This window comes from Falco punctatus (assembly GCF_963210335.1).
Source record: "Falco punctatus genome assembly, chromosome: 3".
Lineage (NCBI taxonomy): Eukaryota > Metazoa > Chordata > Aves > Falconiformes > Falconidae > Falco > Falco punctatus.
Window position 1 is genome coordinate 47,242,608 of NC_137582.1, and position 72,089 is coordinate 47,314,696.

General features: G+C 41.8%; 2 protein-coding genes across 5 annotated transcripts; both read left to right on the top strand.

Annotated features, from left to right (window-relative positions):
* The first annotated feature begins 4,932 nt into the window (after nt 1–4,932).
* Nucleotides 4,933–21,356, top strand: PENK (proenkephalin). 3 transcript variants are annotated; one of them, XM_080379291.1, is made up of 3 exons: nt 4,933–5,150; nt 5,674–5,815; nt 8,644–21,356. In XM_080379291.1, the coding sequence occupies exons 2-3, from the start codon at nt 5,678–5,680 to the stop codon at nt 9,307–9,309; spliced, it is 804 nt and encodes a 267-aa protein (XP_080235417.1). In that variant the 5' UTR covers nt 4,933–5,150; nt 5,674–5,677; the 3' UTR covers nt 9,310–21,356. The 3 variants fall into 3 exon arrangements, with proteins under 3 accessions (XP_080235417.1, XP_080235416.1, XP_080235418.1); XM_080379290.1 differs by having other exon boundaries at nt 4,933–5,146; XM_080379292.1 differs by lacking the exon at nt 4,933–5,150 and adding an exon at nt 5,157–5,522.
* A 60-nt stretch (nt 21,357–21,416) lies between these two features.
* Nucleotides 21,417–35,858, top strand: LOC308060485 (epidermal retinol dehydrogenase 2-like). Of its 2 annotated transcripts, XM_080379288.1 has the most exons (7): nt 21,417–21,849; nt 22,617–22,973; nt 26,910–27,041; nt 28,525–28,624; nt 30,295–30,439; nt 31,397–31,519; nt 32,019–35,858. In XM_080379288.1, exons 2-7 carry the CDS (start codon nt 22,644–22,646, stop codon nt 32,110–32,112), a joined length of 924 nt encoding a protein of 307 aa, XP_080235414.1. In that variant the 5' UTR covers nt 21,417–21,849; nt 22,617–22,643; the 3' UTR covers nt 32,113–35,858. The 2 variants fall into 2 exon arrangements, with proteins under 2 accessions (XP_080235414.1, XP_080235415.1); XM_080379289.1 differs by having other exon boundaries at nt 21,417–22,973; nt 32,031–35,858.
* The last annotated feature ends 36,231 nt before the right edge of the window (nt 35,859–72,089 follow it).

Consider the following 72,089-nt stretch of genomic DNA (forward strand, 5'->3'; position numbering starts at 1 on the left):
TCTCCTTACAGCTCCAGTCTGCAAAAACAATGCGTTTTGAATGCTGTGCTGAAGTGTGAACACAGCACTCCCCAACTGGGCAATAAAATACTAGCAATGAAAATGTGAGGCTGGAACTGGGGAAAAAGCTCCAAAATTTTGCTGTATGGATGTGAATAATGGGAAAATAGTTGCAGCTTGCGTTCCAGATACATTATTTAGACTCCGCCTGTTTGTTTTTCTTAATATGACTGAAGTGATCAAAATCTCTCATTTACAATTTTCAGCTAATCCTTCTACATATGCATTAGACACTGCAATCCTTTCCATAGATGGAATCTAAGACTTCCTTTGTAATTCATGGATGAGTTTTCTTAATTAAAAAAATGAGGATAAATCACTCCACTCATGTGGAGTAGTTATTGTCTTAAATAATAATCACTGTGTCTGGATTCCATCACAATGTATTTTGCTACTGAGCACCCTGTTTTCTTCTCGTATTATTGGAAATACCCCTCCCATGGCCTCTGTGGAAATGAGCAACATAATGCTTTTATAACTAATACGGATTTTTTACAGTTTGTTCTACTTACACTGCAGCACATTCTACTTAGTTCAGGCCTGATCTCAGAGGTCTCTGCACATATTCGTGTGCCTGTGAGAAAGAGAAGCATGTAATAAAGTCAGTCTCCATGTAGCTCCACAGAACAGTATAAACTTCTCTGCCTCGTTCTTATCTTGTCTGGTACAACTGCAGGTAAACAAATACACAAAAAAAAATTATTTGTTGCATGCTCCCACTGAATGCACGTCATGCTCTTTATTTCACTCAGGGTAAGTAGTGTGAAGCCTCCTCCCCCCTTAGAAAGCTGCGTGGCATCAGCCATGAGACAGGGACAGCTGCTGTCAGTGCTCTTTCAGTGAAAACGTCTCCCTATTGCCACTGGATCAGCACGTGGGTTTGCCTGCTAAAAAAGTTGTAATTTGTTCAAGGGAAAAAATATTATTAGGATCCAGCTTTGTCTGAGACGAAAAGTTTAGCATCCCAGTTCTTCACGTAAGATTGTCTTCAGCAGCTGTGAGGAAAAATGCCTGCATCACTGCTATTTTTCTTATTTCTTCACATCTTAAATGATACACCTAGATGTATATTAAGGCATATACAGAGATATGGGAAGCACTGGAACATCTCTATCCTGTAAAGGTAAATTTCAGGCAATGTCATACCAACTGTACCTTGAGTATCTCTCTGTATTACAGTCCGTCTTTACTTACATTAGACATAATTTCATAAAGATATTTCAAAAGTAGCAATGCATATCTTGTATCTATATGTTAATAACTCATGTCTCTAAATTACTTTGATGATAAGTCTGGTATAGGAAAGTTGATTTTCAATGCCTTTCTTGGCTCTGATATCAATTATATCTGTTCCTATTAAAAATTAAGCCCATTTAGACTGAGCTAAATGGAACCTGACTGGACTGTTTGGTCTTAAGAAAAGCTGTGACCTTTCGCACTGAGCTGAAGGAAATAATCAACGTGCTGGCTTATGTTCCGTATTCCTCATTTCAGTTCTATCACAAAAGATTTTTGTTGTGAGAAGGGTTGCTCGGGGTGTTAACAACATGCTTATCTCATATTTCCATAAATCCATCTTCATTTAATGATTTTGTAGCAGCTCCATAAGCACGATGAGCATAGTTTGGAAAGAAAAGCTGATCCTACAGTAAAGATACTGATGTGAAATCCAAGAGAGATTTAGTTTCTAACTCAGCTGCTCACTGCTTGCAAGACTTTGTAAAGTCATTCAAATTGTGTTCTCCATCAGTAGAATGAAGTATTTCATCTTGGCTTCACCTTGTTCTTGCTCAAGTCTGAGAGTCTGGACAAGCTGTAGGACAAGAGGGCCCCTGGGGCTGCAAGCACTACTGCAACACAAACAGGTTTCCTTCAGCTGGTATATTTTGATGACAGATAAAAGGTAGCTGGTGTCTGTGGTAATTCTGAATTATATAAATGGCAAAGTTTTTATCAACACCAGGACATTCTTATTATGAAGTTAGTAGGGAGCAACAAGTTATCAACTTTACTGCTGTCAAAAGTGTTCTCTTTATGACTCCCTATTTCTTTGTTTCACAGTCATCTGTGGCTAAGGAAATATTATCCTCCACTCCTGCAGTGAGTAATTTTCCTTATGTAGTTTTTGCTTTTTGGTATTTTGTCAGAATTTTCCAAATTCTCTCCTGTTTTCATCCTCTATCTGCAAAGAATACTTTCCCTGTACGAAGCTGAACTCAGAGTGGGAATTAAAGAGTTTTTATCTGCTGACACTGGGAAAAGTGAGGTCTTCAAGAAATATTTCCTTAATTACTCCTTTCTTGTATTACTCCCCATTCTCTGTGAATGTTAGCATCCTTCAGGAGGAAGTAGAGGATCCTGTGTAGTAGGCACGGCTACAGCTAGTGGGAAAAGGATAAAACGAGAGCCTGGCTGGCACATTCTTCCCGCTCCCCACCCTCCCAGACCCTGGGGACCCTCACACAATCTCCACAAGGATGCAGGATGAGGACCAGTGATAGAAAGGAACCAGCCAAAGACTCAAATGACAGAGGATATGGAGAAGCAGATGAACCAAAGAGTTGGGGAAATCTGTAGCAGTTCCAGCAGCCACAGCTGGATTTATTTCTGCCCAGTGCTGGCTGTGCACAGATCTCTCCTCTCTCTCTCTCTTGCGGTGTCCTTGCACCTGATCTCTTTCCATCTTTTCCTCTTCCCTGGTCCCCACCAGCAGCCATAAGACTTATCCAGTGTGAAATAAACCCCCCCATGACTCCTCTTCTACACAGGATGTACATGCCTTTTATTTGGTCCTTTAATATGCTTTATTCTTACGTCATCCTTCATCTTTTGCTGTTATAGTCTGTATCTCAGCTACAGGGATTGTCTGCACCTCTGTACACAGTGAGATTCTGATGCTGGCTGGGTTTTCATTATGACCAGATTAAACACAGAAAGTGACATTTAACAAGAGTACTGAAGGACACAGCAGACTGAGTAGCTGAGTGGTCAGGCTGAGCATGGACGTTTGTGTGCAGAACAATGAAAGCTGGAGCCAGTCAGCCCAGGGACATGGGATGTATGCTGCAGGAGGAAAAATCAGGATGCTGCTGGGCTCTCTGTCCCACGCTAACTATTAGAGTGCAAGCCAAGAAATGATGGCAGAGCTGAGAGTCAGTAATTGACCCAGAGGACTAATCTGATGATGTCCATCACAAAAAGCTCTGCTTGTAGAGTGCATCTTTACAGCAAAAGAGGCACCAAATGTGTCACCTCTGGAGTTAGTCAGTGCTTCCCTAACCATCCTAGAACAAACTTTATAGCTTTCCTACTGATGCAGTGGCACAGCAACTTACTCATTGCTCCAAATGCAGATCCCCCACATGCTAACATAAATACACCCACTGGGATGATTTTAAAAATGTCTACCTCTTCTCTTGAGGGTTCACTCACAAAGTTGGCTGATATTACTGCACAAACAGAGAGCCTGACTCTCTTCTCACATACACTGACTGTACACAAGAGCTATGCCTTTGGCTTGAATGGATATATTCCTGAAAATCCAGACATTCCTTTGAGCATCCTTAATCTGAGTCAGAGAGCTGGTGTAAAGGGTAACAGGTTGCAGAAAGCACAATTTCCATACAATAATAATACTGAATTCTGTGTTCATTCTGAAAGATAAAGACATGGCTGTATCTCAGTTACCAGACAAGTGTATGACATCGATGTACTGCAACATTAGGAAAGGCAAATGAGATCTGAGGAGCTATAAATTGAGGTGTCTTCCTCCTCCAGGGAGATAATTACGCATTAATGCCCTAATGAAATTTCAACCAACATACTGTGTATTATTCCCATCACTCCTGCCCAGTAATGATGAACTCCAAGTATAGCAAATGCAGAGCAGAATATTTACATGGAAAGGGCCTGCCTCGAGACAGAAAGCTGAAGAGCACAGCTAGTTTACCTCAGCAGGATGAGGACTCAGGAGAATAATCCCACCCCAGAAACACACCAGGAAGAAATGCTCTTTAAACTGAAGGACAGGGGTGAAGGAAGATCAAATAAACGTAAACCAGCTAGAAATATTTGGGCTGGAAATAGAAGGTGGTTTCTGACAGTCAGAAGAAACACAACTTAGCACAGCAGGGGCAGAGTCCTCGACAAGCAAAGTGGTGTGAGGGGTCAGTGTCACCGCTCTGCGGCAGTGCCCTGGGGTGTCCCACCGGACAGAGAAACGACCTGCCCCTGCGATGGGGCCGAAAGCCTGGCGAGAGCGCCTGGGGCTTTGTCTTTACGGGGTTCCTTCCCAATCTTGTTTTTCTGGTCACAAAATTGTGAAAACAAGGCAAATCTATTCATACTTGTGAAACTCCAAGAGCTTCAAATCAAAAACAGGCCCGGGGGGGAGGCAGCGGGCGTGCAGCGAGGCCCCTCCGCACCAGTGGCCCGAGAGAGAAGGCCACCAAGAGAAAAAAGCTGGGAAAAAAAACCCAAAACAAGCCCCCAAACCCAGCGCCGCCCCCCGGCGCCGTGCAACGCTCCGCAGGGGCACTGCGCCCATCGCCGCGGGAGCGGGGCGCCTGTCCCCCACACCGCCACTCACGCTGGCGTCTCACGCCGCCCGCCCGCCCACGGTGAAAACTTCCCCCGGTAACTTGCCCGGTGCCGGAGCCCCGCTGCCCCCGACGGCACGGGCGCCCCCTCCTCACCCCGAGCCCCGCCGGAGCCGGCGGCTGGCAGCGGCGCCGGGGGGATGTCGTAAGTGCTGCGTCAGCGGGAGCCCGGCGGCGATTGGGGGAGGCCGCCCGCTCCCCGCGTTCACTAATTATAAAGTGCCGCCGCTGCCGCCGCCAGCACCCGCTCCGCTCCGCTCGGCAGCGGCGCGTCCGGCCCCGGCAGCGGGCGCTCGGCTCGGCGCCCCCGGAGCCGCCCTCGCCGAAGCTGTCAGCAGCCGCGGGCTGTGGGTGCCTCCCCCGCGCCCCCGCCGGCGTGTCTCCAGGGGCTGCTCGGCCTCGCTATATATAATAGCGGCGCCGACGCCGAGGCTGCAGCGAGGTGCGGCTCACTCCCGAGCGACTCCCGGGAGCCCCGAGGGGAGCCTGTGTGTGAGTGAACTGCGCTGCCTGCGGGGGGGACCGCGGGAGGGCCGGGGGCGGCTCTGCCGGGCTGGGGCCCGCCGTCGGGGCGGCTACTCGGGGCGCTGCGGTGGGAGCCCCTTCCCGGGAGGTGCTGCCGTCCCCTCCCGTCCCGTCCGCGCCCCTGCGCGGTGTGTCTCTCCCCCAGAGGCGCGGGCTTCGCGGGAAGGGCGGGATAAAGTGCTCGGGGACGAACGTTTCACCGGACGGGCGCTTCGGGCCGCTTCATCCTTCGGGTCCGCTCCGGCCCCGGACGCAGGTCCTTTGCCTTGCAGCCGCCAAGCGTCTGCTTAGCATCAGCGCCCGCTTACCTCGCGCAACCACCCCGGCTCCGCAAAGCGTGTGAGTTACCGGAGTTGCCTGCGACCCCGCACTTGGTTTTCAACCTCGGCGGCCGAACAGTTTCGTGCCGCCTTGTCCTGCCTTGCGGCGGGGGAGGCAGTGCCGGGCGTGAGGGGGGAGGCGGCTGCTGTCTGACCTGTCCTTCTTGCAGCCCCATGGCGTTGCTCCTGAGACTCGGCTGCTCGCTGCTGGCCCTCAGTACCTGCCTGCTCCCGAGGGCGCGGGCGGACTGCGGCCGCGACTGCGCCGCCTGCGCCTACCGCCTGGGACCCCGCGCCGGCATCCACCCCCTGGTAAGCGGGCGGGGGGCGGCCCGGCCCCAGCGCCGCGGAGACTGCTCGGGCGGGTCCCCCGCCCCCCGCCTTAACTTTGGAAAGGGGGAGAAGGGGGCAAAGGAGAGAAATAACAAAAATGAATAGTGGGCGAAGCGGCCGGGGTCGCTTGGAAGACAACTTTTTGAAAGGGGGAGGGAGGAGCGGGCCCCGGGGCGCTGGGGAGGGGGCGGGGGTCCGCGGCTCCGACACAAACCCAGCGCGTCCCGAGGAGACCCCCCGGCGCGGCCGCCCCTCCCGCTGCCCGTCAGCCAGCGGCGGCCGTCGGGGCGGGGGGGGGGGCAGCCCCGGGGGGAGCGAGGAGAAAACCGAGGGAAAACGTGGGAGGGAAGGCGGGGTCGGCCGGAGGGGGCAGTTCTGCAGGGAGAGGAGGGGTCGCTGCCGGGCACTTTAGTCCCGGCAGGGGGGGGGGAAGCTGGGCGAGACGGGAAGGGGGTCCCGACCCCGGCAGGACGAGGGCTCCCCAGGCAGGGTGGCTGTGGAGCTGAAAAGCGGCGGATCTCCCTGGTATCTCACAAAAAGTGGGGTTCGAGCCTGGTTCCAGTAGTAATACCACCCGCTGCTCCTTTTCTCTGCACTGTGCTGCGCAGGAGTGTGCTGGTGAAAGATCCCTTTGGTACTTTCTCCTATGAGAAATCATGCTAAGAATACTGCAGAAGCCAGGGGGTGGGGGCGTATCTGTAATGTTAATGATATTGAAATTATATAAAAGTATAGTCACAGAGGCAACTCAACCTGAAATGTAAGTATTAGGGTTAGTGAAAGTCTGGGGTCTCTCAGCCCTCCCTGAAGAAGGTGAGAACTCAGGCTGCCAAGTCCTTTGCCACTGGCACCTGGGGTTCCCAACCTCAAAGCGATGCGTATTGAGGCATCATGCTCTTGGCACATTTAAGTGATTTGAAAAGTTTTATTCCTATGATGTCATCGATTATTTGGGAGCATACAAAAGGAAAGACTGGACCTCATTCTTATGCAGAATTAGGAATCACAGAGTACTGCTCACTCCAAAAGCACAAGAACTCGTTCTTAACCAGCTTTGTAAGGGCAATATTCTTAGGGAACTTTTTTGCCAGCCGTCCTATATATTTTTGCTTACATTAGCTTTCAATTAAACTTTAGCTGTAATGTCAGCTAGGAAAAAACGTGGTAGTTTGCTCCTTTGGAGGGACGGATATGAGCTTTTTGGAGTACATGTTGTGGATGTCTATGCTGATACTCTCTCTTGTACACTTTCAGTAATTATTCAAAAAAGAACCAAAGTTCCATTCAGCAATAATACTTACTAGCTGAACAGGAAAAGAAGCAACCCTGCCATACCTGTATGTTTACTATACATGTATGTTTACTATACATGTGCAAACAATTATTAGAAACAAATGTTTCTAGATACTAGCATCTAGTAACATAACAGAATTCATCACATCGTATCTGTAAGACAAGAATTATCACATTGTACTTGGTCATCCGCATCTATGAGGTGGAATATGTTCATTTGACAATAAGGGGTTATTAAAACTAATTGAGAAGGGGAAAGACCTATTCTTGCTTTGATTTAGAGCAAGCTCAAAGTCAGACTGAAGCTGAGATTCCATTCTCTCTATAGCATGACTATAATATATAGCAATAAGCATGTAATGCCAGCTAAATTACTGTGTCACAAAATACATAAATACCTTTAATTTTCTTGTGATCAATAAAAAAATCATATATAAATTTCTTAGACTAAAATGGGACTCATTTGGGGTGAGGCCAGAGGTAGAGAGCTGGTCAGTTAGCTATTGGAAAGAACTGTGCTGGGGTTTAATTTCATACTTCTAAAGCATATTGAGATCCTTAGAAAACATCATCCATAGGCAGAATAAGTGTTTCTCTTACTGAAAATATTGATGATCTTTAATTATTGGGGTATGAAAACCATGAACAAGAAGGAAAACCACCAGATTTACCTTTTTTGCAACTGAAGAGTGTGGCTTCACAAGAAGTACATCCCCCTGACCAATATGTATGCTATTATCTTTACATGACAGGTTAATGAGTTGTGTGTATGAAATTTTTCCTTTCAGTCAGAAGCAATACAGCTTAGGACTTTTTCTGATGGTCGGTCCTTTGCACGTCTAACTAGCAAACCCAGAACTTTGATCCTGCCTAGGAGAGCCTGTATTTCTACATTTGCATTGGTACACATTTGAAAGATCTGTTCCATGAAAGGAAACTAATGATAACAGACAGAAGTAGTCTTTAAAGCTATGCGGTGTGTTGAAGATACTGAGCAGTATGGTACAGCTGGCTTCTTTGCAATGAGACTGCCATGTAACTGCTTTCCTAAAATTTCTGAATGTTAGTTTTAATTACAGAGACTGAATACACTTCTACGCTTCATTATGCAGCAAACCACAACTGGTTTTTAGCTTCCCAGTAGTAAATTACAAAAATAAGAAATCATAACAATTCACCCAAACATAAGGGAGGTGTAGGAACTGTACATGTAGCTTCCTTTGAAATAGAAACATAGGGGCAGCTTTGACATACAGGACCCACGATCCATCTTGTCCAGTATTCAGTCTTTTAGAGTGGAGACCATCACACCCTTCAGACAGGGACATGAAGAACTTTGGAACAGATAGTTAGCAAGTCAGCTTGTTCACAAAGAGCAGTCCTTCCAAGCCACTCACAAGGAGAGGCATGCTCATGGTCTTTTAAAGACAAGTAAAGGTAAGACAAGGTGACAGTGCGATTATTTTTTTTTGTTACTGTCAAACGGTTCTCAGTAAACCACATCCATTTTTCAGGCATGTACACTAGAATGTGAAGGAAAGCTGCCTTCTGCCAAAGCCTGGGAGACCTGCAAGGAGCTCCTGCAACTGGCAAAGCTGGATCATTCTGAGGATGGCAACATTGCCCCAGGAGACAAAAAAGAGCTGGATGAGAACCATTTGCTTGCAAAGAAGTACGGAGGCTTCATGAAAAGATACGGGGGGTTCATGAAGAAAATGGATGAGCTCTATCGGGTAGAACCAGAGGATGAAGCTAATGGAGGAGAAATCCTGGCTAAGAGGTATGGAGGGTTTATGAAGAAAGACTCGGATGATGATGCCCTTGCTAATTCCTCTGATCTGCTGAAGGAGCTTCTGGGAACAGGAGATAACCCCGAAGCAGGGCATTACCGAGAGATAAACGAGAATGACGGGGACATCAGCAAAAGATATGGAGGCTTCATGAGAAGCATAAGGCGCAGCCCTGAATTGGAAGATGAAGCCAAAGAGCTGCAAAAGAGATACGGTGGTTTCATGAGAAGAGTGGGCAGGCCAGAATGGTGGCTGGATTACCAGAAACGGTACGGTGGGTTTCTTAAGCGCTTCGCCGACTCCATTCTCCCTTCAGAAGAAGATGGGGAAACTTATTCCAAAGAGGTCCCAGAGATGGAAAAGAGATATGGTGGATTTATGAGATTTTAATACCTTTCCCTTTATCCCTTTTGTCCTAAATGAGAAAGACTGCCTTATTGGTCATAACTTATTGTAACGTGTTGCTTGTACTGTACAGTTTTTTACTGTCCTTGGTTAATGATGCAACCTGCGATTTCTTGTTTCAGGTTCTGTGTTCTTTCGAGTCAAATAACTGATTTCTGGTTTAGTCAAGTTTCAGACTGTATTGTAGTTTCCATGCTAGAACTATTTTGATTACTGTATTCATTTTCTTTAAAAGGAAGTACATCTACAGTAGAGTTGCTTAACTGTATATACAATAAATTCTTCATCCTAACTGCATAAATTCTGAAATGTTATTTATTTTCTCTCAGTCATTTAGTCGAGCATCACCTCAAGTTTTCTTTAAGCAATCAGAGCAATGTCAACCTCTTTTCTGTAACGGAAGAATTTGTACGGCACACACAACAGCTGAAACACATTTTTGTCTTTAGCTTTCTCAGTTTCTTAGAATACTAGAATAGTAAATGTGCTCTAAAGTGAATATAACTGTATTTGCTCTAATTGCTGTCATTTTACCCAGTTAACAGAATAAATATTTAAAGCCTAAACTTATAATTCATAGTGTTCAGCCGTAGTGTTCACATGAAAAAAAAAAGTCATTAGTGTATTTGACTTAAAGCACTAAAAACATTTCTCCAGTGGACAACACAATACCATGTTTGATTGGTTACACCTTTTATACCCATCCAATGTAGGATTGTACAGTTGGCCTTAAAGCTATAAACATTAACTCAGAACCTGGTAAGTTAGTTTCTGCAAAATAAACATGACCCAAACCTGCATGAAGAAACAAAATCCTAATTTTACAGAGCACCTGGCAGTTTTGCATGGAACAGTTTTGTGTTTGATTCCTCAGCTGGTATAAAGCACTTTGGAACTACTGAAATATGGCAAACTGCTGGTCAGTCTTTGGTTTCAAGCAAAGGCAGTATAAGTAAATCTGAGAACAAACAGCACAACACTAACACTGGTAGATCCTTTGGCATTTACCTAAGTTGCACTTGGATCCAAGGCCAGCTCCTATCCCAGTGTGTGCTTCCTTCCACAATTCGGACCGTCCCCCTAGATTCCTAGTCTGTGAGCACTTCTTCCCCCACCTACTGCTACTAGTTACTGGTTACTTCCCACTTAAATTAATATAACAATCGCTTTGACCACCGGCACTGACAATAATTTAAAGTTTCTACAGTCAAAATCCTCAAAGCTGTTTAGATACCTGATTAATGCTGAAATAGATAATGGGAGCTAGATGTCTGAAACCATCTGTGGCTCTGCATTCAGTATCTGTATTTCAGGTGTGCACAGTACTACAAGTTGACACAAAGGGCAAATTAAGGGTCTGACTTTTCTTTACTGTCAAATCAATGGGATCTTCTAGGTAGTCAGGACTTTTGAAAATTAAGCTGTGTTTACATATGCACTTAAAAGCCTCATCACATACAATTAGTAGTGATGATTTTTGGCTTGGCACTTACAGGATGATGGAGGTGGTCTGAAGTGGCCAAAATCCTGCTGAAGAGTTGATAAACTGCAGAGCAGTCCTTTTCCTTCAGTAAAAAGCAGGGCACTTGTTTTCCTCTTCCTGCTGTACAGAATTGCTAATACCAAATAAAAGGCAGAAAATACAGATGCTTGTAGAAGTTCCTTTTCAGAATTCAGTTGTGTTCTCTATCACTTTCCCAGAGAGTTCTTCAAGATGCCATTAGCCATAAGAGAAGTCTTCCTCCCGTTCTTTTTCCCCCATAGCACCTGCCCACTAGTACCTGGAGGTCATAGTGGCTGGAGGACATCGGTCGGGCTCCTGGAACACATCACTGGAGTGGTTTCTGCCACAAGGACCCCAGGCTGCGCACACTAAGCCTGCTCTGCAGCACAAACCCATGCATGGGATGCAGCATACTTCAAGCATGCACGCCAGAAAGAACTAAAATGATAATGCAGTTGCATCCTTAATTCTTCACTTCAACTTCTATTCTTTTCCCTAAAACTTACTTTCCTCCAATTTAGTCAGAGAGGGTCTCGCCAGCCTTCTAACTAAAAACAAGCATTGTTGTACTTGATGATGGTTTACCAGTTGTTGTTACCCATCCTTCCCAGTAAACAAAAAACTGGTGATTCAATGACAAAGAAAACTCCCCAAACTCTAGCAACCTAGTATGTATCTTGCAGAATGAAGTGCTTTGATCTACTAAACCTCCCTATTTATATAAATTTACACAGTAAAAAGAGTTCTTGATACAAGCAACTAACTGGGATATATGCATGCACACCAAAACAGACGTGAGGGCAAGCAAAGTGGAGGAGTTAAGTTTCTTCCAACGTTGAACAGGCAGGTGGAAATGTGCATGTAAGGGGATGTGACTTTCACTCTCTGAATGAAATAGCAAAGCTGAATAGTCCTCATTCCTTCCATTCTAACTGAAAACCTCTCCAGTCAGATGCTTTCTTGCTTTAATAATTATAATTTAAAAGATGTGAAATTAATAAGATATAATTTCTTCTGTTGTGGAATTTCTTATGACTTTCAGTTATGCCATCACTCAGGGGCTCTCTAACACTAAAATGTTCTAACATTCTCAGTAATTAACATTTCAGATGAAATCAGCTCAAACTGTGCCAATGAATCAAGCAAAGCTTCCTGGAGTCCACTTTACTAAATCACAAATCAAAACTCAGGTTGAAGATAGGGTCTGTTGGGCTGGGAGATGAAAAAGGGCCTCTCACTGTTGGCCTATGTGCTGACTTGGTTTTTAGGGTCCCCTAATCTTCCTCCTAGAACTGTCACTTCATCAGAAGGTTATTGAAACAGCTGTATTGCTTTATATGAACAGAAGCAGAAAGGAGGAAAGTCTGATGTCTAGAAAGAAAATTAATTGCAATAGTATTATGAAGGAAGAAATGTCATCCTGAGACCAAAAATGAAATTCTGCATTTCCTTTCCCTGGCTTTTATCACTGGCTTGACATTTTTACACAGCAATCCATATTCCAGAGTACAATCAAATATAATATCATTACTGTGAACACTGAGCAAGTATAACAAAAATTGAACATGAACAATGAATGCTGGAAAGGTCCAGACCAGCCAAAGAGATTAATGCCTCTGCATTAGGAACAAAATGAAGAAAAAGACAGTCTCGTTGAAGTTAGGCAAGGATGAGTTAGGCTTTTTAATAGGAACTAATTAGAGGAAGGAAGGAAAAAAAGAAAAAAAAGAAAAAAAAGATTTCCTGAACCAAATGGAGTTCACCTACAGGAGCAGATCATGGAGAGAAGCTGATGAATACAATGATTTCTGAATACCAAACCACATGCAGCTGGAGCTTTGTCTGAAAACCTAATCTTAAATCTTGGGATAATGAGGAAAGGTCATAGAACCATTCCCACATCTCAGCTGAACTTGGCATATGCTATGAGCTGAAATATGCAGAGCATAACTTTGAATTTCCTGGGGATTTTTCCTGGTAAATTAATATGTAGTATGATATAATAAGTATAAATAACTACTATGTAGTATGGTATACAATAAATATAAATAACTACAACATTATTATTACAATAATTATTTTGTAATTATTTTTAAATAATTATAATGATTTACTTTATAATCATTTATAACCATATTATTAATACAAGTAATTATAACATCAATGTTGTTAGCTGTTTCAGATAATGTTTCCCAAGATAGAATCTTTACAAGAACAGAAACATGTTCTAATTTAATATACTGACATAAGTATTATTAAACTGTGTTCAACATAGACTCTAAATATGCACTGGTTCATTTTAATTCTGAAGGGAACTTAATTAACAAGAAACAAAATTTTCAATGTACGGTGTATAAGGGCCTCTCTGTCATTAAGGATGGTTTTGGCAAGGCAAAATAACAAATTCATAGCACAACTCTACCATTCCTGTATATATCTAAGTGCCACAGCAAGTTTCCTTTACAGCCTTCTTCCTCTAGCACTACTGCACTCAGCTGGACATGGACAGCAAGATTCCTTCTTATGCCAACAGGACCATCCCAGAATTTGCAACTTAAAAGGCAAATGAATGGTTAAGTACCCTGACCCTAGGTTGCTTGACAATGAAGAAGTTTCTGGCTTGGGTTAGCTGGCCTGGAAACCCAATTTATTTAGAGTCACATTCTGGGACAACCCCAAGGTGCATACCACATTCCCGGCCTTTTAAAGCACTGAGGTGGGATTTACAAAGTTGCACAGAGAACAGTGTAACCACTTCCCTGTCAGAGTCTTACAATTTTCATGCTTCTCTTCAGTTCCCACCAGGATGGGTGATTCAAGCATCACCAAAGAGATCCTTCTACCTGACTAAGCTTTGAAGTCTGGTCTCTTCCTCCAAGAGCAGCCACACAGGCTTCATCTCTCCCATTTCTTGTGCAGTCCCACCACCTTTCGTAGAAGTCCCTTTGTAAGCCTCTGGTCACAGCCTTGGATGTTATTTCACCATCGACAATATTGAGACTTGCTTTCTGACTCAAACCATAAAAGACAATTGTATACAATTGTATTGGAGAAGTGATGGAAACCTCCAGTTCCAAGTCCTAACTGTGGAGGTTAGGTGGCTATTTTTAGATTTTCTGCTTTTAATATTTTGGTACTTTGCTGCCCACAGTGTTAAAAAGAGTTATACTTACCAACAGAAATGCACTGATTACATCAAATCTGTTTCATAACTGTTTTTCATAATATCATAACTATATTGCAGTTACAGATGAGTACTCCACCCACCTGACAATGGTAAGGAGTTATCATAAACATAGCTGCAACCAACAAACAGGGTAGAAAAGCCGGCTGTAAATCATTAATCTGAGCATTCAATTACTAATCCCATCAGCCTCATTTAAAGCATTTAAACTAACAGTTGCATATCCAATTAACTGTTGCTATAGAAAATGAAAATGCTTAGAGGTATTTGACAGACAAATCTTTACTGGCCCAGCAGGGATTTAGACTGAATTTGTTTAATTAGATTCTGACTTTACCTAAATTGAGCATTTACTGTAATCCTTGCTGAAACCACGGAATGAAATCTCTCAAGGTTAAGCAGTCATCACAAAAGCACATCGCTCTGCTAAATGATTTGTTAAAAGCACTGTGCTGCTTCCTCAAGGAGAAAGCTGGTATATCTGCACACAGATTACGGACACTGAACCTTTCTGTAGCTATCCATGCCTGTAGGTATGCAGGGGCAAACATCCCCTTTGCCTTTCTGCCATTACCCCCCTTCTCATCACAGTCTTCTCCAGCCCAACAGTGACTGTTTGCAAAAGATCCTATCAACTGTATTTTCCTACTAAATGTAAATGTATGCATTGACTTGTACTCCAAGTGCAGTGAGATCTGTGTGCAGACCTCTGATCAGAGCTCATCTCAATTCCAATCCATGTAAAATTACAGGACACAGTTATGAAGACTGTTCCTACACTCCTATGAGAATCTGCATCTTAACTTTTAGACTTAATGCCTCTGGAAAATACTCTAAAACACTTATTCAGGTAATGCTTTTTCTTTCTTTCATGAGCAGAAGACAATGGTGTAAAGCAGTATAAATAATAGGTGAATTTCTCTCATAAAAACGGTCAAGGTAGATAAGCCACATGAGGCTTTGCTAGAACATATACATCAGCATTTTTCAATCATGACCTGTAATATAAATGAGTTTTATTGTGGGTCTTTCACATTTCTCTACATTTCTATCTTCATCTCTGAAAATATCTAGCTGATAAGGTGAGAAATGAAGCTGAAATGTCAACTGCACCACATTCCTCTGTCTAGAAAAATATTATGTGGAAGAATATCTTTTTTATTTTATTTTTTGTTAATATGGCATAGCTGTCATGCTATGACAGCTAATGACACAGATAATGTGACAAAGTCGTTCTTGGAAAGTGATTAACTCATTCTTTGCCCATCAGCCAGAAAAAAAGCTGTCAGCTTCCATCTGAACGGAAGCAGTGGAAACCAGTCAAAGCAAAGAACTTCCGTGGGAACCCATGCATGCTTAAACATTGCTTACCAAGCTGCAGACCAGCAGAGTCGAGATATGGGAGGTGTTTCGCTCCCAGGTACCCATCATACTGAGTTTCCCTGAGACAAACATTAGTTAAATGAGGTTCTCAGGCTAGATCCAGAGGCTCAGTAGTAATAGATTCTCCCTCTGAATTCTTCAGAGATCCTTTAGACTCAAGGAGATTCACCATCACTGCATAAAATTAACCTGTTCACAGCATCATGCCCATTCACAACATGCAGTGCCTGCAAATGCCTTTTAAACATACCAACGCTTACTGTCCCAGCACCAATCCTTGTGGGCCCTCAAAAGGCTAAAGTCACTGGTGATATCTGGCCAAAGAAGATGCCAGCATACCTACTCTACCTTCTTGTAAATGTGAATGCTATCATCATTCAGGTTTCTCAGTATTTTAATGGAAAGAGGAATTGAAACACTAACTTAACCTGAGGCAAAATAAATAGGCATAGTAGTAGGTAAAGAGAAATGCTTAGAGGAAATAATTTTCTGAATAATATCCCTCATTACTGAAGACACCTGCCCTTCCAATTCCTGCACATCTTTGCTATCTGCTGTGGTTCGCTGGCCCTCTGAGTACACTCCAGCTGTTCTGGCGTCCTGGTTGCACTTCTTCCTGGCATCATTATTCTCTGATTGGTGCTTTTCAGACTATTTGATTATTCAGGTTCGTTAGATGCATTGAGTCATGCTTTGAGAAAACTCCACCTACTACAAAACATAGCAGTTTGTCTGCCTAAGTGCCCAGACATCCACCAGCACATCCCCTTTGCCACCAGCTCTGTACTCTCTCACTACCGTTGGGGTTCAGAGTCCCTGAATCCAGCCCAGACTCTCTGATCTCATAAAGCAATCTCAGAAAACAGATCCCTCCTGAGCAGAAATACCAAGTTTCCTTCCCCTTACCCATCACTATTAGGCTCTACAGTGCACAGTGACACCGGGTGATGTTTAGTCAGGCTCAAAGAGACCAGACAACCTGCTTCTGTAGTCTCACCACTACTGTCACTAACATAAGAACTCAAGAACTTTTTCATAAGAACTTTTTTTTTTTTCAGCATACAAGAAGGGCATATTATTTAAGAGTACATTCAAGTGCCATTATACCCATATGCAAACAACCAACCTACCCTAGTGAAGTAGACCAATTGTTTATCATTCAAGCTGAAAAAGGTTAAAGAGAGAAAAGAATATATAGCTCCATAGCCATAAATAACTGTAGTCTTTTCAATTAATTGGGAAACAGGGAATACCATTTGACAGAAAGAATAGACTATGTAAGGAAAGACATGTATGTCCTTCCAAGCTTCTTCTGGGGAACATGGACATTTCACCCTGGGAAGCAAAGCCAGTTTTCTTTTTGACCTGCCTATATACAACCGAAAACTTTATAACTTTGTCCTCTGCTCATTTGCCTAAACCTGATTCCAAGATGTCTGGCTTTTTACTTCTAAAAAGCACGGTCAACAGCAGCTTTTCCCAAATGACACACATTTCTAGGGATTTGAGGTTCTTCATCTTAAATCCTTAAGTGTCTTTAGGTACAATAATGCCAAGCTCCGTGCTTTGTGCCCTCTTCCTCAGGAACAGCACAACAAAACAGCCTTGTGTTTTCCTTGGGGTGATGCTCTGTGAAACTTACCCCAGATATGACTGTACCATCACAGATACCACATCTGGATACCACAACATCGCAGGCATGTAGGTGCTGAGTAGGCATGTAGTCCAAGCACCTTCATAGTCATGGGGTGGTGCTGCCCTTTGACTCACGCTGTAATTACCGATGGGCAGAACATGAAGCACTTGCAGGGTTAGATGCAGACACAGATGAGCAACAGCTTCAAAGACGGCTGTGGCATGCACGAGCCTGCCGAGGCATCCCTACATAACTATAGAGATCTAAGTTGCAATGCCTCTGTTGGCTCAACTATAGGATTTCTTAAAATCAATAGCTAAGGATATGTTTTTTACAGTACTAAAAGTCTTTCTTAAATGCTTATGAGAAATACAAACCCTCCTGTAGCTGCAGTAGCCTATAGTTAGTTACCTCCTGGATCGTGCCCCAGCAGTACTGCAACAGCCATCTGATACAGCAACTCACAATTTTCACTTCAACATTGGGACTGGAAATCAAATTAATTTGGCTCACTGTGTGATGAAGTATATTGAACCAATGAGAAGAAAAGGAAAAAACACTGAAAAGGAGGTCCTCTGTGTTCCCTACTATTCCTTGGAAAGAAAGCAACTCATGCTTTGATTAAGGATACAAGATCCATGTTTTTTGAGCTGGAACTTCTTTTCTTCTTCATTTGTAGGGAGTTACAGCCACTGCCTTTGTATCCCTGATAGACTTCATCCTGAGGCCAAATGAGAGGCTCACTGCCAGGTGTATTCTTTCCTGGGTGCTCTGTTCTAGTCCTGAATTTTGGGCAAAGCTGTTAGAAAGAATATGCATAGATCCAAGGGATACTTTAATTTTGTGCTGAGGGTTTCATTTCCTTCTGATGAACTAATAAAAGCACTACTTTGATTTCATTTAACTTAAGTCTTAGCTATCTGGTGAGATTTCAGACTGACACATTTGACCCCTATGGATCAAAAGAACGTGTTAACAGAGAGAGCTGGAAGACAATTCCCTGCCCTTCTGAAAGTTAAAGTTATTAAAGAAGGGCTAGAGAGTTAAGGTTGTCATATATCCTATATAATAAGGGATTCCCATATTTCATTGTGTGTTCCATACTGGATTACTCTTAAAAATCAATCACATGACTAAATTCAGTATGGCAGACAGATATTATAAACTTATTGTCTAGATCCGTATAAAACCGGACATTTTCTTTTAATAATATCAGTCCACTAACATCAGTAAATAATAGTGACCTCCAGAGAGCTGCTTTTGCTCACCAGTCCTTACCAGTGCTAAACAGTTCACTTTTGAGGAATTACGCATATCTGGATTTTTTGTTTGTTTTTGTTTCTCCAAATGTATGAATACAAATTACTTTAACGCATGATCTGCAGAACTACATTCATTGTTGGCACTGACACAATATCAGACTACTTTTAAATGTCTGAAATAAAATTCTTTGACAAATTCAGCAAAGATCTAAAGCACTACTAGAGTCTGCAGAAAGTAGTTTTGTCAGAAAATATTAAAATATCACTTAATTTGTCTGTATTTATCAAAGCATTTGTTTGGCACATCTCTTTGCAGCACATGAATGGCTTATATTAAGATTTAACAAGACAAACACAAGCCATTGAACTGCCTAGTAAAATAATTATTGGTCAAACACTTTTAATAAAGTAATCTTGTTCCAGTAAATATTTTTTTTTCTTTTTCGCAGTAGAGTTTTACATTTTACATACTGATAATACATTAATGACTTATTAATATGTTGGTACATGCTTAATAATTATTCATTAAAAGCTGTGGAATTTAATAATTACTACTAATTAACAATGTATATTTAAAGTATACATTACAGCTCAGACATCAAGATGCATTTCAATATTATTTGCCTCAGCATCTTGCAAGTAAGCTTCTTCCCATCCTCAGTAACAAGAAGTTTGTCAATGTGCAATCCACAAAAAATATTCAGAAGTTCCAGCTGGCTTGAGAACAGGAGGTAATTCTCTAATCTTTACTACCAGTCAAGAAGCTGATAAAATGAGTTACACTTGCATTTACTACGCATGCCTATAGCAGTTTTGACAATTCTGCGTATCATAACAAACATACACTTACTGAAATATCATGCCATCTTTATCACCTTGACAGCTGCAAGCGTGCCAGAAGATGTACACCATGAAAAAGCCTCAGCCAAATCCCTCACTACATGGGTAGATTTTAGCACGTGTCTTTGACCAATCCTTATGCAGCCAGAAAAGGCAAGACAGTGATTTATGGTAATAGACTTGCTTGATAGACTTAACAGGCTTAATTTGATATGCCTGCTATAACTTCTTGTAACATGGAATATACACAAAGTATACAAAGGTGCATAAAGATACTGGTGTACTGTTATTTCTAGATATTCTTACTTCTCTTATGTCAAGAAGTTATTCTGTGTTATTTAGAAGGGGGGGGGGTTCCTCAACCCTGTTATATTTGATCAGCCTGTCAGAAGACGAGACCCTTGTGCCCAACCAGCCTGTCCGCTACCTGCGTTTTGACAGCCCACTGTATCGGAGGGTGACTCGACTGACCTATTCAGGGACCCCCGCTGGCAGCATCACTGAGTCAAATCCCTTATAACAACTATGCAAATTTCCAGAGACTTATACAAAGTGAACTTCAGCTGAAGATTTTTATTATACAAAATACAAGTTTGTGACTCGAGGATTGCCAGTGATAATACACTGACTGAAAAACAGCTCACTTAATAACAGCTAGTATGAGATAAACATAAAGTTCTTACACAATAAGCACCCCTATGAAGGAGGACAAGTTCAGCCTGTCAACTGATCCCAGAAGTTATGATGGAGCTTGTATTAGGTCCCAGTTTTCTCCAGTTCCCCCCCATACGCGCAAAGTAATTTTCCCAAATGTGGTTATTTCTGTTCGTGATCTTGTATCTTGTTAGTGGCATACCTTTAACTTTTTAATTGATCTATTTGTGCGTTTGTCCTGTCTCATATATTTAATAGCTTTTGTAGCATTATTGACTTTTTTCAGTGCAGTCAAACATTGGAGACAATTTCTTTCCTGTATTTTTACTATCGCTTATGAAATGGAACTTTTGGTACAAGCCATTTGAAGTTCAGTGCAGACCAAGGTACATGTGGGGCTAGATACTAGTTGCTGTGTGTACAGCAGCCAGAAGAGGAAGTTTCTCTTTGACAGCAAAATTCAACATTTTGAAACACTGGGACAAAATCGGGACGAAAAGCCACACATACATGATTTCCAAATGCTAAACAAGTCTCTAAAGGACCCATCAAATCTAGCTGGTGGTGAGCAGAATGCAGCCTATCCTAAATACACCGTGTCACCCGAGTCCCTTGTCACTTACCACATCCACTCTCTACCCAAGGCTGGCAATGCGCTGCAACCCTCCACTACCACACTGAAGCCTCTCGTTTAGGTATCTAAGTAATTAATCATCATTGTCATCTTGGCTACTTACAGAACGATCGCTAGCTGCCCCTCAGGCCAGGTCGGCGGCAGGGCAGGGGAGGTATGTATGCATTCACACACCCGCATAGCCATGTGCTTTGGGAACAGGTTCCTCCTGCTACCGCTTGCAAAGTTCTGCTTGCAACACCGCCCCCTGCCGGTGTAGTTTGCCTTGAAACGTGCTAACAAAACAACAGCTCCGCTCCGTTTCATAACCAAGAATTCACCACCGAATCATTTCGCCGTCCCCCTTCTGCAACCTGCTGCTTTTGCCATTGTAATTTCTGACTACGGCATAAGATCCTTGGAATTACCTTGCCCACCTATCTTACGTTGCTTGGCACCTCGTTTGGCACCACAGTTCATTGAGGCTTTGAGACGTGCCTTCAGCCTCGATGGATGTGTTTCACCTTTTGCCGGCACCTGAACAGAACATGCAACAGGTAAGTGTGCGCAGAAGCACATCACTGACAGCACAGAATTTTCCACCGTATTTCTCAGGGCAAATTGCATCAAATTATGTGAATTACCGTTTTATTTCAGCTGAAATGAAAAATGCCCCATCATTCCCCCTCAAAATGTAATCTGTTTTTAAACTTTTAATTTAAAATTTAAATTTTAAACTACAAAATCGTGTTTACAACACAGATGTGCGGACCAGAGTGCACCGTGACTTTATTCAAAGTTCTTCCCTCCTATGGCCTGCCAACAAACCCGACAAGGCCTTTGGCATCACTTACTCAAAATGCAAAGTACCGCCAGTAATTAGCGCTCTCTTCATTTGCCTTTTTTACTATGAACAGTGCGGGAAGATGCCACGGTGGCCGGGGCAGGCTGAGCGCCGCAGCGGGAGCGCCCCGGGCCGGAGGGCAGCGCCGTGCCGGGGAAAGGTGCCTGGCCCGCAGCGCTGCCGGCCTGCGGTTCTGCAGCTGGTAACGTCTGTATGGAAAAGTGAGGAGCCGCAGCTGTGTTCTGGAAGATGTGAAGCAACGATAAACAGGTGGCTTCACGGGGAGGCACTTCTTACCGGCATCTCCCTTTTCGCTCCCATCCCAGCCAGCGGGCAAGCTGGTGAAGACCGATTTGTGTTGTTAATTACGAAGTGTTTAGCTCCGTAACCACAACGCCGCCGCAGCGGAGGCAGCAAGGGCGCTTGCTCCCCAGCCTCGGCGCGGCCGCCCTGCCGGCCGGGCGGGCGGAGGGTGCCGGAGCCGCCCCGCCGCTCTCACGCACCCGAGCGCCGCCTGCCCCGGCCGCGCACCTCCCCAGCCCGCCCCCGCACAGAACCAAACCCCGGGGCGGGCCGGGCAGGTGCGGGGCAGCCGGGCGCCGGCGGTGAGCGCGGGGGTCGCGCCGGCTGCGGGGCCGGGGCCGGGCGGGGGGCGGCCGCGCAGCAGGGCGGCCAGGCCGCGGCTGGAGGGGGCGCACAGCCGTGCCGGGGCAGGGCCGGCGGGGAGGGGACCGCAGCCGCAGGGAGGCGGGAGTCACCCCTACCCCGGGCCGCGGCGGCGGGCGGCGGGCTGGGTCCGGCCGGCCGGCGGTGGGCGCTGCCCTCCCGAGGCCTGTGGAAGAAATGGTGTGGTCTGAAAGCGGGATGAAAATCAAGGCCGGTAGCCCCCAGGGCCGTGCTTTTCTGTGCGGTCGCTAATCCGCTGTTAAATGACAGCGTACGTCGTGTGATCCGGGCCGCAGGGCACTGGAAAATGGATCCTTTCCTTTCCAAGGTTGTAGCACACCAGCTTTTTCCGTAGTTTTTCTTCAGCTAATACCACCTTGCTATGAGAACAGAGTACTCCATAGCCATTGCCGCAACATACCTGTGTGTACACAAAATGTGTGTTACTAAACCTTTTTAAAAACCGAGGTGGAAGCTGAAGACTCTGGAACGCAACAGCAGGTGTGTAGGAGCTAGCAGAAGTTACTTGCTTTCATCCTACTAGTAAGAAGACGGCAGCTATCACAAGACTAGTAAGATATTTTGTACCTGCACAAAATAACAACGTGAAAGAAATAGTTGTTTGAAAGCCAGGCTCTTTTTTTAGTCGGCATCTGAGTGTTTTGAGGCGCCAGTAACATAATGTATTTCTGCGTTTGTTTAACAGAAGAGGGGTGTTTGTGCCTGAAAAATCATGTTCAACTTCAAAAGCGTCCTGAAGATACTACAGTTCCTGAAGTCACTACTTTTTTTAATTTTTGAGAATTTAATCTTATTCATAGTTCCTTCATGCAAAAAAACTTTTGCTGGGGAAATAGTGCTTATTACTGGCTCTGCAAATGGGATTGGAAGGCATGTTGCCTTAAATTTTGCTCCTTTGGGAGCAACCTTGGTTCTTTGGGACGTTGATGACGAAGGTAACAAAGAAACAAGCAGATTAGCCCAAAAAATTGGAGCTAAGAGAGTGTTTCCTTACCACTGTGACTGCACCAATAAGGAGGAGGTCTATGAACAGGCAGACAAGGTAAGATACAGCTTCTGGCTTCTGATTTGGCTTCTTGCTTCTGATTTTTTGCTTCTTTTGCATAGTAAATGCTATTGAATTTTATTATTTTTTTTTAAGATATTGCACTGTTCACTAAGGGAAGGAAGTACTCATGTAGGGCAATGACCTCATTTTGACAAGTAGCTTCCAGATGGAACTTAAACTATGTTTGCAATAAAGTGACTGGGGTTTAATCTGTTCTGTCAAGCTGTATCCATTTCCAGTCTCCATTGTGAGATGGTTACTTCTTTTAGAAGGAGTATGATGAAACATGCAGCAGAGGTTAGCTCCATGATATCAGCTTATTTAATCTTTAATATTTTTTAAAGATACCAATAAATAAATAAATAAATGAATAAATACCCAACCTAAAAAACATCAGTGGATATTGGGGTGGTAGGGGTGTCTTTTTTTCTTTGTCTATTTGTTTAGAAAATTGTAATTCCGTAAGGGCCATGTGGGGTGTAATGCTTTCAGAAATATCATTGGGACATGGCTGCTCTCCAGTCAAATTGATGGCTCTGCTTCAGTTTATGTTTTGGTTAATCCAGCTGGAAAGTAAGGTAGAGAAGGATTCCATTTTAAATTGCATTCTTGTGTTGTGCTGACCTATGCTTTGTAAACTTCATTTTTTAATCGTTATTATCAGAATCCAGAACTGGACATTAATCTAACATTATTAATTTTTACTTGTCCTTAAACTACAAACTGCCTGAAAATATTTCCCAGTATAACCCCATTTATAATCCAGTTAGCCACTCTGCCATTTTGTCCAAGGATAAATTCCTCTTCTGCTAAGTACATATACTGAGAATTTATATATTTGACTCTCAAGTCACATCTTTGACGTTCTGTGTCCACAGGCATACATCAGAGAAATTAGCTAAAATGTTTAATGACACGTGAATGTTGATAGATGGTTTTGAAATAGCCTTGAAATGTAACATTAGTTTTCTAAGAGTTATCAGGAGGCCTCTTTGCATTGTGGTTGTTGCTTTTATTTTTGACCAAAACAGTTTAATTCTTTCTGAAGACAACTATGAAAGTTTGAAATAGATTTTTTTTTCCTCAAGAAATATTCCTGATGAAAAGTATTTCTAAAGGGTAAGTTAGATCCAGGATCTGTAAGTATCTGGAATGCAATTCTCATGCTTGCAGTCAGCAAGGTATTATTTTACCCATGCTTGTTAGCAGCATTTGGGGCACAGCCAACTAACAGTGCACAGAAGAAAATTCCAGTTGAGGCCGTTGGTGCTAGATGTTAAGAACCACAAGTGATATCATAGTAGTACTTGGACAGTGGTGGCAAGGATATATTGTACCATAATAGTATGTCTGCAGAGATGAGCAAGGTATTCGGTGTCCTGGCCTGTGCTGACCCAATACTCAGTGCTCAAGGAGGATGATTTTTGCCAAGCACTTGGGCAGTACAGATGATGTGATCCCGCTGTAAGGCACTGATTACGACTCCTACAATTTTGGAGTGGAAATCTCAGTAACTTCAACAATAGTAATATCTGTTACCACTTCCCAGCAAGATGAAAAATCAAAGCAACTTATGGTCTGTACTTCAAATACGACACTTGATCTTTATTTGGAATGCTACTATAAATCGAACAGCAGTTCTTCTAGAATCCCCTTTTTGCAAGGATGAAACTCACTTTAGAATTGACTGAGATCAAATCTCTTTTAAAAATAACATTTGAAATTGGCATTAAATCCCTCTTCCCATAAATGCTATCTGCTTCTTGCAAAGATATGCAACAAAATTATTAGTTTAAGCTTATGTAAGTAATTTCTCTGTTGGAGTTTTCTGTTGATGCTGAATATTTTGAAATTATTTGTTTGTTCTTAGTTTAACAGTCTCAAAATGTTTGTTTTGTGCACTCAAGTAATTCTCAGTCTCCAAACACATTAACCAGATCAGCCACAGGGCTCCAGCCTGCAGAATCTGCTGTGCCAATATCAGCAAAGAGTATCCTTAAGTGGGCAGACTGACCTACAAGCAGAAACTCAGAGTGCTGTTTAAAATTCAGGAATTGCTGTTAAGGTGTTAAAATACTGTTAAGAATACCAACACCTTTGTAGATATTTGCATGAATTGAACAGCCATGATGGAGCCAGGTTTTTTTTTTAGATCAAGTTTTTCAGCTAGGGGTCTCTTCTGCTCATAGAAATACCTGCAGCTTTTTGACTGGTAATATGAAAACTCTTGAGCTTGGGCACAGAAGATAAAGCAAGAGCAGAAAAGTTAAATTAATTGCTTTTATTTGGTATATTCACTGCAGGGGAAAAAAAAAAAAAAAGGTATTTTCCATTAATGGAACCTTACTTTCTAGGAAGGAAATAAGATCATCAAAGTCCCTAAAGAAGAGGTTTTAGAATAAACTGGTGAACAGCAACTAATTTTCCGGGTCAGGCAGTGTCCACCTGGGGATTCTGAAGGAAATCAGATAGGGGTCTGATGAGCTAGAAATCCGTGGGGGTTGTTTTGCTATAACAAGTGTCCAAGGAATGATGTAAAGTAAAACATGCCAGATTTAAAGAGCGCTTGAGAGGACCCAGAGAAACTACAAACCTGTCTTACAGAAAATTGGTAGAAATGACAATAAATAGAAGAATTAATAGACATCTGAAGAAATACATAACAAAGCTTGACTTTTTGTAAATGGAAGTCACGCTTCCCACATTTTTGAGGTAGTGAGTAAACATGTCAAATGAAGCCAGGTTAAATAAAATGCCACCATTGCGGAAACTATGTTGTAAAGAAAAAAAGAGGATCATCATATGGACTGACATGGCAGTTAGAAAGGTACGAGTGGGGAGAAAGTACAGATCTATCCTACAAAGGAAGAGTTGGGTATTCCTGCCATACTCAGCAGTGTCTGGATTTGCATTCGTTTGGGCAGGTGGAAAGGTGCTAGTATCTGAGCCCTGCTTGCCTGTTATAAGATATGTGTCTAGGACACAGCTGGAGGAGTACCAAGTCTTCACTGAATGCTGAGGTTCCCAGAGAGAGCCAAAGGAGTTCAGCTGTTGGGGAGTCAGATCCAAGTACCTGTTCCCAAATTGCCAGACAGTAGCATATCTGGGATTTTTATGTTTTTGTAGTCTTTACACAGTTTTTGAGACACCAAATAACTGCCTGTCGCACAAAAAAACTCTGTGGTGAGCCTGATTCTTAATACTATAAGTAAATCTTGGCATCTGCTTTGATATAAATCCAAGTATAATCCAAGGAATCAAATCTTTCTATAACAAATCCAAATTGAGCTAATGGTGATTTTGGCCTTCTCTCCAAGTGGTATTGTCTATTTCATGGTACATGCTTCTGTGCTCAAAGGATTGGTATCTCCCAAAGATCTGTGCTGAATTCTCTTTTGATCAGTAGAAAAGATCTGGAAAAGGGGTTGAACAGGCTTGGCTGAGGAGTACAGATTCTCACAATACCAGAAAGAGGGGACAAGAAATGTTCAGGTTGCAATTAAAGCATGCTCACAGTGCACACTAAAGCTTTGTACCTCATTATCTTAGGTTCCTATGGAAATCATAAGTATTCTGGAGTTCAGGAAGCAATTAGACAAATTCTTGAGGGGGGAAATCATGGGAATATATTAAATACAAAGGTCTAGATACCTTATCTCTCCCAGGAAGATCCTGCACTGCAGAGTCTGAAAAGCTGAGGCGTACACTGGAGGAGACTTTAGTCCTGATCCTTTTTTCACTGCTTTGTGCCATGAGACAAGGGCTATGGGGATAGATGGACCTTTGAGCTGATGCAGTACAACAGTTCTTAGGTATTTACATTTCTAGTAGATATATAAATACTTGCAAATATCACTAAACGTTTTCATAAACAAAGCACAAGAGGCAAGGATGCCTTCTAAAGCTTCCTGTTTATCCCTTTTTATTCAGGTTAGAAAGGAAGTTGGGGATGTTACTATTCTAATCAATAATGCTGGCATACTGCTTGGGAAAAAGTTCTGTGACGTTCCAGATGAAGATTTTGAAAAGTCCTTAAAAGTCAACTTCTTCTCTCAAGTCTGGGTAAAGTACTTTTTTCTCTCCTGGGTGACCAAAAGTCAGGCAAGTATTTTAGTGTAATGCAAGTAAAATACAGGCAAGTATTTTAGTGTGAAAATCCCCATGGTGGCACCTACCTGGGGAACCCAATTTGGAATAGGGATGGGAAGGGCCTTGAATGGGGGAAGATATGTATTTTTGATCATCCTGTAATTGGAGGCACACCAAATTCACAGGCCCCTCTGTATGTCTCAGTAATATTAACACAGACCTGCTTGAGCACTCTGGTAAATCAAAAGTTTGTGCAGCTGTGTCATCCAACATGCTGTGTCTGTCACAGCTGTGGCTGAAGTTAGTGCTGACATGATGGCATGTGACTTTCCGGCTCCTGGTGTCTGCTGGCATCAGAAGGCTTTGTCTAATAGACTTGTAGCATTCAGGGAGGTACAACCAGTGCTGGACTTGACAATGTTGGGTTTATGGTTGGACTCCATGATCTTAAAGGCCTTTTCCAACCTAAATGGTTCTATGATTCTGTGCTGCGTGTCCTAGTCACCATCTGCTTAATGTACATAGAAAACTAATCTTGATAGTATTATCTTTGTTGTGGTTTGTTTTCATACCTCTGAAGGAATTTGCTGTTATTTAGGGTCTCGGTTGACCTTTAGAAGGTTTTGCTGTGAGGGAGTGTTACTCTTGCCCCCTCTAGCATTTGTGTTTTATATGCCCAAGTGAGTAGCCTGCATCAGGGAAAAATGTAGCTAAATGGCATTTCTCAACAGAAAATCATTGCAGATGGAAGTCCTCTAATAATTTTCCAGCCCACAGTGCATCATTCTTCCAAATACTTAAGGTAAAGGGACTGAAAGAAATGTTCTACCTGACAGGTCTGAAGAGACATATGGCAGGACAGTGACCATGGGTCCTCAACCAAAAAAACATGTAGTAGGCACACACATCTGGAGTCAAATAGACATTGCAGGACATCTCAGCTACTGACAAAAAATTGTTACTGCTCTTGTCTTTTGGGAGTTTCGTTTGTTTGTTTGTTTGTTTTTATCTTCCCCCTCATAAAACTCTAGTGTCCTCCTATATAATTAGCATCACCCACAGTGGTGGTCTGGGGTGCCCGGAGTTGTCAGGCAGTTTGGTGTGTAGCAGCTGGGGCTGGTAGACAGCTGAACTCCCCTTGATGTGTTGACTTCTGGCTCCCTCTTGTGTACCAAATCTTTGGTAGTAATCTCAGACAAACTGTGAGGAGCCAGAAGGCAGAGAAAATAACAAACTTTGCTGCTTTTAGCACCATTATTTTAACGCTGGCAGATCTTCAGATAGAGGGCAGCCATTCAAGGAAATGCTCTCTCTCATTTCTAAATTCTTAGAGATAGAAGTTCAGCTGGGCCTCTTGTATATTGAAGACCCAGAAAGCAAATCAGGTTGTAAAGCCTACTTTGGAATGCAGTATTTTTGGCATGTCTCATTATGAAGGGGTTTTTTTGTCTCTTAGACTTGCAAGGCCTTTCTTCCAGCCATGATGACCTGTAACCGTGGACACCTGGTTAGCATAGCCAGTGCAGCAGGATTGTTGGGACTGTACAGAATGTCAGGTTAGTATCATCAAGTGCCATTACAAATTAGATCTACATACAAACAACTTTTCTTGGAGATCTCTCGAATGCTTGGTTTAAGCAGTTTATACTGACGTATCGAACACTCAGGAAGAGCCTGCAGATACGAAAGGTGGTGGTGTGTTGAGGAGGATGATGGTGGCATGTTGCCTCAGTGGCAGAGGGAGCTCACTGCAGATTTTACTGTCTGACTGCAGCCTGCCTTACCTCCACAGAAGAAAGACAATACAGCTCATACATGTGCAGTGAGAGGGAGCCCCGCATACAGGTTGTCTAACACTTTCTCATGCCAGGTTTTTTGCAGATGAATGTTCAGAGTTCTGAGACATACGTGGGTTACACCTGGAACTATACATTTAGTTGGAAAATGGTTTACAGGTCCAGTAGGCATTTTTGCAGAGTTTTCCTCAAAATTAATTTGGATGAACTGTGTTTTAAGCTATTTAACAGCTCCATATTCTCGGCTGTTTCCCTCAGGAGAGCTTTCTGCTACAGTCCTGACTATTTCATCAGCCTGGGTCTGCTGCCCAGTCTCTCCTTGAGGCTCTCTGACATCTTGATCATATCTCTTAGGTCATCCTATGAGAACGTGAACTTCAGTGTAATAAGTGTCTCATGTTTCTTCTGCTGACTGATGGTGCTACTGTAGTGTTATTTGCCACCTGTTATCGTTGGGTCAGTTTCTATATTGATAATAGGTCACATCCAGCTTTCATCATTTATCTGTAAGGCTTATGAAAGTGGACCTGCATTTATAACTTTTTACACTGTAGCTATGCATTATGTATGGTTCCATCATCCACTGTGGTTGAATCCCTGAAGAATAACAAACTGTCTCTGATGTCAGTTTTTGAAGTTACTATTTTACCAAAATTGGATTTTGTTGTATCTAACTGTTTTCACACACATTTGAAAAAGCCTTAGGAAACCACATGTAAATTTCTGTATTAAAATAAGGTTCTTACAGTTGCAAAATTATATTTGGGTTGGAAGGAATCACTGGAGGTTATTTGGTCCAACCCCCCCCAAATAAAAGCAGACACAACTTAGATCAGGTTGAACAGGGCCTTGTGAGGGCAATTTTTTGTTATCTCCAAGGACAGAGTTCCATATGTTCAGCAATAAAATTTAGACAAGATTCAGTCTTCCCAGGCAAATAAAATGATACTGTAGTTGCAGGGCAAATCAAAAGAAGTAATAGGTTAAATCAGCATTTATAAGTAGGATATTTAGATTTTAGCACCAGAAATAGTTCTTACTGAAATGTAACCTGTAATATTAAAGGGTGAAGATGTTCTGAAATCAAAGAAGGCCTGGCTTGCATATGAGTATCTGGAAATGTACATGAAATGTTGAATAAGCTCATCTTCCTATATCTCTCTATAGTGCACTCAAAAAAAAAATGTCCTCTGGAAAGCATTAATCTTATCCTCAGAAAACTGTGCATCAGTCATGGGAAGAGCCATTAACCCTCAGAGTTAGCATCACCAATATGCACAGCATCCTTAAAATACAATAATTACAAGACTTCTACTTACATAATTAGGTAATTTGAGGGCTTAAATATTATTACAAAGCATTGATTTCTGTATATAACACTGGGATGCTTGTGACATACTTTGGCTATTTCTTCTTTCTTCACTTTTCAGATTGTGCTGCAAGTAAGTGTGCAATCATTGGAATGATGGAAGCCATAGCTTCGGAGCTGTATCATGCAGGAAAACAAGGCATTAAAACCACAATCATTTGCCCTTATTTTACTAATACTAAATTAGCTAAAGGTTTTCAATGCCAGTAAGTAAAACTATTTCATATGTAAAAAAGAATCACTACTCACTAGATATGCCATGTTCAGTCTTTAGCTATTATAAGGTTGATTTGCTTTTCAATTCAGTATTTTTGCCCTATTGGCACATACAACCGTGTCTCAACATAAGAAATCCAAGTGTTGTGTACAATTAATGACTGACGTGCAACAGGAACTGTATAATCTCACAATCAAGGAATAGTTAGGGATGCACAGCATTTTTTAAGGCAACCTTATTTGTTAGCAGAATGGGCACTGACTGTTGAGATTCTCTGCCCTAAGAAATTTTGGCACTGTGACTACAGTTATGGCTCTCGGGATACCCCATGACGTGTCCCACTATCTGTATCAGCAGGTACTATACTTCTCTGAGTGAGTATAGCTGTGGTGGTAGTACTGGGTGGGTGGCTGTATGTCTGTAGTGATGGGAGAGGTGGCAGGCACTCTATTAGTCATTACAGTACCCGTGATCTTGTTTTTTCAGTGCTCTGCTCCTGCTTCCACCATTCATCATCCTGTAGTAGCAGATTATGTAGAGCACAGCATTCCTCCTGGCTGGAAACAGGCCTGGTCCTGGTCTGTTTAGCTGCTGCCTCAACATCTACAGTAGAAAAGGAGGAGGTGTGCAAAGGACATCACTACTATGCATAGAACAGCATATAGTAGGGCTTAGCTTGGTAGTTTTCAATGCTGCAGTCGCTGTGGGCATGAGCTTCATTAGGGTTGGAGCAGGGCTTGCACAAGTCATTAGAATTCACATCACCAAAGCGTTTTCAATTTATTTTGATGATAGCAGGAACAGAGAGAACTGGAGACTCCTTTTGAAGGCTACTTGAGGGGAAGGCGAAAAATTCTTAAATTATTTAATTAAATTATTTCTGTGTTGGAATACATCTCAAAAGTAGTTTTATAATTTCATAATACTTCATTTCTTATTTCACCAGAAACCCACTGCTTCTTCCTGTTTATGATGTAGAGGGTGCAGCCAGCAAGATCATGGATGCAATTCAAAAGGAAAAGTTTTATCTAATCATGCCTCTGACTCTACACTTTCTTGCTTTCAAAATGTAAGAATGTGACTCATCTTCTAGCATTGCCTTCTTTCCTTTGCCATATGTCTGCAAAATCAGCAGGAAAGTTTAGTAAAAACAATTCTTTAGTTAGTATTCCTGCAGCCAGTCCAGTTATATGCCAAATTATGAAGAAAAAGACGTTGTTATTTTTAATAATCTAGGTGAAAAGCATTCCTCTGTCCACTTCTGTCTCTAATATACATCTTAAGATATAGTTATGGGGATAGAAATTTCAAAAGTTTTCCTGTGGTGGTATACTGGGAGCAATGCCTGGGCTAGAACTGTCTGCTGCCAGTAACTGCCTTCACCACTGGCTGGGCTTTCACAGAATGGCTTGGTCTGTCATTTGTTCCCCCCATTTATAACATGAGAGCACCAAATGTGTTATTGCCAGACATTAGAAGTATTGAGCACATATAACAAATTTATCATTTGTTTATTTATACATTTTTCTAAAAAAAACATAAGGCTAACTTGGTGTTTGTCTTATCAGTCTCATTCCTAGAAAAATGATACTACTCTTCGAATCTTGCTTTAAGATCACCAACAGCTTGGATAAAGCCTTTGGTCGGAAGGAAAATGCTTGAAACCTTTCAGTCAAAATATTCTGAAGACCTCAAGTGCCATCTAATTGAAAATTTTCAGTAAAAATTAATTCAGAATCATTCACTGACAGAAGATTTGCTTCTTGTATGATATCTGACATTGCTGAGCATGCAATTTAATTCTTCATAACTGTCTTTTAATCACTGATTTATAGCCACAGCCTGCTCTCTCACTTTATGATGACATGCTGCTTTTATCTGAGCTCTCAATAAAAGTCTGTATGACCTGGCAGGGATGTTTGACTTAATTTCATACTCTGAATTCTCAATTTCTAAGCAAAATCTCAAAGCATGGGAAAACCACACTACTGTTCATGCAGAAAGAAAAAAAACACAAAGCATTTAACATATTTCCCTTTCAGTGTCAAAACAACACTGCAGTTCACACAAAGCCAAAATGAAGAAAGGCACTGTGGATGATGTGCTCTGGCTGACGAGCTGCACAGGGAGCCTGTGTCCTGAAGAGGAGTGAACTGCAATGAGCGCTGATAAAGTGCAGTGCTGTGGTGCTTACCGTGCTTCTCATTAGTCACAGTGCACTTTTCTAAACACAGTTCTACAGGGGATATGTGCCTTGGTTTTAGTCCATGGCTAGAGGCTGATACTGGATCATTTATCAAAGGTTGTGGCTTAGAAAGAATGTTTTGTAAAAATGTGGTGGTGGCAAAAAAGTAATGTGCCTACTCAGAACGGAAAGGTGAGGAAGCCCCCACAACCAGAGGAAGCAGACAGGAAAAAATCCGTTATAGAAATCACCCATTTATAAACATAGGTTCTGCGGTGAGCATCTGCTGTAGGCAGCTACATGTTGAACACTGATGAAGTCCACAGGCTTCTGACTCCCTTCTCTGACCCTGTCGGCTCCTATGCAGCTTTGAAGTACCCTGCTGAGGCCAGATAATTGGGTTCAAGATGTTGTGTCCCAGGTTAGGTCCCTGAAGTCAGCAGCTGAATCTGGACCTGCAAACTGGTCCACACAGTTCTAAAGGTTCAGTAACTTTAGTAAAATTACTTAGAAAATAGTTGACTTAAGAGTACTGTGAGGAATCTGTGCAAGAAATCTTTGGCAATTTTCAGAGTAATTTCTGAAAAATCATTAAAATTCAAAATTGCATAGGTGTTATGTTAAGTGACCAAACAACAACTTCCCATGGACTGTATGGCTTTCAGAGACTGAAATTTCAATGAGGTGTCTGTTTGTTGAAACATAACTCTGCTGTAAATCATGGGAAAAAGAGGACAGACAGGAGGAATACCTCATGTGTTCTTGGCCAGTTATGAGCTAGCTCTTGGGCAAAATCTCATATTTGGAGAGAAGTCACAGCCATGTCCTTCAGCTGTCTTTGAATGAAATAACAACCTAAAGATCTTAAAGGAAAAAACTCCCCAAGAGCAGAAGTTCAAAGATTAGCTAAGCAAAAGTATTGCCTGGTACTTAAATGATAAAAATCAATCCTCATGCAAATTTTCAGAAAATGCTAACGTAAAACATTCATAATTTGCTTAATTTAAAAATAAATAAATTGTAGATCAGAATAAGGAATCTACAAAGCATGGTTTATAAAACTCCACTGTAAGGAATTCAAGAGAACCTTGAACGGTCATCTATTGCCCACATTTGTCACCGTGTTTCTACTGCACTTAATTAACCCCATACTTACAAGCTCCCTTCCAACTACAAATGCCTATTGAGTGCACAGTCCAACTAAGAACCTATTTTTTCAAATCTCAGTGTTTTCAAAGTAAACATACATTCAGTAAATTTTTTCATGTACCCTATAGATATTACGGGGAAAATTTTAGGTGATAGAAGGAGAAACCTATCTGAAGTTTGGCTCTTTAGAAAGCAATGTTTATTGATTTATACTCTGAAAAACTCTCTAGGTGATCAGTAATTGAAATATGTTTTTTCTCCTACTAATGAGACAGGAACAAAGTCTAAATTGTTTCCCTGCAAATAACGATCATTTTCTCAACTGCAAGCAAATATATTGAGTTTGGGGATTTCCTTATTCCACATGAACATTGCAATTTGATCTATGATTGGTTTTAAGAATGGTTACAGGAGACTACAAACTGCCATGACATTATATTTGTGAATGTATTTAGGGCCTGAATATGCTTAATATATAATTTCATTGCTTGCAATGCAAAGCTTATGAACAGGGCTTCCAAGGTGAGAGTTCTATATTTCAAAATTCTTTGTAAAATGAGGCTCACATTTGAAGTAGTTACCTTTTAGTGACATTAGGATTTGGTGGACTAACCATCATTAAAAGTCCAGTATGTCAGGATTAAGTATTTGTATCCAAAGAGCACATTGTAAGGGCTCTCCTTTCAGTACCACTGTTTTCCACCCCCCCCAGCCCCCACCCCCCGCAGTTTCTTTAACTAAAATTTGTCAACCTTACCACCAACATTTGAGGTTGCTAAGTTTACCATCTATATACACAGGACATGAAAACTTTAATAATAATATAAAGGAAATAACGCTGTGTTTTCTAAGCTATGTTTCACCTACTCTGCATAGCCACCTTGCAAAGCCTTCCTCTGTATTGCTGCAATCTCTGCCAGGGGTACTTTTTGGCTCCGTTTTTTTCCTGGCTAATGTGCTTGTCTCAAGAAGGAATTTGTAAAGCTTATGCTTTCTAACTCTCATAGTGATCTGTTAGATCTTCCTATCAGCCTTAGAAATCAGTAACTCGCTCTTTTTTATGAAAATACCAGGAAAATATTTCATTTTTTATTTGTACAGAAAGAAGCGTGATGGATCCTGTAACAGAGTTCTAAACCTGTAAGCTAAGACCTTCCTAATAAAGTTCAGAAGACTCAATCAGATGCTGTTCCTTTTTTGTAATATAAAATTATTTTGTGTTTTGAAATATAATGTACCACTTAAGAAGCATCTCAGAGTTACTGACAACTCTCGAGAAACATGTACTTTCCTCCATTGAGGCTTTCATCTTATTTGGAATTCCGCCACACAAAAACAATGTTGCAAGAGAAATTCTCTTACCGCTGAAGCTGCAAATGGGACTGCAAGGCAGTTTATCTTCATTCTTTCTCCTCTGGGAGTAGTCTTGGTTCTCTGGAAAACGGAAGAAAAAGCGACAAGTGGATTAGGCAGATTAGCCATGGGCTGAATCTACCTATGGTGCTGCATCAGTAGAGAGCTAATCTGTGATGTCGGATAAAAACCGGTTTCTTGCTCTTGTTTTATACCAAATAGCACAAAATACCTTTGCAGAGCATATTTTGCTTACAGAGGAAGTTGTGGAATTGGGTATCATATAAAGAACATTAATCATATTCAAATTATAAGCATTTTGGGGAGAGCAGCATTTGAATGATGCTGAGTCACCTTGTAATCTAACAAAACTCTTTAAGCAAACTTCAGTGGCAACCACATGCGACTTTAGTTTCTCAGCAATTTCTGTACCCTCTTGGATATTTCACTCCGTAAGTGAGAGCTCAGGTGGTTTTGGTGGTATGTGGCACCCTGTGACTCCTTAACCCCCAGAGCATGAAGGGGAGAGAGAGGCTTGCTGTAGGACAAGGTCCGCAGGCTGGCTGGCTCAGTGCAGCTTAGTTCTGCCTCGCAGCAAAGCTCCTTCTGGAGGAAGAGCCTTTTTGCAGCATCTGCAGAAAGCAGAGAATACGGTGCTATGTACGATACACTGTACCATAGGCACCATTATGCAGTGGGCTTCTAGGCTCAGACCCAAAGGTCTGCAGTTCTTTCTGGGTGTATAATGCACTGCCATAACCAAACTGGGATAACCATCCGAAACACACAGCTCTAGTGAAGACAGCCATTGCAGGGAAATGGAGATATATTACATACATTTACATGCCGAGTTTTTTAGTTCATCTTTTACTTGAGAGATAAATGTTTCCACCCAATCAAATTCAATTTATATTCCTCATAAGTCATCATTGCAGTTTCTCATATATGCTCGAATTCTTCATTTGTGTACCTAAGCATGGAATAACAGCTTAGAGGCACCGAGGTGTAACTTGCAGCACATAATAGAAACAAATGGACCTTCCCAGAAATTCTGATAGCTTGTTCTGTTTAATCACCTGAATTGGCATTATCCCATTAAATTATAAAACATTCCCGCAACAACCTCAGGCTTTCCAAATGCCCAATCATCCTCCAAGCCTGGAAAACTCATTATTTTATCTAACAAGTTTGTTTGGATCCCAGTTTTGAAGAGTGAAAACAATCTGAGAGAGTAAATTACTAGTACAAAGAGAAGACCAAAGGAAACAGATGGGAAAAGACAGCATAACACAGGGGCCAGCCTGAAGACCTTGATGTGCACGGTTTCCCTTGCACACCATCAAGATACCAGTGCTTGCAAGAAACCCAGCGAAAGGTCTCGGGATACCACATAAGGACAATTAATTCCCATCAGATGCTCCCAACCAGCACAAAGGCTACAGATGCATTTGCACACTGATCACAGAGCAGTACGCAGAAGTATTTGAATATGTTGTTCACTGTGGGGAAGATTTCCATTAATTTCACTTATTGTTGAAACACATGCTACAGGAATGTCACTTACTAGATACTAGGAATTCCCAGTGTCACCTTATTCTCCTATTTTATTAATTAGTAATTCTGAAATTGGGGAACCCGTTGCAAATTGACCTATAGTGGGAGAAATAAAGGAAATTATTTTAGTAGGACAACTTTTAGAAAAAGACACTCTAAGATACCCAAAGGCATATTGAGGTTCATTTTATGTTCTAACCCACAGTGAAAAATGTATTTTCAACTTCTTAGCTTCTGCATGGAAAGGTGTTTAGTTCACAGTTCCCACAAGTAATAGAACAGACATGGAGCTGAAAGTCAGGAAATTCCCTGTTCCCCTGTCACTACCTTTGTCTTTGACCAAAAGGTTTAATCCCACTGTTTCAATATTCTTATTTGTACCCCAGGATACACAAAAAAATAATGAAAGTGGTATAAAGTATGTATAAATGTACTGTCCCTATTTTTCACTATTGCTGGTTGTGGATAAGGAGGCTTCATGCTTATAAAATTGTCCAGGCTCACTAGAAACAGAATCGTCATCTCTATTTATTTTTACACTCAAAAGAAATATTGTTACTTTCTATATTATCTTGTTATTTTCAATACTTCATACAATTTTATGAGGTAGAAAGGCTTAAATCAATCCAAAGAACTGTTATTAACAGATCAAAATTCTACGTTGATTACTGTTATAGATTTTTCTAGTTTCTTTCTTCAGTCGATACAATGCCTCTGTTCAATACTTCAGATACTTCAGGATGCCACAGGCTGCTAATAAGAAATTACTCTTTTAATGTGAAAGATAATGAATACAGGTATAATTGCCATTTACCATTGCACATAACTGTTGCTGAAGCCAATAAATGATCAGGTGGACAGCCATTTCATTAACTAGCCTCAGCTAGCAGCACTGCCTGGGGCGGCAGTGATTTCAGTAGTTACGAGGCATTGCTCAATGCTTTCATAAACTCCATGTTCCCAGGAGTTCACTGATCAAACGTCTTGTGTTGGTGGAAGTGGCATTCTAGTAGTTGCTCTGTCACTTCCTCCACTGCTTCTTTCTCAGAAATGTGGTTAACAAATGAACACATTAATATTTCAAATATGCCTTTTGGATGCCATTTAAGTCACTGTTCACCTGATTTCTTATTGCTGTCTGGTTTAGATGAATCATACCCAGGAATGCCTTCTCTGTTGCATTGTCATTAAAGGGAGCCTGGGTAGCTTGTGTCTACAGGTATGCACAATGTGGATGTCTACTTTGAGTCAACGGAATTCCCCAGATAGCAGGGCAGTCCTTCTGTCTAATGGAGGGAAAAGTCAGGAATCTCAAATGGTAATTTTTTTCGCTGCGCTATTGTAGCAGTTCTTCACTTGAAGCACTGCTTGCCATCCCACCAAGCCACGGGCTGATAATTAAAGGCACTTCTTCATAAAATTGTCCTACACAACACATTTGCCGTTCCAATATCTGCATTTGCAATCTGGGAAGCATAAAAAAAATAGTGTAATAACATAACATATATGTAAATGTATTGTTTCTATTTTTCACTCGTGAGAGACAAAAAGTTGATGTAAGGACAGAAACTGTTACTTTATTCCTCTGTTTCTCGATTGCTTAGTCAAAAGACCCAAAATCTTAAAAAAAAATTATTGAAAATTATCTTGTCACTGTTAGTATTTTTAAGTTGATAGCATTTTAAAACACATGTTTATGGCCTTACAAAAAATTTTTTTATGTACAGGCAAATTATCAGTTCCATATGAAGAAATATTCAATAAATATCTTACACTGTTAATAATAATAACCGTTATTTACTTTTTACCAAACTCAGCTCCTTCAAGAAAAAACATTTATAAAGTAGCAGCAACGATGAGCTCAGTACAAACAACAAAGATGTTGACACACAAACAGAAAAAGCATCCAGGAATAAAATTCAAGTATCGTCCGTTATCTAACCCATCTTACATGGTAATTAAGAACAACGCAAGTCTTGTGAAATGCTTCCATGTTCTAAGACACTAAGAGCTCTGTAGCTTTTCAGATGCCATCAGTGTTGCCTGTGGGTTCTGTCCAGGCATCTCCCTATATTGCAATTTTTAATATTTTTTTTTTTCATTTTACTCTTCCTTTTGACTGTATGGTCAGCCAAGTTGCATATGCCTTGCTAAGGCTAGGCTTTCAGGGCGCTTTATCACCAGATGCATATATCTAAAATAGGTGTTATGAATTTGGTTCTAAATCCTTTTGTTTTTCATTTTAGCAGGAAAGACCTAATATAATTTTCAGCTCAATCATAATATACTTTTATGTGCTTCTTCAGTTTTGGACATTATAGAAAGTATACAAGATTTGACCGTTCTATGAAGAATGATAAAAGAGATCTTAGTCTAGTGTTGAAAAAGAGCACATATATAATTAAAGCAAAGTACATATGTATGAAAGAGGGGGATAAATATGAAGGATATGGTTGTAGCTGCTAGCCTGTGTGTATCAGAAAATAGTTCCCCCAAAATATTTAAATTCCTTGAAGTTTCTTTACCTGAGTCACACATACTAACCTATAAGAAGTGTGCTAAAATCACCTTTTTTAAAACATTAGTTAATGCTTCTTTTCGCACCTATTTTTTGTTTCCCATAGTTAAATGAAATACAAATTTCGTGAAGATGCAAGTATACATATCCTTCTCTTACATTTACACACATAAAGATTCTTTCCTGCACTAAGAATGGGCTGCCTATTGCTGGCTTCAGTCAGTAGCGTTGCCTGTCTGCCTGGGATGATATGCCAGGAGGTAACAGAAAATAAGGAATTCAATACTCCTCCAGAACAGGAAAAGTTTGAAAGAAGCCAGGGAGCATGATAGTTCTGAAAATGTCTTTGAAAGCTACTTAGAATTCGACAGCAAATAAGCTTAAAGTAGGAAATTAGGCTAGACCTGATGTCTACTTTGTTATCTAAAGTCCTTTGGTAAGCTTACATTTCCCTGGAAGCTGAAGGAATAGCAGTGCCTTAACCGCTGAACTGGTAAGTCTGAGAGTCCCCGCATAAATTAAGTGAAGAGCCATGATTCCAATCATGCCTTTGGAAGCAGGGTGCAAGAGCCCACACTGTGGGCCCATGCAGGAGTGGAAATTAGAAGAAAATTGTTCCCCTTCAATATTTAAAGCCATGTTACATAGGACCGTACTTCCCTTACACAGGTATGTTACCACCTTGTAAAGTGGTGGTGTTTCTTTAGTATATATGTCTTTAATATATATAATTCTTTAATACATATATAATTTCATGACAGTTGATTGCTTGCTATGCAAAGATTTACAGTGACTTTTTAATTAATGATTTCCTTCAATTTGCATGTTTTACAATCAGAATCAGGTGTAAAAAAAAAAAAAAAAGTTTTCCGCTTTGTCTGGCTGAGACTCAGAGTTTTCAAAGGGTACCAAGAAAGAACAAAAAGCAGGAAAACTTACCTCTGCTTTTGTCCTTTATGTTTAGTCAAATATATATCAGGAGCAGTGCCTGGTAATACAGTGGTTTCAGGGATGTGACTAGGACTAAGGATGGTATTAGGTTCTCAGCCTAGCTGATGCCTTACACCTGGTGGCACAAGAAGGGTAAAACTCCACTTGTGGTATTCACCACAGCTACAGCACAAGGACACAGCACAGTCATCTTACACTCCTTTCTTCAAAGCACTTTCTCCTCAACTTTGCTGTCTGGGACCCAAATGTTGTTACAGTGTAGCAGTAAAATAATATTCCACGGACTGCAAACGTGAAAGATCCATTTTCAAATTCTCCTACCTATTAAATTAAGCCCATTTACTAGAGGCAAAGACTTCCAAGACTCTTTCTTGTAAGGAATACTTGTTTCCAGTTGTATTTATTTCAGCCTGTCATAGAGAGAACTAACCATTTTTCCTAAAACTGTAAGCCACAACAAGAGCAATGAAAAGCAACAAAATAGAAAAGTACATGGAAAAATATTGTAATCACCTGTGCCAAATCAGTGCGCAAAGTCTCAGGTATGGGACAATGTGTTCATTTGCTTCCCCGAAATAGTCTTTAAGCAAAGGACAGCAAGGAATTACGGTCATGAGTCATGATTTTGGTGCAAACGATTTGGCATAAAGTGGATTTATCCTGAGTGGATGTTGGCAGAATAAATTACTAGCTCTGGATTACAGACAGGTACCCAAAGAAGGAGAGGCATGGAAAGCTACAAAAAGCCCCACCCAACAGGTTATACCTCTTTCCTCCCCACAAAAAAAAAACCTGTGCATAGGTCTGGAAGATGAAGGCCCCTCCTGAAGTATGCTGAGCTTCAGAGAGCAGTGGAGACTGCTGGAGAGCTCAAGGTTGGCCAGATAACTCCTCCTGCCCCACACTGATGGGAGTATTTTCTGTCCCCATTCACAAATGCCAACAATGCACAGCCACACTTCCCCACTTTGTGTCAGAGAACGTGAAATCACTCAGAATTCCCCATGTATTAGAAAAGATACCTATAATATATGTCACATCAAATAACAGCGGGCCACCTCCCAGTTTTCCCTACTCCTTGGAGATGGGGCTACTAGGTACATGTGAGGCATCATTGCTCCCCACGGCTGGGTACCTCCTACAGTTACAGAGAGGTCAGGCAAAGGTTGACATCCACATCGTGGCTTCTTCCCAGAACATCTGGGTCTTTGGTCTGCCACAGTGCCAGTCTTCCCACAGGTGACTGGTCCAAAAAGCAAAAGATTCTTAGCATTTCCTTTGTTTTTAAAGATTTACTAAAAAATGCATTCTACTGTAAAACAAACCAACCAAAACAAAACTTCTTTACCATCATTAAAATTGTATTCATATAGTCATTAACTTGACCCAGTCACTTTGAACCAGACCAGCCTTAGCCACTGCCAGCCCTCCGGAATGCAGCAGCTCCCAGTATACTCTGGAGTGTGCTGGAGACCATGCCTGTGATACCAGCAACCTCCTGCCTCCCCACAAATGTGGGGGGAAAAAATTAGGAACTTTCAGTCATTTTTGAGAAATATATATCAGAAAGGTCTTGGATGACACTGTGTCCCCAAACTGTGTAATCCTTGACAGAAACAGTCTGTAAAAATGGCTAATTCAGTAGTAACACACGTTTCCATTTAAGCAAAAAACTTTCTACAAGCCTGATAAATACCTAGCTTACTGCTGGTCTACAGTTTGCCTTCCCTGTCCGGAGAAGAAGGGATTAAGGAAAGAGTAGGTGACTCAGAAAAGGAAAAGTCCGTTCTTAGCACAAACAGGACAGGTAAAATAGTTGCTTGTGTTCGGAAGCAAGGATGACTGCTCTGAAAAATGCTGCTTCACAACACTGAGAAAGGCAGTTTAAAAGTATCTGTGGCATTTATTCCTAGATGTCCTATTTTTCCTCACAAAAACACGGCCTGAAGACTGTTAATTAAACCAGTTACAGTCTGTCTTGATTTTCAGTTCTTAATAACACGATGTCATCTACTTTGTTTGCACATGAACATCTTCCAGTTCATCACCAACTATCACAGAAGCGCTCTCCAGAGCTTAAACGGCAGAAGGAATATTCCAGATGATGCTCATTTAGATTCAAAGTACATTACATAGAATTGTGGCACACTTGAAACTGAAGATCTGACTGTGCAGCACTTGCTTATTGACATAAAAATGTATTTGCTCACCTGGACGATCCCACAGCAGTAAGCACATGATCTGCCTCACGTAACTTTGGCTACCTGGAGGCAGGGTGGCAGACCCAAGCTGCTCATCCCATCGCCCCGCCGGTTTCTGAGAGTGTGAATCACTTTGCAGCAATTTATTTCCACCAGCAGATGGGGAGGTTTGGATGGATTCCCTATCCCCAGGTGTCCATGTAGTCAGTAAAAAGGGGGTAAAGGAATCCTACCCTATGCTCTTGGTGACATGAGCTCAAATATTTGGATTTTTAATGTTCATCACAAAACAGACAGGAAGGTTATAGCTTCCAAAATTTTAAAATTGCATATACTAAAATTAAAAACTCAAATATTTGTATTTGTATAAATATGTATATATAAGTATTTAAATATAAAATATAAATTTCTATAAATACACGTTTTATTAAAAATACATGTGTGTGTACATATTTATATTTAAAATATTTAAAAAAATAATTAAAAACACCTATACTACATATAATGCCCAGACTTCACAACACTATTGATAGATTGGATTATTCCTTCTTTCTTTGCTTCACAGATTAGCAGCTATTTATAACTAATAAATTCGTACTAATTGGGCAAGCTGGCAGCAGCAGATCCCGAGCTGAGCGCAGGAGGCACTGAAGCGCCAAGTGCCTTGCCTGTGGCTACTGAATTAGCTGCAGGTGTTCAAATCAGTATTTCAGGTAAGCGGCCTTCGGCGGGTAAAACCCGCCCGGGTGGCCCCCGGGACCCCCGAGGGTCCCCCCGGCTGCCGCCCCGCCGGCCACACGGCACGGTGCCGGCCGGGCCTCCCCCCGCTCGCCGCTCGCTCCCGGCACCCGGGGCGCCGGAGGGGCCCGAGCCCGCTCCCGGCACCCGGGGCACCGCCACCAGCTCCCGGCGGGGACGGCGCCGCCCGCCTGCAGCCCCGCGCCGCCGGCCCGCACCCCCAGCAGGGCCGTGCGGCCCGGGCCGGCCAGGGGGCTCCCCGGGGCCCAACCGCGCCGCGGCAGCCCCGTGCGCGCTGCGGCCCGTTCCCTGCCAGGCCCGCGGCGGCCTGCAGGGGGCACCCGGGCCCGCCGGCGTCCCCGGCGCCGCGCTGAGGCGGAGGCGGAGGCGGAGGCCGCGGGCGGGCGGGCGGGAGCGGGGCCGGGAGGCGCCACAGCCCCAGCCCCGCAGGGGGAGCCCCGGCCGGGAGAGGCCGCCGCGGGGCCGCGTCTGGCGGGTGGTGTCGGGGCCTCCCCGCTTGCTCCTCGCACCCCGTAGGCAAAACTTACAAGGCAGAAGGGGCTTGTTCTTTATTTTGCAGGTTTTTTCTGGTCGCCGCGGGTTTATGTTTCCCGTTCGAACCAAGGCGTGCGTTCTCGTGGCGGAGCGCACGCCGCTGGAAGAGGCTGAGGCGTCAGTCCTCTTTCCACTCTGACCCCTGCCTTCACAAGCCCCCAAAATGCGGAGTTTGCCTTCCGACGGCATGATGGAGTTGTGCAGAAAGAAATGGAAAGGAAGCAGATTGATGTGATGCTGTTATAAAACTGAATGACCCCGAATCCAGCTGGCGATACGTGTCAAGGCCTCGCCCGGCTGCACTGCGCCGTACAAGCACCGTGCACAGGGGAGTGCCCTCTACTGAATAACAACAGCTGTATATTGAAAGCCATACTTTTTCATTAATATTTCAACGTTTAAATGAAATGTCCGTGGTTTTGAGCTGAAAGTATATTTTTCCACTTTTTTGGGAAACTGTCAGAAAAATCATGTACATCTTCTAAAGTATCCTAGACTCATTCATATGCCTGGGACACTTGTATTCCCTCTTTAAGGTTTTTGACAACAGCCTTAATACTTAATTGACTGCAAGCCTGGCAATAAGACTGGGCACAAGAGTGAAACTGGGAGGGCAAATTGTTGTAAAAGTGCCGCAAGATATTTAAAAAGAGGTGCCCAGACAACTGCTGGATCCAGAGGATTAGGCATGGGACAGAGCCAGATTTGGAAACCCTTGGAAACATGAAATAGCAGAAGCCAACGAGGCTGCCCAGTGTTTATGGGGTGAAGAGAAGGATGAACACAGAAAAATGCAGGAGTTGGGGATGGAGAGCCACAGGTCCCTGCATGTCAGCTATGCTAAGAGCAATAAAGACCCAGTTATAAGCACATAACAGAAATAGTGTCCTCCAGGGTGTGATAAAGAGGCAAATAAATCACTGGTCTAATTTACACTGAAAAGTCATGTATTTAGGGTCTACCTGCAAGGAGACAGCTCCTGTCATTCTCGTTCCAATGCAGCTTTCCTTTGGCGTTACATAGCTGAGAAGTCCTGAATGGAGGTTTTCACCTACTGTAAACATGAGGGCATCCAGGGTGTACAGTAGTGTCAAAAAATAGTGATGTCCCTGTGGTCCGGGTCTAGCATTCAGGAAGACTTAGTTCCTCCTTCTCATGAAGCAGATGAAACTCCCTGTGGAGAATAGCTACTCAGCAAATATCCTCAGAAACAGCTGAAAAAAACTTGCCCTTGTGCCAACATGCAGTGTAAAAACCACAGGTGCTTTTGTGCACCTGCCCCAGGGGGTCAGATATTGTGAGACAGATGAAGTCATCCACAGGCTGTGTCCCTGCTGGCTCTGCAAAGCCTGTGCAGCATGTGGATATGTTTTACCGGGATATCCAAACTGGAGTGACCGTGCAAATAACCTGGAACTAATGTGTAACTCTCTGGGGCAGAGACACCCACCGTACAGCTACATGCATTTGTAATAGTCTTTGTACACTCCCTATACACTTCAGTCTTGAAAAATAAATGCTTTCTCCCACTCAGGTTTATATTCAGTTTGAACACCCCATCAAATGGCATTGCAATTCTTCACACTTCAGTTTCCATTGGAAGGTACAAGTATTTCACAGCATGCTATAGCTCCTGAAGTATAACAGCACAGAACAAGGGCTTTCCTGGGAACTCCAGTATCTTTAGTTACCTAGGCAGATGATATCCCAGGTCATGCTGATATGGTCCAGGTGTCATCAGGCTATCCAAGTGGTACTGCTCATCAGCCATGAGCTTCAGCTTTTAACACGTCATATTTAAAGAATTTGCCAAGAACTGTCATCCATAATTGCAGGCACATGTATTCCCCACACAGCCAGTGAAAAGACCAAAGAAAAGGAGACTGAAGGCAAGTAACTAGTCTGAAGTACTGCTAAGATTTTGAGTCCTCTTTGTGTACATCAGTGTGCGAATTAAGCCTGCCTTCCCAGACAAGTGGCCGTATCAGTGCGGGAAACTGAACACGGATAGCTGGCCCAGATTAGGCATGCATTTACAGAAGTAGAACCCTGAACATTTGTATGTAGCACGAGTTAGTAAACATTTGGACGAGTCAGTTACTGTGGGAAAAATTCCTATAAATTTCACCAGGCTCTGAAAGAAGTGTTATTTATTCATTGTTAAAATCTCACAATGTCTGCAGCTGTTCTTACAGATTTTATTAAGAGGGAACTCTGTGAGACTGGAGAATCGATACTGAAATAATTTCCTTTAAAATAAAGAAACTCAAATGTGAAACTTTACACTTTTTTGAAATCTCCGTTTCTTATTTTATCAGGTGCACATTTTAATTTTCTGCTTTAGATGTAGAGTATGCCGTCAGAAAGATCATGCTTGAAGTTCAAGTGGAAAAACACAACCACGCTCTTACTTAAGCACTTAAGAATGTGTCTTTCCTCTTCACGGTCTCTTTCTTCTCTCTGCCAAATATTGATTAGCTAATATTGATTACTACAAACCTGATAAAAATGTGCAATAGGATAGACTGTCAAGCTCATGGTCATTTTCAATCATAGTCACAAAGAAAAAGTGTTTTCAAATCTTGTTATGCTTTAGGTGAATAGGATTCCTATAGAAACACATGCTTCATATATATTTTTCCAGTCCCATGCATACATATATTTAGTCCAAGAATTTCCATGAGTCCCAAGCAGAATTCTCTGGCAAAATGCCCTCCAAAGAAGGAATCAACAATTCTCAGTTTCTGAAGCCTCTGTTACTGACTGTTCTTTCAAATACAGGGCTCGAATGAAGTAAGGGTCCTTCTTCATCTGCAGCCTGAGGTCAGATAAATCATGAAGAACAGTGTCAGAAATGTAAATGCAAGATCATCAAATTTATTACTAAATAAGAAAGCATTATAGTAATACCTAAATAGCATATTGCTGTAACAATATATTAATATAGATATTGTGAATTTAACAAAGGGGTTTAGGAACAATTAAGCGGGTTTCAGTTATCATTAGTGTGGGGAACATACAATTTTTTCAGGGCTAACTAAAAATGCCTCCTCACTTTGGCACCTTCAAAGGTGATGCTAATACCTTTCATTTACCTTGCAGTCTTTCATTGAGTGAAATTACTCAGTTTATTGAAGATATTCACTCAATGAAAGAGAAATGACTGAAAGCAAATGGCTGTGAAGATCTTAAATGCCAGCAATTTAGCAATTTCTATGATTGCATCTACCTTGTGTTCTTGGTCATATGGATTAACCTACTTTTGTTGCCTCCTGTGCAACATTGTATATGTAAAAAGAAAATGAAACCCAGAGACTTAAAGAAATACTGTGAAGCAGGACTTAACCACTCTGATTTTAGATTGGATTACTGGCGATGAGAAAGGAGAAAGTGACTTCCACAGTTTAATGGGCTAACACTGATTTAAATATAAAACAAATAACTGATTTAAGTATAAAAGAAATAAAAAAGCCTCATTTCAAGAATAAACAATTACCTTGAAGTTTCCCCTCTTTAATCATATCATTTACCTTTTTACTTTTTTTAATGAGCATTCTAAAAATTTATTTTTCTCATTACTTGCAGTTTCTCAGATTACAGTGTGATAGAAAGAAATCACAAAAGAAATTATTTGTGTTATGGCATTCAGCTGCAAATTCCACATCAGTGTGCACAGGTATGTACACAGTTATGCATAGCATCAAATAATATGCACTCTAATTTCATATTTAAATATAGAGATTGTTAGTTCCCATCACAGAATATTCTCGACGTACAAAAGTCACTGAAGACAATTCCAATGCAATTCACATTTCACCCCAGAATAGAGAACCAGTACCCTGGCCAGCTTCTGAAGTGAATTTGCAGTGTCTCAGTCTTTTATTGATCTCTGAAAGCTGTAGCAGAGGATGCCTGGTGAAAATGCTCCTTGTAAAAGCAAAATCTTGCCTCTGTGCAGGACATCTGATCAGCTGCAACTGCCTTCTGCTAACATACCTCTTGGCTTCTCCATCCCAAGCTTAGTCCCACACCTGAAGAAGCTGGAAAGCCAAGATGTCATGCACACACAGTGGATTGGGTCGGTGTGGGATAGTAGCTCCTAGAACATCAGGCAACCACAGGCCTCATACTGAGACCTGCTGGGAAAGGGTAGGAACATACAAAGAATAAGCAAAGTGCCAGGAAAGATTGTGTGGTGACTCTGAAATTTACTTAGAGTCCAAAAGAAAATAAGCTTCAATTAACAGTGGCTAGAGTTGATATCTTCTTTATTATCAAAGGTTCCAGAAATGTAATCTCCATCCTGGCCTTCAGTATTCAGTAAATCTCCATATGAGTTGGGTGACTGTGAAATTAAGCTGTGAAGCCATCAGTTAAACTGTAGATGTTTTTTGGAGGGGTACTATAAAATTATATTTCTTAGGGAAAATATGATAAGAGTCAATTATAACTTCTGTTAGCATAGCACTGTCTGCAATGGTCAAAATTACCTAGGACCAGTAAAAAAAAGTGTTCCTGTACAGAGTTCATACTTATTTGCATATGATGGAAAATGAGACATGGAAATTCATTTACTCTCAGACACCCTTCATGAAACTTTGACAGGAATCTCTGTCACGGGGTTTCCAAGACACTGGTTCCACTGCACATATTTCTTTTAAGTGCACACAACTCTATCACTAAAATACCTTACAACTTAAGTTTTAAACATTTTTAGGTTTCCGCTGAATTCTCAAGAGGTAGAGGATGAAGGAAGATTGATTCTTATAAAAGGCAAAAGATAAAAATACAGGCCCTATCTTCATTCAGGTTTATTGCTTTATTAGTATTCTTTTTTGCACTTTCCTATCAGTATGACAATCACTTTTTTCATTTGTGTGTTCATGTGTTTGTTAAGCCTGCCTAAGGGCTCTTGACAAAATTTTGGCATCTGGCAGAGGGAGTGGAGGCTGGAATTCAGTGGGTAAGGAGTTTGGGACAGAGCACAGAGGAGAACTACGGGTGTTTTTGCAGAGTTTGGGCCTCAATCATAATAACTTCAACAAGAGAAAAATGTTGAGTATTCACAGTTTGCATGTCACACCCTATGACAGTACTGCAAAAGTTCAAATGGCAGAACCAAATGTGTTTGAAGGAAAGGGTGCATTTGCTTTTTCAGCCCCACTTACACGTTGTTCAAAGAAGCAGGTATCAAGGTTGCATCAGGACCAGCTTACAGGGTGGGAACTTGGCTCTGAACAACTTTCTGCTCAGCTTTGCAACAGCTCTTTATACCTCACTCACAAGCACGGCACTGGAAAGTCATTCCAAAATACATTAAGCAGCGTGATTCCTTGCTTGTTGCGAGCCATTTGTTCTCTCATCTTCTTCCCAAGGGAAGATGCTTGAGCAGTGAAGTGTCGCCTTTTGGTAGAGTTGGTTTGATTATAAACATTTATGTTCCTCCGTGGTTTTGCTAGAGAGGGTCAAATAAATGTGTCTCATACTTTGAATGGAAGGTCAGGTTTGTGACTGTCCTTATAACCTAGGATATTCATTTCACGATCTCAGAGTGGTCTCCAAGGACATTCTGTCTGCTGGACAGATAGCTTTTGTGACATTTACCCCTACTGAGGTGGAGATAGGGAGCAAAGGGAACGGTCTGCAGGGACAGATGAGTGCAATTGTTCAACACAACGCTCTAGACGCTTTTTGGCCATCATGGAAAACCCCACTGTGATGAAAAGGACCAAGTCTCGCTTTTGACTTCTTTGTGGGAAGAGATTGTAGACAGCTGAGGACAGGTCTGATGATACACTCAAAATAAACAGCACGGCTGAGGGCTTTTTATTCTAGGTGAATTGTTCTAAGTGCTGAAAAGCCTGAAAAGCCTGGTGACCAAATACATCAGGCTCTTGTAGTCCAGCCAGGAAGCAAGTGAAGCATGAATAACTGACTAACATGTCATTGTCTGCCAGCATGGGATGGGGTCTTCTAGCCAATCAAAGCTTGTAGAAAGCATTACTCATGGGTAATGCTATGTCCGAACTTAGCACAATCAAGGAATGCAAAAGGACTTCTAAATTATAGATTTGGTTGATCAATTACAGATGTGGATCGCCTAACTCCAAAGTAGACTGCATTTTGCACTCCTCAGAAAGGCTTTCCTCACATCATGACTCTTGCACGGGTTTTGTTTCACACAGCTGTTTTTCATCCTTGGGCTAACTTTGTCCAAGTACAGAGCCAACAAGACAGAAACAGCAGCATGGTTGTACCGAGTAAGTAATAGACAGAGCAGTGTACTATCTACCTTTTTCTGGTACTTGAATTTATGCCACCTGATCAGTTTAGCTTGATGATAAAAAAGAACCAAGAGAGATTGTTCTTGAATTCCACATGTGAGCAGTCCGATAGTATCTAGCAATTATTCATCACTGCAAGCATGCAGAAAGGTCTCAAAGCAACTTAGTACATTCTCAGCATCCTTCCCTTTCAGAGGAAACAGTTTATTTTCATGGTTGCCCATCTCAAGTGCTGGGAGGATATGGGAGGGTGTGAATGTGCTAGTTCTCTGTAAGTAGTAATTTCTATCGATGTTAGTGACATTTAGCCACTCAAGCTAAATGGCTCTGTAGGTCAATGGCCAGGCCTGAGATCAAGTGATCCTATTTCTTCTGAAGAGTGAGTGCTTGCTTGTTGGAACCCACAGGGGGCTGATATGTCATCCACACCTGAGCTCTGAAATGTTTGCCATTTCATTTTCTTCAGTTAATTGATCGTTACAAAAACCAGGATTTAGTGACTAGAACAGTTAAATACAGTGAGCCTATCAGGATTTTTTTTTTTCCAATTCTTTTTCAGCCATGAGAGTCCTTTACTTTTTTATTCACAGCACAGAACACACTAGTGTTTGGTCAAAACAGATATTTCATAGCATTGCTTTATATTTTGCACATCTTCATTGCAATGGAATAGGAAAAAGTAATAATATCTGTTTACTAGTGAGTAGTTGCCTCTGCATAACTACTCAGGAATTTTTTGATGGGAAAATATAGCTTACGTCAGCAATATTTCCTGACTGAGGAAACTGTGAATGGTAGATGTGCAATGTATACATTGTTCCAATTCTGCCAGAAGGTTATTAAGGCAGTGCAAACAAAACAAAAAACCTATGTATTCCAGAAATATATTTTCTGCATGATTTCAGGTGTCCATTTCCATTCATATCATTCAATATATCTCTACTTATACTAAGAAGCAGCAATATCTGTTTCCTGCAAGTGACTAATACCAGAAATACAGAATAAAGATAGAATTTCATATACTTTAGGAAAACTGCTACATTGCCTCACAGATCTATTCTTCTTCTTTGAAGGAATCAAAAAACCTACAGACTAGGAGGAAAAAGTTAAGGTAGTCTATACAGATTAAAAAAAGACATTTGACAAGATTAAAAAAAAAATACACTGACAAGGGCTAGCAGGAAAAGCCCTTGTGTCATTGCAAGTGTTAAAAAAATAGGAAACATAGGAGTAAATGCCAACTGTCACAAACTACATGGAGCATCTCTAGGACCTGTGGTCAGATCCAAAGTGTTCATCATATCCAAAATGACCACAAAAAGGTGTGACTCAGAAAGAGATGCGGTGTGCTGATGATGCAGTTACACAGCACTAAGAGGGCTTAAAATGAACCACAGAAGAGCCTCAGGAGGCTGAGTGACTACGTACAAAAATAGCAGAGGAAATTACATTTATATAAACAAATGTAAAATGATACATGAAAACATAATCCTAACTTTGCATACAAACCTAATGATGGCCCCAAATTGGCTATTACTACTAGGGAGTGAGACTTTAAAGATATAATAGGTAGTTACATGAAAATATCAACACAAACAGTGTTTAATAATGCTATGAATTATTAGGAAATGAATACTGAACAAGCCAAAAGTGCCATTATGCCACTGGATAAAATCAATTATGTGTATTATGAATACCAAGAGCATGACTGAAAAGATGTAGCAGAAATGAAAAGGTAAAGAGAAACCTAGCAAGGCTGATTTTGAACCACAGAGTAGCCTTCCTATAAAGAATAGTTAGAAGAGATTAGGATTAATAAACCTGGTGAGGAGACAACTGGGAATATGATAAGAGGTGGCAGGAAGATGGTGAATAGACAATCTGTTCTAAAACATCTGGGAGACATCAAATGATACTGGCAATAAAATGCACTGTAGATACAAATGTGTATATCATTACAGCTTCTTTTTCATCAGGACAGCTGCAAGCTCTTAAATAATCTTAGACAATAGCTGAACAGTTTTTATTGTACTTGAATCTACTAGCAACACGTCAATGTTTGCCACTGACTGAGACACCTGGGAAACCATATTCTCTTACCTGACTCCTTGTGAATACATACAACTTAGACTTTTTGTGTTGCAACAAGCATGCAAACAATAAGTAGGATCTCAAGCCACTGAGGTCTACAAACTTAAATCCTCTTCCCTTCAAAAATGGGGTGGCCTCAGGGAGCAATCCCTGGCCTGTAACTGTCCTCAAAACCATGGCCACGTGCTGTTTGGGAGAGTGCTGACTGGTAGGGACAAAACCCACTAATAAATAAATGACCATGGAAGAGTGCTCAGGCTCTGATGCTGTTTTCTTTACTAGTGTAGATGTAGGCACTGATAGATGAATGAGAAAACCAAGGGTATGATGCATCTTCACACAGTCCCAGGGGAGCCAGGCAAGGCTGTGGTGCCTGATGACTTCCTTCTTATGATTCATGGGCCACTTGCTATAGAACCATTTTAAATACTCACAGTGCAGAGGTGTTTTCTATTATTTTTTATGAAGCACATATCCACAAGTAACTTGGGATGAGGACTGTAGGGGCTTCAAAGGTACTTCTGTTTTAAATTTGTGCCATATAGACATCTATCAACAGCCAAAGAATGATAGCGGTGATTCTTTGTAACCATTGTACAGTCCACAGCAGTGTGAATGATGTCACTGTGTTTGGAATAATTCCTAAATCACATGAAAAATACTCATGGGCTGTAGTAAGTGCAGCTGAACTTTGCCAGCTTTCATTTCAGGCAGGCAGAATTATCTTTTCTTTTTCACAGGACTTATCAAAGAATCATAGACACATTGGTATCTCTGGAGGTTTCTACCCCAATTTCCCACTCAGTACAATGTAGTCAAAACAAAATTAACATCTTAGAGGTTGAGAGAAACATGACTAGGAAGGCTGTGCTGGAAACACGATGTAACCATACATTGCTTATCTTATGGTCTTCACAGTGTCATTAAAATCATAATCTATGCATTTTCCTGGGAAGATATGATCAGTCTTTTTAGGCCTGTTTTAGGCCACATATGTACTTACCAGAGTCAACGGCAAGACAGAGTAACATCAGACATACTTAACAGCATTATTTCTATTCTGGTATTCCAGTATTTTATGACGGTTAATCCAAAGATACGTAACCATTTCAACTGAATGAGAATTAGTTTTGATCGGATTCTAAATTTAGTTAAAAAAAAAGACTTCAGTCTCAACATGCATATTTTAAGTGCATAACCTGTTTTTAAATTAGTTTTGATGTTTTATGCATGAAAGTTGGCCTAATGAATACTAGTTTTGTGAAAGAACATTTATGCCAATGGCATGAGGAAAAAGGGTGATTCTAATTAAGTAAAAGTTTATTTTTACTAAGTACATTTAGGAAAGTTCACATCAAGAAAAGCTTTTGATTCCATTGACATTTTATTGCAAAACTGATTGTATAGCGGAGCAAACACACTACAGGTGAGATCAAAACCTATTAGACAAAAAATTATTTTTTCTTGAAGATACTGCATATTTTACATGCAAACTCTACTTTTCAGTGCTGAAAATTACCTCTCAGCTAAAGCATGAATAATTTTGATATACAATGAATCAAATAGAAGCACTAAGAGTGGAAGAAAATTGGCATGACTGGAGTTCTTACCTATAGTAAGTTTAAACATTTTAGATGGTAAAGGCCTTCTTGCGTAAGTGTCTGTATTACTTTCATTCATTACTACATGCAGTTTAAAGGTGTAATACCCAACTTTCTGAAAATCTTCCATCAAATATATTCTACCATCTCTTTAAACAGACAATGAGTTTAACACGAGATGAGTGAAGTGGGGTATTCTCTAATGCTCAAGCATTGTACAAATTGCCAGTCTCATGACAAGATATCAGATAGTTGTTCACAGCTGTTACAGTCTCTTCTTTACCTGATTCAGAGCTATAAAAGCCTCTCATTGAGGTTGTGAGTATATTTAGTTATACTGTATGAGGCTGTGACTATGTAATCACTTTGACAGTTGGTTTCAGTAAATACCAAGTAGCACATATATTGAAAAGTAGATTTGCTCTTACAGACCGGTCGAAGACCAGCATATTATTTTCAGCAGGGAAGAACTTAAATCTACGATGCATTTACTCGGAACTGGAAACTTTTCTGAAGAAACAATTGTACACAGATCAGCAACATACTGAAGCCAGCAAAAAAATTGAATACATCCCTACAATTCAGAAGCCAAGTTTACTGACTATAAATCTGCAGTAAAATGCCTGGAAAACCACACAGCAGACTTTGAGCCTTGACAGTGCTTTTCCCCCATTCTAAGGTTTCAGCATCAACAAGCACAGGGCACTGCTCAGATGCTCTGAGTGAAGAATGGTGCCTCTCCCCTATCATTTGTCCAGGTTTCAGTTAAACTTCTCCCCATCACTGTAGTCATGTCTACATCGTGCCCATGCTAGTCTTTTTTATTATGGAATAAGCTCTTGAGCTCTGTATTCTCCCACCTCTGTATAGTTACAAAACGACCAGAAGAAGAAATCATGACAAGTGTAGCCAAAACTGTCCAAGTTTTTGCTGGATAACCAGAGGGTCTTTTGCCCTGTCCTGCTGGATGGAAAGCTCTCCCAGTGAACTGAGTTTTTCCGAGTCTGACTGAGCTGGACATACAGGCTGAAGGGAGGGGATGCACTGTGCTCTCTCCAATGTCTTTACCTGGGGAAATCGCACCAGTAGGCCTTGGCCATCCCCATCAGGAAGGCTGAGATTTCTTCTTTTGCACTCAGTTCAGTTCTATTTCTTTTCTCAGTTTCATAGTCCATTTTTATGCATCCTGCAATGACTAAATCAGAGTTCTTCCTACAGTCCCTAAGAGGGCCAGCCTGGAAGCTAACCTTCTTCTCATCTCACTCAAAACCATTTCTCTCAGATGAGCCAAACCCCATACAGCATTGCTTGTTCTTACTTTACTCCCTGACACACCAAAGCCCACCTCTCACGCATTTACAGCAGAGCTTTCCAATGCCATGATCTCCCACAGTGTGCAAAGCCTTCATCCTACCCACCAGCTGCACTAGGGATCATAGAGCAGGACTGGGGCCACAGCACTGTTCTTGCCACCAGTGGGGGACCATTAGCAGGATGTTGTGTGGAGCCCACTTCTACCTACAGCCTACAGCGCTACCTGCCACACAGTAATGTCTGAATTAGCTTAATGCCACCTTCCACACTGAAATGAAGAAGAATCTTCCTCTGCCAAATCGTCGCTATTTTGCTCCTAATTCGTTTAAAATCTGGTGTTATCATAAGGCGTTTATGATAATTAATTCATTGCTACAAGTTGTATTGATACAGGCGGTAGAATACGAGTTTTCTGATTAGATTGTGTTTTGCTGTGAATTTTGCACTGAAATCAGTGGCCAAATTTCTACACATTCTTCAGTCATTCACACTTTTTCATACCAACAGAGGGAAGGTCTGTGGAAAGGAGGAGGAATGAAGAAGTCCCTAAAAAGCAGGTATCTTCTGGTGATGGCATTCCATCTTCCCAAAATACTCTACTTCTTAGATAGGTTTTTGCAAGTCAAGTGGTAGAAAGCATCAGACATCAGGAACCTTCAGCTCTTCTAAATCTTTCAGTTTTACCATCAGTCTGCACTCATATTGCTGAAAAAGTGTTAAATTCATTCATATTCCCCTGACTCTGCATAGATATTTGTGAGGTCCAAATACTTTTCTGGACTGATGAATTTGCCCAGGAGCAGTTGTATCTTAAAGGTGAAGAATAAACACTAAATTTGAAAAAAAAAAAAACCCACCCCTGAATTTTAACAGAACTACATAAGACCAGTGCCTTTTTATAAAGACTAAGATGCACTAGCATACCAATTTTACTGCTATGTTCTTCTTGGAGCAACTTGGCCTTACATTTCCATTAGCAAATCCAGATACTAAATAAATTTAATGATGAAGTTAAAGGGATTCACTCAGATATATAATGTTTAGTCATAATTTCTAATATCTTGACCACATTTCAAGAGGTATAAATGCCCTTTTCCTACCATACCTTCATAGATGAACTCTACACTTTTATTTGAATAAAACTAGTTTAAAGCACCAGAAATTTTATAAGTTGTCTTTGAGATTCCTTTAGGACAACCTACTTTGATTTTACAAAGGAGACAGATGAAAATGAGCTTTCCAGCTAGGACAGCAGATTCCAGATCCAAGGAGGTGCATTACTCTGAGCAACAGCTCAGCCATGTCACTTTTATTAGCGCACAAGGGACAATGTTATCACTGGAAAAAATCATAACATCCCTATGGAGGACTGATAGCCTCAAAAAAAAAGAAGCCCCATAACAAGTTGTTTCTTTTTCTGAAAGTTCTTAAAGAGTAAAAAAACATAATCTGAGTTTCCAGAACATAGACTTTACATCTTTTTTCCATCGGGGTTTTTGGGAATTGATTTTTTCCTTTTATCCTTTTTTTTTTTTTTTTTTTTTGCTTTGTTTTGGTTTTGGTTTTATTGGTTTGGTTTGGTTTTTAAGAACAAGATAGTTCTCTTGTTTCAGACTGTCGCCGACTGACTCTCCAGTTTTCCTACCATTTGCTCTGCTAATTCAGCAATACCCAGTAGGTGGCCTCAGCGTATAATGTATTTCTTCACTCTATTTTTTTTTTTTTTTTTTAGTAATTCTACCTTGCTTTTTTCATTGCAACAAGTTTACTTTAGATGGAATCTCCTGCCCTTGATCACTTATTTTCCATATTTCACCATCATCTATTTGTTAAGTACCATTTATTTTAAATAATACTCTTTCTCTGTTAGTGAAAAAAAAAAATAATTCAATTTCTATAGGGCAACTAATGATTCGGGAAAAAAAAATCCGTACAGTTTGGATGCTCTGGTTTAGAGATACCACCCATATACTTCTTGATTCTCCCTTTACCTGACATTTTACATTCCTCAGGGCTTAGGAAACATTTTCTTTAGAGAATGTGACATATTATCCAGGTCCAGACAGACATACTCATATGGGCTGACAAACAGCAGATCCTTGGAGTCTTCAGCTCTGGATCTTTCAAAAAGCTCATTGCTGACTCTTGTGGTTCTCCCACATCTCCATCTTCGGAATTCAGTTAACTTGTGTGCTACAGTCAGCCCCTGCTTATGAACAAGGATGTTACCTACATTAGTCAGCCTGTGGGACTGCCCTTTCGGATAGAGAGGTTCTTTTGATATGAAAAGTATGAAACACTTCTTAACTGATTGAAGATCTTGGTTATCCTATTTCTTGTTCTTGTGGGAAACCTTTCTTAGTTTATAAGCAAGACTACCTATAGCTGGGATCACTGAGACGACACGTTGGCAGCTTTTTGTATTTTCAAAGACCAGAATGAATTAAATGCAAGTGTTTAAGACATATTCAAAGACATGTACCAAAATAGGAAATTCTGACCTTCGGCAGTTAGTAGAGTCACTTCTGTAATATTTTGTCATGGTGAGACTCTGTATTCATTCTACCTTGTCAAACGTCATGCAATAAATTACACAAGGTCAGTTGTCATTGTCACTGTGACCTTCTACGCTGGAAGAAGTGCCCATGTATTTGTGAAACATATTTGCCAGTATAAGTGAAGTATATTTATCTACCATGGATGTCCCCAGACTTCCTGACCCTATTTTTGTAGATAATTGATATGTAAATTCGGTCGTTGGCTATTGCCAGTAAGCTAATAAGACAGAAGGTCTTATAGTTTCCCCACCATAATGAGGCCTCAAACCAATTTGGCTGGGATCAAGGAAATATGAAGCCTCCAAATATTTCTGGAATTGCCTCACTATAAACTTTGTCAAGAAGGCAGATTGAAATGTCCTATAATAGATGTGACTGTTTGCATCAAGAAGCAGATATTTTTAGATTTGTGTTAACAAGGGCTTCTTAAGGAGAAGTTGGTGTCTGGTCCTATCGTACCCTAACATCATTCTCAGCTAAGGTTGGGATCTTCGTTGTCCAACAATATGTCCCCAGTACTGTCTTCACTTAAGGCTTTGTTTACATAGGGTGCTAAGGAAAACGTCTAGTCAAGACAAATTAACTACTTGATGTACATAAGTGAGGCTTTATTACATTTTCATTCAGAAGAAAGGCAGTTCTATTTCACAGTAGGCTAAGATACAGTGACCTAAGTTACAATGAATGAGAGCATCCACATAGAGGTTTAGTACAATTCAGCACATGTGCATTAGTTTATTTCACTTTAACATTCCTGAGTGTCCCAGTGCCGGCAAGTCCTAAGAAAACAACATTAGCCAAAATGAAAACTTGGGTTTGCATTTGTCCCCTCCATAGCCTGCTCTGCTACCATGGAGACAGACAGCTCTGTCAGAATCTAGTAATCTCATCTTCAAAGAAACAAAAACATTCTTGGTGAAAGAGCCTGCAAAGCTATATTTGCCCTAAATGTGATCTTGTGCCCTTCATTGAAATCCCACTTCATCACAGAAGGAAACAGAACTATTCCCTGCCACCCTTGTTTTCTTCTCATTTTTTCTGAATGGTAGTCGGAACTCCTAAATTAGAAATTGTTCCATGGGCATCACAACTAATGGGTCCTGCACAACGCCCTACATCTCCCCAGCAACACCATCATAGCAACCCTGTGCCCCCTCCCTTGCATTCCTTCTGCTCCACAGTGCAACTTTTCCAACTCTACCCCACCGAGGCAGGACCCTGCAATACCCTCAGTCCCCCCTTATCCACCCAGCTCAGGCTGCTTAGTGCACACCCTTGCTGTCTCCTCTCCATAGCTGAGTCTCCTCTGCAAAGCTCCTGCTGTTTGATCGGGGACTGGCCCTCTCCAGACAGCACTGGAGGACGGACCAAGTGTTGGCTGCCTCTTGGAGCAGGCAGTGATGATTCTTCCTGCATGTCCCTCAGTTTGACTCCCTTCTCTCTTACAAGTCTTCACAGAAAGTATGGAAATGTAACTTCTATGTCCTTCTCCCAAATATTCCTGTGGATTACTGGCAGGGCAGCCAAAAGACATCCTGGCTGATAATGTGTCATTGTGGCCAGAAACCACCGCTGTGAGATAGGAGTCCTAGGATCTCAACCCATACTAAAAACCAGCTTTCCACAAAGGGACTTCACCTCACTCCTCCTTTCTTTGTCTATGTAACAGAAATGTGAAATAACTGATCACAATTTAAGTCCAGAAAGGTGTTGGGAGTTTAAGACACTGGCTGTATGCTGGGAGACTGGTGTTCTTTAGCACTGAAGGAAGAACAGAGTAGGTCTTTTAACTCTCAAGAACATATTGAAATGAAGAAATTAAAACTACATTCAAGTGCTTGGGGATATTTCTATTTTGGGGGTATATTCTGAATAGTGAACATAATTTAGAAGGAACTCCACTGTTTTTAAAGAGAGAAGTGACACATGGAAGTTATTTGCATGTTAGCTGGAGAAACATTGAAGGAAATGCAAATTTAACCCTCAGACTGGCAAGGACAAAACTGCAGCACATTCCACTTTCATGAGGTTTAAATAAGTCTCCTCTTTGCCACAGATGAATAGACAGAGCTCTCACAGGCCATTGTAGGTCTCAGCTCTGTTCCTTCCAGAAGCTGCTGCTGGAAAATCTGGCCTCTTATTTCTTAGTTCCCTGGAGCATTTTGTACCCATATGGTTACACATGATTTGGGTGACTATAGTGATCACAAGCCCTTTGTTAACATACCTGTGCTGTGCATAAATTATTGAGGAGTCACTGGCCTGGGCTCATCTTCCACCCAAGGCACTGATCCATCGCAATCCATGTAGGGATTTACCTATTGCAATGCATTCTCCGTTTCTAGCATCTTGGTACAAATTCACTGGGCTGAACATGAGACGAGTCTCACCCTTTCCTTTCCAAAGAAAAGTAATCAAGTCAATCATCTCATTATAAAGAGGCATCTCCAGATACAGCACATCAGGTACCTCAGATAAACCAGAGCTATTGAATCCCAAACTAAACTGATGTCTGTGGTGTGTCCAGCAACAGAAAATGTGAGGTGGAAAGCGCCCGCTTTATACGCACTTATAACTTTACAGTTGCAACAGTTACAATGGGAATTAAAGACGGTGAGCTGGGAATGCTGCCTGGCATAAGGATGACCTATTTGAGGGAAAGGTGAGCAGGTAAGTAGAAAGGAGAGGGATGTCACCAGTATGCTGTCAGGATTTAGCAGTTAGACGAAATTTTTTGTTTCTGTCACTGGCCCTATCATATTTTAGCTATTTCAAAATATGACGATTAGCCATGTACCACTATAGAAAGGTGTACAGGGAGAGGAAGGATCAGACTAGGAATCACATAGCAGTGATGTACTACACTCAATGTCACTCAAACTTCTGAAGCCAGGCAATAACAAGTTAAGGTACACACCAAAACTACCTAAGTTCTGCTCTCTTTGAACAAGTGTAGTTTAATTCATATAAATACATTTTGCCTGTGAAGATTATAGATGTTGTTCTAGGATTGAGGCTCCAACACTGATTCCATCTCATTGCTAAACCTAAGCATATGTTTACCTGAGACATATTAAACCAAAGCATCCCACACAATTGTGCACTCAAAGTTTTAGTCTGGTACCCGGAATTAATCCTGTTCTATTTTACAACAGTTTATCTTATTCTTAGCCACATAACTCTTACACAAAGTTATATATATATATATTCAGAGGCCTACCATGGACCCCCACAACACCCTCTTGCCTGTGCATCAGCAGACCATGGGAGTCCACCACTGACACATGGTATAAAACTTGGCTTTGGCCATTCTGGATCCCTTAGGGAATTTCTCTTATCTTCTTTTGATCATGTAAATAGGGTGAATCATATAATGCCCCAATAACAGCTCTCTTAAGATGTTCCAGCTAATCCCCTAACCCCTCAATTCAGCATCATCTAAAGGTGGGGACACAGCTGGATACCAGCAGATGACTCCAAGTGATTATTACCCATTGCAGGAGGAAGAGCTAAGGTTGCATTAGCACATACCTTGATTCCTCACTGGTTTTAAGAGATCAGTGTTATGGAATTGCACACCCTGAAAAAGCATGAGACATTGCAGAGAAATTTTGACAATGTGTTAGTGTATTTTTCGGCAGTGAAACTGGCAGGATTATTGAGGTGAAGCGTTTTAAATCACAAGTTCACTCACTTCCTCCTCACCCTCTGCATGCAATCCTCTCTTCCTTCATATGACTACCCCATTCAGAAAAATTGAGACAATTTATCTCTCAGAAGTCTTTAATGCACTGCTGGCCCTGTGTTCTGGTTTAAGAGCTTATGCATGGTGTCCTTATTTGCTGTAAACCTAATCATAAGCTTGTATTTTACCTATACAAACTATTTTAGATGACAAAATATATACATTTTTTCTGTAGAGAAGTATGATTGCATTTTAAACTGATGTGGAAAATAACTGATACTGGAAAATAACATCCTGCAAAGACTATAGCCACTTTCAGTTTTGACCTGCAACTGTGCTTCAAAGTGTGGCAAAATAGACAAAGTGAAACTTGAACAGACATGGAGAAATGGGAGAAAGGAACATTGCCTTGGAAAAGAACTCTTCTTTTCCCCTTTTGACAATAGCAGAAAGTTATTTTACACATGTATCTGTACAAGATGATTGGGTACCTTTTACTGCTAAACTACATTGACATATGTGAGGTAAATAAATCCATCTACTGCTGATACAAAGTTATCTTATCCTGTATGATGCAACAAATACATTGTTTCAAATTTAAGGTGGCCTTTTGACTTCTGCCCTTGGTGAGCCCCAGTTTGTATTTTACTTGTGAGCCTTCTCATCTCCGCTGTTTTCCATTCATCTCCAGCTGTACAAGGTGTTGAGAGATAGTCACCAGCAACTGGAACTGTAGTGAGATTAGGTAAGGATGAACATAGCATGATGACAATCTTGCCTGCTCCATTTCGCAAACGCTTAATTGCACCAGTATGAAAGCCCAGGACTTCCTTATTACATTTGTCCCATTTTCCTTGGTAATAAATCAAATTAAGGTGTCATTTTATTATGTATTAAGTATCTTCATGTGTACCTTTTGCTGTGGTTGCTAAAGGTCCGAAACAAATGAAATACATCATTACGTCTGTGCAGGATGTGGCAGAACGCACAAGATGAAGTTCACAGGGTACATTGACAAAGAAGAAATGGGGAAAACCAAATGAAAACAGAAATTTGGCACCGGAACTTTCTACACAGGGACACCAGAGGCAAGATGCTGAGAACATATAGACAAGTAATGGTTCCACTGGAAGGACTGTTTAGTCTGGGAATTAGATCTGAAAACCAGACAGCACTGGCTCAGCTGTTCAGGATAGTCCACTGCTGGCTCAACTGCTCAAAAAGCCACATGCCCTTCATTGTGTAGGTTTTACACTTAAGATTTCACAGTCATAGGACATATAGCTGTAATGTGAAAATTACACAGAAGAAATTCCTCTATGCTAGTACAAATACATCTTCTTAGAAAATTTGATTGTTTTGTGAATCTTATTAATCTGTCAAAGCTTAAACCTATGTACTACACTGACCTTCATACATTCAATGGTCCCCAGGTTTAGGCATTTTATGTACAGTTAATATAACAAGAATATAAATCTAAATACATAGGTATGAGATGAAAACTACACTTTCCAATGTAATTCATTCCCTGACTTTCAACATAGACTAGACTAGACTTGACTAGACTGGACTAGAGTGGAATGGAATAGAATAGAATATTTTCAGTTGGAAGGGACTTACGATGATCATCTAGTCCAACTGCCTGTCCAATTCAGGCTGACCGAAAGTTAAAGCAAATTATTAAAGGCATTGTCTAAATACCTCTTAAACACTGACAGGGTTGAGGCGTCAAACACCTCTCTAGGAAGCCTGTTCCTGTGTTCCACCACCCCCTCAGCGGTGAAATACTGAAATGTTGATCTTCTGCATGAAATGTGATTAATTTGTGGCTTTCTATAGCTACACCCGGTGTGTACTGTTGAAAGATAGGCATACGTACTTTCCAGCAACACCTAATGATCACCTCTTCAGTCAGTCACTATATCTGAGCTATAGCACTGCGAAAGCTTTTAATTTTTTTCTGTTATAGGGCCATTAGGAATTAATGTTCAGTATTACAAATTTTGCTATGGAATGTGCTTATTAAATGCTTTAGAGGAAAAGTTAAAAAGATGAGCTAGTTTCAAAGTGTTTACAGTTCAATTTTCTACATGGCAAAGTAAGTCTGCCAAACATGAAGGAGGTTTACAGGGAATTACCTGAAATAAAATCCGGTTGTTTCCCTTTCCTATCACTTCTGAACACTGTGATGGTAGGATAAATATGTGGCAGATGAAACACAGGTCTGCTTCTCTAAAAAAAAACCCAAACAAACAAAAAAACAAACAAAAAAACCCCACAAAAAAACAAAGCAAGCAAGCTACTGGGTGAATTGTTCTTGAGCACTTTCCCTCCTACCCAAATTTCATGTTTCATTACATGCAGAAACAGTCATATGGGAGTGAGATGCAACAGAAACACAACTGATTAAAAGGTGGACAACAATATTAGCAAATTGTGGAGACAGACCTAAATATTTGAATGTTCACCAAGATATAGGAAGAATACATAAGTCAGCCGTTATTTGTAAGAGCGTGAAAGAATTCTGCCTGTGGCCAGGGCACTCCCATAATTTCTTGTGAGAGGAGCTCTGCACTTTACAGCAACCTTTTAGTAAGTTACAGTGGGTAACTTAGTGGTTGGCATTGTTCAGGCCAGCACCTTCCCAGTTCCAAGGAAAAGAAGTCAGAGAGTACTAGTGCCAGTAAAATGTTGCTAGCTCCTATTCAGGCTCATGCAGCAGAAGACTCTCCTATGCTGCAGGCCTGACCCATGTAAGTCAGGCTGGCAAAGCACTTTCCTATGTGCTTTATTCTCTCACCTTTGACAACTGTTGTTTTCCTTCGTCAAAGAGGCTTCTCTGAGGAGGCAGCAGGTGTGTACATCAGAGTTCCTCCTGTTCCTGTCTTCCAGACCTAACAGAAGGAATGAAGAAAGAAGCAGATCCCACAGGTCATTAAAAATGCATTCTCCCTTCCTGCATCCCTGATTCTTAAAAGCTTCTCTGGCTTTGCTGCATTGGCAACTGGTTGGCCACCCGCCTTTCATAACCTCCTACACATTTCGTTGTACTGATATTCAAGTGTCTGGGCAACCTCCTCTGTGGAGTCTTCCCTTAGATTTCTGAGGGTAATTGGGAATGACTGAGACATAGATAAGTAGCAATGGGACCGACAAGTAAAGGATTAATTTTTAAGATTTGCAGGGGCGACATAAAAGAAGTTGAAGAGGAAAGCAAGGGGGAAAACAATAAAACAGTGGTCAGCTTGCTGAGTAGGAAAGGCTTATTTGGGGAGTGCTGAAGGTAGCAATGCCCAAAAAGGGAGTGGTGAGAAGAGCTGAGAATCTGTCCTTAAAAAGGTGCGTATGAGATGCAGCCAAATGTCAAAGAGGCGATGCTTGGTAGACTGCCAGAATTACAACATGTAGTAAATATGGGTTAACTAAGGATTGCCAGACTGTTTCAATGGAAGTAGATAGGCTTCTCCTAAAGGAGCAGGGACTGTCTGTGATCTGTTTCTGGTAGCAAGAGTCGAGGAAAGCATGTCACCACCAAAGGAAAGGCTGTGGGGAGTGCAAGGCAAGCCAGGAACTGTGCACGATTTAAGCCTTAAAACATCACAGATGTGGAAAAAGATACCAGCCCCGGCAACATGGAGAAGCAGGTCAGGTTGTAACATGGCCTGTAACGGAGCGTCCCGGGACTTTTCCCACACGCGGAAACATCATCACAGGCGCACACCTAGGCTCCCGGGTCAGAGAAAACATTCTAGGATCTACATGACTGTATCAGATGCCTGTTGCCGTGTCACTGCTCAGCTGCCATCACTGTCGCACGGTAGCTCACCCGCCCTCCGCCCTCCGGTACGCGACCGCGCTTCGCGCCGAGAACCGAACCGCGGGCACCACCGGCAGGTGCCATTTTGTGGCACAACCGGCTCGAACGCCTCGCGCAGCCCCCGCCGCGGCGGCCCCGGCGCTGCCGAGGCTCCCGTGCGCAGGCCAGCCGCCCGAGGGGGCTGCGGCCGGGGCCCGGGGCCGGTGTTGGTGCCGCCACCGTGCCCGTGCCGCCACCGGCCCGCAGGCGCCGGCCTCAGCCCGTCACGTCGCGCCTCGCCCCGCGGCCTCCGCCGGCCCCGCGCCCGCACTACAGCGCCCAGCAGCGCCGAGCGGCGCGGGGGCCGCTGGGAGAGCCGTTAGGGGCGGGCCGCGGCGGGCCCGGGGGAGGCGGGGGCGGCGGCTGGCGTAAACCGCTGCCGGTCGGCACCTGCAGCTGGCGGTACGGCTCGGCCGCTGGGCAGTAACCGCTCGTTGCGAAAGGGCTGAGGCGGGGGCTGAGGGGCCGCTGCGTGCCAGCGGGGCGCCACGGGGGGTCAGCCCCGCTCCCCCGCCTCCGGGTTTTGCGGGGCACCAGCGGCTCGGCGCGCCGTCGGAAGGAAGGGGAGGTGGGTGGGCGAGCGGGCGGTGGCGGGGCTGTCCTTGTAAGTGCGAACCTGAAGGGGAAGAAACCCGACGGGCTAAGGGAAGCGAGAGCGGCGGGTCGGACCCGGTGCGGGCCCAGCTGCGGCAGCGCTGACGGTGCCGGCTGGCGCGGGGTGCGGGGAGCCGCTCCTTCCCGCCCTGCGTGGCGCCTCAGGCAGCCAGGTGAGGAATCGGAGGGTGACTTCGTGGCTTCCAGAACCACTTCACAGGCAGCCTGGAGAGGAACGGCTGTGAGACGGTTGCCGTGCCTGTGGGCTGTGACCGCGCTTACAAAGGTCAGGCCCTGGGAGGCAGATCCTGATACCGTAAAGTCGGCCATGGAGAAAAACCCTCTTAAGACTTGATCTGAAGTTTTAGAAGGCGAGCATTCTTTGTTACAGCGCTGGGAGCACGGGGGAATGTTTTCTCCGAGCGTGCTCAACAGTTTACTCGAGGGTATACGTTGCATGCAGTAGAGTACTTGCCCATTCATAGTGTATTACATACTCATTTTCATTCACATACAGGATAGGTTACAAGTTGATCGCTTCTAATGCAAACCAGTACGCAGCCTCAGGCAACACTGCTCAAGTTTTCACTAACTACGCGCACTCCCCGTGCGAGGGTTTGCCCTCTCGGGGGCGCTATTTGAGTCGGAGGTCACAATCTCCCACTGCCGCAATTACCTTTGTGCTACTTTCAACTAATTTTCTGTGGGTTGCAACACTTTATCAACGTGTCTCCTCTTGCAGCCAGAACTTTCTCATAGGGAGGCTTCTTTCTGCATAATTTAGATGTCAGTGTTCCTGTCATTATCTGTTCCTTGTTTCCCAAGGTTGACTCCCTTGATTAGAAGTCCTTTCGTTCATCAGTTTCGATAACTTGAGAGCCAGCTTGGCCTAAACTTTGTGCACAGATTTGTTTAATGCATTAAGGCTACGGCTGCGCACCACTCCACAGGGACCTGCAGCAGACCCTTGCCCACTTCTTATGTGACCTGAGCTTAGCAGACACATCGTGCATCATTTTGTTTCTCATGGCTTTTTGGTCTTTTCTAGACCAAAGAAAAACTACGAATATGAGGTTAGTAGCTGGGCTATCTCCTTGGCAATACCTTCCTGACCACTGTTTTTTCACCCAATGTTACACCAAACTCAAAATGGCAGTCTATGAAATCACCGCAAATAAGCAAAACAAAACTGTACCCACAAGTATTTGGGAGTGCAAATAAACCAATGCAGGCAACATGAAAATAAGAACTGAATCTTCAAAGCTTAGGTTTGGGTTTGGTTGCTTCTAACTGAAAATGTTTGGGACAACACTTTACAATCTGGCTTGTGGATTTTCTTTGCTCAGAAAGTTAGTAGATCACTGGCTTTCTTCAAGAAATTTGTATAGCCTGTCAATTCAAAAAAAAAAAAAAAGAAAGAAAGAAAGAAAGGATGGAGGTCTCTGTTGAACATGATGGGAAGCTTCTTCCTACCGCCTTTACTGATCTTCCCTTCCTAATGTATTTTTCCATCTCAGTTTGCAGACGCCAAGAAATTTTCCAATGGAGCTATGTGTCCCCATATGGCAAATTTAAGCCCAGTGAGAAGGGGTTTACTTTTTTAGTGACTGTTGTCATTATGTTATGCATGATCCACAGATGACACAATCCATGGATTGCAGTTTAAAATGAAGCAGATAGGCTAATACCACTGAATTGGAAAACAATGTATACTTCCAATAATTAATCAGTTCCCCTAATTGCACAGTATAAATATTATGTGCTTATACTCTAATGCCTACAAAGGCAGGTAAGTCAGAAAAAACCCTGAGACTTTAATTGTACATGGGTGCATACTAATACGGACAGACTGAAAACATGCACTTTACATACAAAAGGTCTTTTTTAGGGGAAATACACACAGATTGTCCAGAGATCAAAAGGCAGAAAAGCAGCATTTCCAAAGTTATTCAGAAGCTGCTGTAATGTGTGAGCACATCAACTGCATTTGCTCCATTTATCCATCAGGACCATTAAACAGAAAACTATTTTCTGTGGCCTCAGAAGTCCCTGATGTGAATGTGTCTGTATGCACTGGGGAAACAGCACTTATATGCTTTCCCTGTTCTAACACTGTTTTCCTAAGTATGTGCTGCTGGTTACCTGAGAAGTAAAATACTAGATTAAATAGATGTTTTGTCTAACACAGTATGGCTGTTCTTCTATAAAGAACTATGTCACAGCCAGTACTGTATAGGTACAAGAATCAGTCGTGTCAGATCTGCTATGTAATTTAGCTTTCTGAAATGAAACGCTTCTTTCTTTAAACTGCTGCTCTCAACAATAACATTCTCCACAATCATTTTATAAAGTGTCCAGTACTCATACATAACTTAGCTGACTGCTGGATCTCTGAAAAGGGGCTTCTAGTAGGCAATTACTAGAAACAGTGGTTAATAAGTACACTTTTATAGGTATGTATTTGTTTTATAAACAGCCTGCATACTTGCAGATAAGAACTTGCAGCAGCAAAGTCAGTCTGATCTCCAGGACTAAGAATGCTGAGGGAAAAGGAAATTTCTTCCATTTATAACTTGAGGATGATATTTACTTGTTATCACCTACTTATTTATTGTGAGAGACTGAATAATCATTCACTTCATGCATGCTGTTAGATTTTATATTCCTCTGACACACTCCTCCCCTCTCAACTCTCTTCCAAACTGTCGTAAGGTCTCTTAACCAAAAAGCTATTGCATACTGTAACCAGCCTGCTCACTCTTCTGCATACCTTTCAAGTTCTACTAGATCCTTTCTGAGATGAGGGGAAGATGCAGAGGAATTAGTCTTCACTCAGCATTGAAGACATGGGTGCACTATGGATGAAGTCATGGCGTGATGATTACTTTCTATTTTCTTATCTATTTCTTCACCAAAAAAACATTCTTCCCAATGCTCTCTGAGCTCTTTCCCTATTCAGAGACCATTGATTTGGGTTTAAAAAGCAAGCAATTGTACGCCTGACAGATTTTGAAACAAAGGCCACTCTAAAATCAGGTTCAGTGGTCATGTTTTGTCCAAGTGTAATTTTCAGGGAACAGGAAGAAGGCTGAGGAAAATAACGTTAGTGGAACTATCCTTCAACTACAGGAAGGGCAACAGTGAAGCTTTTTAAAAATGGTTTTGTTTGGCTTTAAGCTATGGAATTAACACATTATAGGTTTCAAGTCTAGTACAGAGAAACATTTCAAAAATGAAATGAGCAATAGGAAATACAGACATTTCAGAAAATATAAGGAACCTACTTCATGTTCAGATAGATGAGAAATGCCACAGTGAGTGCTAGGATCATATCCTGCATTCAAAAGTAACCAAAACAAATGGAGGGGGGGGGGGGGGGGGGCGGGGAGGGGGGAGTGGAAATTGCCTCTGTAATACTAAGCTGATGTCAGGATTCTCTGTGGGTGAGGTTTCACACTTAGCTTGGTGTTGTCTGATCAAATCACAAAACTCCTGTGGCTATTCAGAGTCAGCTGTGGAAAAAAGTTTTAACTGAGCACTGTTTTTCTAGGTTTTCTAGTATAAAATACAATGAAAGATAAAGGGCTTACAAAAGGAGTGATAAACTTTTTTCCTTAGGGTTAGCTGACAGTAAAGACCTCCTGGACAGGTTTCCTTTCTTCACAAACTTCATGGAGATTATTTTATCGTACCACTTTGTGTTGCTGTGGTATCATGTGTATGATCCCTTTGTCACCTAACAACATGATGCTCAGTTTCACCCATCAAAAGCCAGGTGTATGCATTAAAATCAGAGCTAAGTGTGACAACAGTGACTTTTAAGAATATGAATCCTACATATAATACACAAAGATGCAACAGTTTATTGTAGGAAAATTGTATTAACAAATGCAGTGGATGCATTTCAAACATAGTCAAAGTCATGTAACAAAAGCATCAAAGTGTAAATATAGTAATTAGTATATATGAAAATGCAGTGCAGCTTACAAAAGGGCGTGCAAGTGTGTCTGAAAGAGCTGGACAGGATTATTTTCCCCCTGCTTTTATATTTGAAATGTCTTTCTAACCCACAGAACACTATATAGGCCAATACCTTGTTAGTACTCAAGACTTCAAAGTCCTGAATACAAATTATCTCCCTGGTTTAGATCAGATTTTACATCATGGAAGGAGCAGCTTGCTCTGCGTGTGGTGTATCATGTGTACCGTGCAGCATAAGCATGTATCACTGAGGCACATGCAGAACTACTTAGTGGCAATCGGGCCTGTACACTCTTCTTTTGGGGAGCTGTTCAACTTAAATAAACTATTAAGTGGACCATAAAAATCCAAATCTGTAGACGCGGGAGAGTGACATTTAAGTTTGAACCAAACCTGGCAAAGCAATGGTGATTTCATCTCTGGTTCCTCAGATACCTGCCGGATCACTTCAGAAAGCAGCAGGTTTGGGCTCTTCTGAAGTGACCAGGGGAACACAGTGAAACCTTGTCCAAGCCAGTACACTCCTGTAAATACCTTATGGTCAATGTTCATGAATTTACATGTTTTCTGACAAAATCGTTTCACTAAACTTTTTATGTGTGAATTTTCTGTGCAGCTGAAGACGCTAATAATTTAGAAATGATAGAGGAAAAAGGCAAGTTAAAATCCTAAAGCAGCAATGCTGGGATTCTGCAGATAGCAGAGACTCAAGGGTTAATGACATTGCAGCTAATAACTAAGTATGATACCATGGATATAAAAGTTAATTAAAAGTATCAGCAGTTATTGCTTTCATAGCTTTTTTCTTCAATTCACAGACCAACAATTAATGCAGAGAAATGTAGCAGCCTTTACTCCTCTCACAGCCATTTGCAGCATTATCTCAACTGAGAAATACACAAGCCAAAATCGACCATCACAAGATGTACAAGTACGTTCTGGCTTTCACCAAGTTTCACTGAGGGACAGAGGGTACTTTTCTTCTTGTTGAGAGGCACTTACTTCAGAATACCCAAAAAACCTGAGGCTTAATAATCACATCAGCTGGTATCCTAGAAAGCATGGTGCAGAGCTAGAAACTCCCATCTCCTTGAGGCCTGTAACGCACAAAGTAACAAAATGACAGGGGAGCAGAGGTCAAGTTTCCTATTTTTACAGTAGCTTACGGTGATACAGGTATGGAATGGGGCTGAACACTCAGTGAATTAATGGCCACATGTTACACAGTGCAATAGAGTGTGCTACAAGTTCTGCACCTCACTGCCTCCAGGCTTTTTACCATCTAAAAGACAAAAAGCAAAAGAAGGAAAGCAGAGAAACGAAGATTAGGTCTGGCACAGAAGCACTATTCATTTGTTTTCTTCTCCCCCCTATCACTTATCTCCACCTGCAGCCCTTACCTACCTGCAAGGCTGCCCCAGCTTTCCATCAGGGCACAGATCTGCTAGCCCAGATGAGGTACTCATCACGGCCTCACCTGGAGTCTTCCCTCAAGTTCACTTAGGTTTAAGTTAGTTTGGTTTGTTATACCCTGCTGTTTCCATCCCACGTTCTCCTCCAGTCCTTGCTTATTGCTGTATTAGAACATACTTTCCCACCCACTGCTTTGATACACACTCAATTAATTAAAACCTTGCTAACTTTTCTTTCTGTTAGTTGGCTATCAGCCTGCTGCCTCATTTCCCAAACATCACTACAGACCTCAGATCATTTTTTGCTAGCTTTGCTTCCCTGCTGTGTCTCTAATTTTTCCACATCAGAAACCTTGCATTACTCTTTATTAGGAAGAAGTTTTCCCAAATCCCAAATGGTAGGAAGCTGCCTCACTCTGTTTACTGTTCAATGAGGATTATGAATTACCTTTTTTTCCCCCCAGCTTCTCCCTTTAAATCCATGCTGACAGCCTGTACACATCTGTATTGTAAATGATGTTTTAGCCCAAACTCCCCAAGTAACCACTCACAAATACATTTTTTTCATGGAGAAAGAAGACAAATCTCTTGTGGGCCACCTCCTCCCGCAGTACAGGCAGGTTCTCTTAAAAGGAAAGATAGTATGATGAATATATACCATGGGCACGTAGGGGAGCATGCAAAAACAGTGAGCAAAGAGATACACAGCAGCAATCTCATTGCAGCATACTGTGGCAGACTACTGATTATGTGTGTTTGATGTGCATCAGTTACAGCTTGTGCATTTGCAAATAAAATCCTAGTGAGGGATTGGGAAACATAACACTGCTAGACAAGGCCCTGATTTATAACACTACCTGGACACATAGTTAATATTGGAGCACATGCTTTAACACTTACTGTATCACACTAGAATTACTTGCACCTTTTCTTTCATTCAGCTTGCTGTTCTGAATAAAGTGGGTCAGCTCTGGAGGCAAATGAGAGCTCAGCCAATGCTACCTGCTTACCTGAGCAAGCCCTCAGCTGCCACCCCCAGCTAGTTCGTGCCACAGTGTG

Bases quoted from the DNA above. Each gene is read 5' to 3' on its own strand.
- PENK (XM_080379291.1), top strand. From the start codon at position 5,678: ATGGCGTTGCTCCTGAGACTCGGCTGCTCGCTGCTGGCCCTCAGTACC. The intron at 5,816-8,643 runs GTAAGCGGGCGG...TCCATTTTTCAG, and splicing joins GCGCCGGCATCCACCCCCTG to GCATGTACACTAGAATGTGA.
- LOC308060485 (XM_080379288.1), top strand. From the start codon at position 22,644: ATGTTCAACTTCAAAAGCGTCCTGAAGATACTACAGTTCCTGAAGTCA. The intron at 27,042-28,524 runs GTAAAGTACTTT...TTTGTCTCTTAG, and splicing joins ACTTCTTCTCTCAAGTCTGG to ACTTGCAAGGCCTTTCTTCC. The intron at 30,440-31,396 runs GTAAGTAAAACT...TTATTTCACCAG, and splicing joins GCTAAAGGTTTTCAATGCCA to AAACCCACTGCTTCTTCCTG.